Here is a 71,158-nt window from a genome sequence, read left to right as displayed (position 1 = left end):
TTTTAAGAGGGCTTTCGTGTCTGACCTAAGGGATGGGTTTTTCCTTCATACTTGCATCATCTATACTGACTAGGGTTACTGGAGGGGGTGGTTTCTGTTTTCCGAGCATGCCTTATCTCCCCTCAATTCCCCTCCACACGTCGGTTCGAGGCGATTGAGTTTAAGCACATTCATAAAACATAACACATAATTCCTAGACCTAAACAAACCTAAAAAAAACTAACATGCACTTACTCAAATGACACATATATACATGTCATACTTGGCCATTTGCTCCCCACTCTCACTTCACAAATGTACGCCTCAGATACGGTCTGCTGTGAAGTGAAATTGGAAATGGCTAGTATGACAGACACACGTTTATAACAAACACATATTATATCTAAAAACTTCTCACACTTAGACTATGAAATAGGCTAAGTGGGAGAGTTTCAGATATATTATAAACAAAACAGAGCAAAATATTGACAAACATGAAATATAAACATATAAACTCCTCACACTTAGACTACGCAGTAGGCTAAGTGTGAGGTAACATGCCCACGAAAAAACACAAAGAAAAAACATAATAAGCATATGCACCAAAGTAGCAAACCTTTTACTTCTCACACTTAGACTATTAAATAGGCTAAGTGTTATGAATGGGGTTTGCATACAATTAAAACACATAAATCTACCTATTTAATAAAAGTACGAAAACATAAACAAAAGAAAAACTTAAAAATTAAAAAGAAAACTAACTGGTCAGTTGGGGGTGGTTCGGTCAGATGTTTCTCCTGCTCCTTCTTGGGGCAGGGTTCTGCGCAGGTGGGTCCGTTGGTGCTTCTTCTGTAGGTCCGGGTTGGTTGCCATCATCCTCCTGTTGTCCATCGTCGTCTTCTTCCTCAGGTCTGGTGGGTTCTTCTTCCTGTCCTCCATGTCCGCTTGTTCCAGCTCCACTGCTTGCTTTCCCTCTTGCCAACTCCTTTATTATGCTCTCCATTAGGGTTGTCAGCTTCGCCATCTCTGCCCGCGATTGTCTATTCTCCTCAGCCAGCTTCAGTCACTGCCTTCTCCAGATTTTCTTGCCTCGGCCTCTGCGCTTGGTCGATGCGGGCGGCTTGCACCTCCTGGCCTTGTTGTGCCCTTCCTCCAGGTGCTTCTCCCATTGGGTAGAACTGGGGTACACCTTCTGTAGTATACCAAGTTGGTGCGGACGAAGAAGGGTATATCAAATAGGCCAGGAGCGTCGACCATGTACATTGGAGACAGGTCCTCTGCCTCTGTTATGATGATGTTGTTGCGCACGAAGGCTCCTAGTATGTGGCAGAGCGACAAGTTTACAGGCTGGGTAGGTGGCTATCAGGTGGCATTGGTAGGCTGTCCAAAACCCTAGGTGCGGTTTCCTTCCATGCTTAGCGCACCATACCAAGTACAATTCGGTCATGGACGTTCTTGCAGCGGAGTTGCTCTGCCCCAGTAGGTTATAGCCTAAGTATAGCTGCACCAACCGTAGCATGGAATTGTTGAGGTGGGTGGATCTAGATTTTGTGGAGGTGAACTGGTCAGCATTGGGGTGGGTTAACTCCTCCCAGGCTTCCTGGGGCTCAAATTCTATATGTCGCCTCGGTACCCCCCTCTCACGGCTTCTCCAGTCCGGACCTATAGCCTCCTCCAGGCTACACATACATATCGGGCAAGATTGGTCTCGGGCAAGATTATGACCCGGCTGTGTGTGTGCAGTGACTTCCAGATCTGAACCTTGGACCGTTCCAGATGTCAGCTCTTTCTTGCTGAGCTATGAGTCAAGGATGGAAACCACAAGGGCGCATGCTGTGAGTATTGAGGGTTCTCAACCTTCTTTGAATCTGTTGCAGCTGTCCAACACCAAGAGAAATGACTCAGGTCATTATAACAGCAACAAATTCGAAGCTGGAGGAGGAAGAGGTGGTTCAAGAAATTAAAGAGGAGGCAGAGGTGGAAGAGGTTTTGGAAGAGGAGCCAACAAAATTATATGTCAGTTGTGTGAGAAACCAGGGCACTCGGCTTTGAAGTGCTGGTACAGATTTGAGCAAAATTACACACCTCCACAACCACAACACAAGGGAAATCCACCTCAATAACAACAAGGCTACTATCCTTCTGCTCATCTGTTGCAATCAGTTCCAAGAACTCCCCCTGGACCTCTCTCAGCTGGAAATGCTTCAGAATACAACTTTGATTCAAGTGCTTCTACCAGCTGGTATCCGGACAGTGGAGCTACTCATCATGTCTCAAATGATTTGGAGAATCTGAACATTAGTTCCGAGTACACAGAAGGTAAGAACCTTCTTCTTGGAAATAGAGAGCTTGTGCCTATAAGAAATATTGGTGAAACTATTATACATGGTATGGTGCGCTAATCGCGGTAGGAAGCTGCATTTGGGATTTTGGACAGCCTGCCAATGCCACCTAATAGCCACCCACCCAGCTAGGAACTTGTCCCTCTGCCACATACTAGGAGCTTTCGTGCGCAACAACATCATCATCAAAGAGGCAGAAGACCTATCTCCGATGTACATGGTCGACGCTCCTGGCCTATTCGATATACCCTTCTTCGTCCGCACCAACTTGGTATACTACAGAGAAGGAGTACCCCAGTTCTACCCAATGGGAGAAGCCCCTGGTGGAAGGGCACAACAAGGCCAGGAGGGGCAAGCTGGGCAGATCGACCAAGCGCAAAGGTTGAGGCAAGAAAATCTGGAGAGGGCAGTAATTGTGCTGGCAGAGGAGACTAGACAATCACGGGCAGAGATGGCGAAGCTGACAACCCTAATGGAGAGCATCCTAAAGGAATTGGCAAGAGGAAAGGCAAGCACTGGAGCTGGAACAAGTGGACATGGAGGACAGGAAGAAGAAACCACCGGACCTGAGGAAAAAGAAGGTGATGAACAAGAGGAGGAAGATGACAACCAACCGGAACCCACTGAAGAAGAACCAAAGGAGGAGCAGGAGGAACGTCTGATCGACCCCCCCACACTGACCAGTTAGTTTTCTTTTTAATTTTAAGTTTTCTTTTAGTTCTGTTTTCTTACTTTTGTTAAATAGGTAGAATTATGTGTATTAATTGTGAGCAAACCCCATTCATAACACTTAGCCTATTTAATAGTCTAAGTGTGAGAAGTAAAGGGTTTGCTACTTCGGTGCATGTGTTTTTATTATGTTTTTGTGTTCTGTCATAAGCATGTTAACTCACACTTAGCCTACTGCGTAGTCTAAGTGTGAGGAGTTTATATGTTTATATAACATGTTTGTAAAATATTCTGCTTTGTTTTATAAATCTAGGTATATATCTGAAACTCTCCCACTTAGCCTATTGCATAGTCTAAGTGTGAGAAGTTTTTAGATATAATATGTGTTTGTTATAAATGTGTGTCTGTCATACTAGCCATTCCCAATTTTCACTTCACAGCCCGTATCTGGGGCAGACACTTGTGAAGTGAGAGGGGGGAGCAAATGGCCAGTATGACATGTATATATGTGTTATTTGAGTCAGTGCATGTTAGTTTTTTTTTTAGGGTTTGTTTAGGTCTAGGAATTATGTGTTATGTTTTTTTTATGAATGGGCTTAAAACTCAACTGCCTCGAACTGACGGTGAGGGGAATTGAGGGAGATAAGGCATGCCGGAAAACAGAAACCACCCCCTCCAGTAACCCCTAGTCAGTATAGATGATGCAAGTATGAAGGAAAAACCCATCCCTTAGGTCAGACACGAAAGCCCTCTTAAAAGGTGAGTTAGAAGCCCCAAAGTGGAACTGCTTTCCACTAAACACTGAAAAAAAAAAGAAGAGTGGCTACCACATGATGTCTAGGGCAAGGTGACCGCGTGTAGCAAACCCTGAAGGCAGTAGGAAACCCCCCCAAAAAAAAAAAAAAAAAAAAAAAAAAAAAAAAAAAACCCTACCCTTAGAACCCCATTTTCTAACCTGATCTATACCCCGAAATAACCCATCAGCCACTGGAACTGTGTGTGTGCAAGGCATAAGGCAAGGAGGCAACTGCCCAGGAGGACATACAAAAGGAACCAGCTGAAGAAAAGAAAAGCAAAGAAAGAAGGAGAAAATCGATCTGAAAAAAAATTCCAGATCCAAAAAAAATAGAAGAAGGTATAAGGGTGGCAAAGCCACAGAAAAGAAAATTGAAGAAAATGGTCGCAGATACTTGACCACAAAAAGAGAAAGGAGGAAGAAGGAATAAGGGTGGCGAAGCCACAAGGAAGCTACTGACCAGTTGGAAGCCAATGTCAGAAATTGTCCAGCCGAAGAAGAAGCCCTAGCCAGAAGCCCAAATGCACACAGTTCTCCCTCATCAAAATAAATAGTTAGTTTTTGAACCTTAGAGCCTTAGGGACAACTACCCCAAACATTACAAACCAATAGCCCCGTTACAAGCCTTAAAGACCTTCAGGAGCTGCACGTGAGATCTGAGTCCGAAACATCTGTGGTTTAGCATTGAGAGAAAACAGTCCTAACATCCCCTGTGAGGAATGAGTGACTGAGTGAACCCAGTGTTTGGCCTAGGATTGGGTGATCCTGACAAGCAGATATACTGACTGGGGAAGAAAAGGGGGGCGGCGGAAGTTCAAGGCTGCCTAAGGCCGGATTGCACCTGATCTCGAGGGGAAGGGTGGTTGAAAATATAGCCTATTCTATGTGTTTAAGTTAACTATATGTGTTATGTGTTTGTGTCGTTGTTTGTTTTCTTTTCTTTTGCGTCAGAGTCTTGAGTCTAGTTAGGTAGAGTCGGTCAGGGGGAGTAACCAGGCTCGAATTCGACTTATTTCTTTTTGTTTGTCTTCACGCTTGAGGACAAGCATGTGGTAAGTGTGAGCAGTTTGATAAGTCGTATTCTAAGCCTTGGTTACTGGTCAGTATGTCGTGAAATTCATGTATTATCTGCAAAACAGTTGCTTAAGTGTGCGGGATTGAAGGATCCAAGTCAGTAGGAGACGATTCAGGTGACGCAAGTGAAAAGGGCGCCAGAAGGGTGCGATACTGACCAGGATGCATGCCAGAGAAAAGGCTCGAGATGGAGAAGGAGGATAGCTGGGATGATCATTGACAAGGGCAAAAAGGTCAAAACGCGGGAGAAGTCTACCCTAAAAGCAAGGGCAAGCCTCCCTATAAAAGAAGCCACTTGGAGAGAGAGAAGGAGTTTTTTTTTTCGAGTTAGTTCGACAATCACACTTAGTAGAATTCTCTCTAGAAGATCAGTTCCTTCAGCATTATCCTACCTCTCGTTCCTCGCCACAGCCATGGTCACTTGACGTCCAAGAGTTTGCCGGAGAAGTCATCAGTCCGCCGTTCCAGCCAGTTATCGTAGCAGTGTAGTAGTATCATCGCCCGGAGTGGCAAAAACAATCTTAATCGCTTTCTTAGTTTAAAGTTTACTTGTTTTCATCGTTAGTTATTTGCAAACACTCATCGTTGTTGCTCTTTTGAAGTACTTTGTTATTTTCCAACATTTACATTATGAAGTTTCTATTTCGCATGTCACTTTGGTTCGAGTTTGCTTCATTCTGCCTAGGAAAGTTAGATTTAGTCATTGCTTTCAATTTCTAAGTGTTTTCTTATCGAGAGTTGTTGATTCAAAGTGTAGCTATGTTTAGTCAAGTTTCGTGCATGAGTTCTTTTCTGCGTTGTGATTACCACCTTGCATGTCAGTCAGTAGAAGTTAAGTTGCAGTTTCACTGTTTAATTTAAGTTTGAGCATTTAAATCGATGGATCTTAAGTTTGAATTTGTGAATCTGAAGTTCAGTCATGGTGTTTGTGTTTATCTGAATTCTGTTAATACTTGGTGAAGAAGAAAACGTCAAAATCAACTTTATTGGACCACTTTTACTTTTAAGTTACTTTTGCTTTTGTTCCCTACTTTTCAGATGTACTATCCAGACCTGTCAGAAAGCCCCCAGCCATCAGATATACCTTGTTGTCTAAATTTCCTCTTTTAGTAACTGTCCACTTTCCATATGTCTCTGATACACCTTGTCCCCTATTTTCACGAACACTCCCACATGTCTGTTATTTTCCCGCCTACTAGTCAGTAGAGTACCACCTTTATTTCCCGTCTAGGTAAAATCTCAACCCAAGCGTGGTAGCTAACCAAAACACCCAGGAAAGTCACCACAGTTATCAAAACGTGTCCATCCTCGTGGGATTCGACCCTTACCTCCATTATACTAGCCAGTAGAAATGGGTTGAGGAAATTTGTTTGAAGCCAGGTCCCGGTTAAAACTCGCAGATCTGAGTCCAACCACGAGGATCAGTGCTCCCTCTGAAAGCGACGAAAGCAGCCATCCAGCCACTCTTCTATCTTGTCTCTGCCATGCCACAAAGGCTGGATTGATCACCATGTTTCCTTCTGTTGGATCTGGGATCATTTGAGGTGGTGCACAAGCTTCTTCAGTAAGAAAGGCTTCAAGACCATATCCACACACCGCAACATCTACCTGCTGCTGCCACATTAGAAAGTTTCCCTCTGTAAGTTTCACAGATGTGGGAGGCAATTGTGAAAATATAGGTAAGGCTGACAAAGGGATGGAGTTGGCATTTGAATCTGACTCATGCTAAATTTGCAATCAATATGTCACCCACAAGTGTATGGGGTATGTAGCACGTGGCAAATTGAAATTATCGATCCTCGAAGACTAAATGCCGGCTTGAGTACTACGATGCAACTTTGAATACTATCTAGACTAATAGAAGGGTTTTTGGTTTTTCTTAACTAAGAACTTTTTTCTCATTCTTACTTTACTCTCTTATTTTATTCTCTCTACTTTTTTCCATCCCTTACTTTTTATCTATTTAATTAACACACTAAACATTCATTTCTTAAACTCCGTGCTGAAATTTTTTGTCTCAACTATGAAGGAACGGAGGGAGTATAACTTTCCAAAAAATGGAATGCACATATTTTTGTGGGATGGACAAAAATGGAAAGTGCACATATTTTTATGGGACGGAGGGAGTATAATACAACTATCCCACATCGGTGAACAAAGAGAACTGAAATCACTATATAAGTCTCATTGGCCCCTCCTCCTATCATCAATTGGTTTTACGATGGAACCCATGGATTTCTATCATGGTATCAGAGCAGGTCGCCGACTATGGTCAAATTTAACTGACCCAACAATATATCTGGGCTAAAAAACCAAAAAAATGATTGACCCAGCATTATATCTGGACTTAAAATTTAGGCCAGTGGCCCAAGGGGAAAAATTAAAAAAATTGGGCTAGTAGTCCAACCGATTAGAAAAAAAGTACAACCCCTCCAAAGTTCACATTGAAGGGTTTGAGGGAGGGTATTGCAATTGAAACTAAAAAATCTAATACAACTATCCCACATCGGTGTACAAAGAGAACTGAAATCATTATATAAGTCTCATGGGCCACTCCTCTTATCATCAATTATTTTGGATGGAACCCATAGATTTCTATCTTGTAAATTCGAATTCGAAAAGAAAAAGTTACAGGATGGCATGAAGCTTTATACCAGCCCGTGATGATGCATCTAGATTATATTCGAACTAATAGGAATGTTGTAGATGTATATTTGTAGTATATTTTATGGTTGATTACATTATAAAATAACGATTCCATTTTTTCGTAGAATAAAACATATATATCTGGATTGGAATAAAATCGTGATATTTTTCCTCGACGAACATATATCTTCTGGGGTTAGGGAATTTCGGTGCCGACTTCGGTCTGCTTTTATAATGTGGATAATATCACATTGCCAAATTCAAGTCTTCGTCAAGATTCACCCCAGTAATATTACTACTACTTTTTACACTTCGATGCCTTCATGAAAATGAGTAAACTTAATGAATAAAATAACATAACTGCATCATACTAATATTTTCTCTTAAATCAATCACAGAACAATTTGTCATTCATAATCATAGCTAGCACACAAATATACCTAATATAATTGTGCATGACTGGCTCAGTGCATGCAAAATTAATATATAAATTAATTAGTTGACCTAATAATAAGAGTTAAAAATGTTTATTAATAAACATGGGGAACCCTATAAAAAGGAGAGGAAAAGGTGGTTAGAAAGATTCCAGATTTTTCCAGAATAAGAGAGAACTCACTTGCCCATTTGATGTGGCTCTATCCTACTTTTGGAAACAATGATGGTCAATTTTTTTTTATAAAAAAGATGAGGAATAAAGAAATATATCTGCCCATTTGTTTGTGTACTTGGTAGATTTTGTTCTCAATTTCATATCTATGTTGCATTTCCTTTATTCCTTTTCATTCTCTTTTGCCACAAAAATTATCAATCGCATAAATACATAAATCAAACACATATACATGTCATACTACTATTTTGTATATGAAGAAAATGAAATTAACTTTATAAATTATAATAGTGCTCCAGATATCACCTAAAAATCTCATATATATATATGTCCTAATAATGAGTTATTGGCGTGCATGAATAGTCCGATCCAGAACACAAATTTGACTGAAATTTTGATTTGGTACATATAAAATATATTTTGTGGGAGACAAACTGAAGTTAGGTCGTCTCTTTCTTGACTTGATTAGATGAATCTTTTAATTTCTATATTAATTAACGTATAGTAATGTTGGCCTCTCTCCATTTGTCATGCCACAACCAATAATTAAGTTTGGCTTCCACCAATTATATTATAGAGATAATGTCTACATACATCCAATTATATTCTTAATTGTCATGATTTTGATGATTGCATCGTACACAAACACATAAACCACATCTTCCGTGCCCACCAATATCGATTCGGTTTTTGAAAAAAAAAAGTCCTGTTTCGTTTGACACGTGAATGGTTGATTGTTTAATATTCTGAAAAAAAAAATCCTTTCAATTCTGCATTTTTATAATAATTTTAGTAGAGATGGATCATTGACTGAATTTCTTTTACACTCAAAATACAAAATCTGTTCGCAAATACATTTAACATCACAAAATATATAATTAAGATTTTAAACTAATATTAGTTTATTATTAATGAATATAGTTTCTAACTCAATATTAGTAACTGATATTAACGTATCAGAAAATTGAAGTATGATTTTTCACTTCTCAAAGTTATCATTTTAAAAGATTTTACTGAAACTTTTCTTAAAATCAGAACACAAAACTATTACTCCTTCCGTCCTGGATAATTCGTCTCAGTTTTCCATTTTGGTCCGTCCCACATAATTTGTCTCACTTCACTTTTACCATTTTTGGTAGTGGACCCCATATTCCACTAACTCATTCCTACTCACACTTTATTATAAAACTAATATATAAAGGTAGGACCCACATTCCACTAACTTTTTCAACCCACTTTTCATTACAATTCTTAAAACCCGTGCCCCGGTCAAAGTGACCCGAATTATCCGGGACGGAGGGAGTAGTTCTTAAATACATTGATATTACTTGGTATCATCACAAAACATATCGATTTTTGACTCAATATCAATATTGATGGAGTATGACGACTAATAATTATGCAGTATTAAAGAATAATATGATTTTCAGTTCTCACTAGAATACTCCTCAACAAATACTACTCCTAAATATTAGTAGTAAGTTTTTTCCGCATAAGTATATTTATAAATAATACATATATCAAATTGCTACTGATTAAGTAGCTAGTAGCATTAATATCAATTGACTTAGAATTATTTTAGTTAAATTTTAACGTCTTCTTGATTTAAATATTTTGTACGACTTTCCAAATAGCCGCACTTATATAAAAACTAAATATTATAATCAGATATTGTCTTAATTAGTTGTTTGATAATTGAATACTTATATAACTGCATAGAAATGGTGAAAGAAAGGCTTATTCAAATCAAAATACAAGTTACAACCTTGTTCACACGACTCTTTCCAAATGTATATTTCTCATATACTCCTGATACACTTATGTTCATACTCCTATATTCTACGGTCAAATATCAAAATCTCATGCAATAATTGTACCGAAAAGTAATGTGCCAGGTCGTTATCGTGTAGATACGATAGCATAGGCTAAACTCGAAAATGGTACGAAAAGAAAAACCCTCAACAGAAACATGAACATAGCTTGACTCATACGGTCACAAACACGACATAATTTATGCTTCCACGACACAATAACGATCCAGTAACAACACCACCCGACACAATCACAAACGCGATCTAATTTGTGCCGCCACAACACATTAACGATCCGGTAACAACACAGCCCAATAATATTGCAAGTACACAAACATGATAACTTCAAAATAACCAATGCATTATGTCCAAATTGTGAGGATTAGATATATGCGCGACTTCCAACCTTATCTTTTCCTCCGTCAACTTGTCTCTCACTCTCTATAAATACAACCTACTCCAACCCCAAATTTGTCCTCAACAAAGCATCCATAGATATAGATACTATATAGAATAATAAATTACTATTCAAATGTCTGCGATGACAATGGGCACAAATCTGAGCAGACTCCAAATGAAAAGCAAAGCTCCCCAAGTAGTTGAGGAAATTGAGGGCCTCATTAAGGTATACAACGACGGCCACGTGGAGCGCCCCGAAATCGTGCCAAATGTCGGGTGCTCATTGGCCCCTGACCTCGGGGTCACTTGCCGCGAGGCGATCATCGACCAGTACACCCATCTCTGGGCACGCATCTACGTCCCAACCGCCGCCAACAAACTGCCCTTGCTCCTCTACTTCCACGGCGGCGGATTCTGCGTCGGCTCCGCATCCTGGAGCTGCTACCACGAACTTCTCCCCAAGCTCGCCGCCAGAGCCGCCTGCGCCGTTGTCTCCGTCAACTACAGGCTGGCGCCGGAGCACCCCCTCCCCGCCGCCTACGACGACGGCGTCAAGGCGGCGGTCTGGGCCAAGCAGCAGGAGTTCGCCGGCGAGTGGTGGGCCGGAAGATGCGATTTCTCTCGATTCTTCCTCGGCGGCGACAGCGCCGGCGCGAACATCGCTTATAATGTGGGGCTGAGGGCGAATTCAGCCGGCGTCGGAGTCAGGGGTTTGGTGTTGATACAGCCGTTTTTCGGCGGCGAGGCGCGGACGCGGTCGGAGATGTGCGCGGCGCGGCCGGCGGCGGCGCTGACAGTGGCGGCGTCGGACGCGTACTGGCGGATGGCGCTGCCGGCGGGGGCGGGGCGCGACCACCCGTGGTGCAGTGCGGCGGGATCGGCGGGGGAGATGCGGCAGGCGGGGGCGGCGGTGTTGGTTTGCGTGGCGGAGGCGGATATATTGAGGGATCGGAATTTGGAATTTTGCGGCGGATTGGCGAGGGAAGGGGTGAGGGTGGAGCAAGTGGTGAGTAAAGGCGTTGGGCATGCTTTTCAGATTCTGAATAAGTCGCAATTGGCTCAAACGCGACTTCATGAGTTGTTGTCGCATGTAAAGAATTTTGTGGGTAGATGATCATGAGTGGAATTTCTAGGCCTCTCACCTTTTTTTATGACTTGTTTGTAATTGGTGTTAGAATTAGAGAATATTGAGAAGCCTTTTACAAACAGTAGATATATGGGAGACAATATGTTTAAAAAAAAAATCAGACATGACTATCCGTTCCTACCACAAACAGGCAGATAGTCCGATTCGATTCACCATTTAAAATCACCGTTATGTTACTGATGTGAACCACTGAACCGGACCGTTGGAGGGCAGAAAACTTATCATTTTTGCAAACTGTAGTATTAAATTTTGCAAATTATTTAAACCAAATAAACATCTCTCTCATCGAATATATTTCACTTGTAACACTAATTTATTGGTTAACAACTCAATTAATAGTTGTGTCACTTGTGTGCTTTATTTGATCAATTTCCATTCGAGCTATCAAATTCTACTACTACTACTCCTCCTGCTGTAATTAATTTATCATCAATTCAAAAGTTGAAATAGTCTGATTCAGCTCTATCATCAATTCATACTAATACTGTAATTTACTAATGACATGTGTCCCGCTCAAGATATTCTTTATTCTTTTCTTGTCACTGTTAATTGTTTCTTAAGACGGCATGCATTTCTATGTTTATGAAACTAACAGATATCCTTAAATAAGGGTATGATATTTGATATGATGCAATTTGATTCTTTATGACATGCTTTTCTTTGTTTATGAAACTAACAAGTAACTAACTTGAAAAAAACTTGAACACGCCAAAAATTTGTTTTCATGTTGCAAGGTCCTCTGAATAAACATTTAATTTGGAAACATAAAAAACGATAGCACAAGCAAACGCTAAGTAATTGCTACTATAAAACAATTTATCCTGCCTGTCTCGTCCGATTAAAATATACTACTACTACTACAAATTTAAATGATTTGTCACGCACAATATCTATGAATCTAAGTTTTATACGTAATTTGTATATTTGATGTGTTTCAAATTTAAATGATTTGTCACGCACAATATCTATGAATCTAAGTTTTATACGTAATTTGTATATTTGATGTGTTTCAGATGATGTTAAAATTGCTTAACGATAGATATAAGATAGGTCCCTCGAGCCAACAAATCTCACCCAAGATTGCATCAAAATTTAGCAGCATAATAATCTCCAATATATCTTCTTCATTTGATTTGATTTAACATATATTTTTATTTTAGTCCAATATCTTTGTGTAATCTTTATCTTTATCTTGTTAATTAGATACTAGTATTCTTACCACCTCCATCTTTGAAATATTGTAACTTTTGAAACAACTTGAGTTTTAATGAATAATTGATAAAATAAGAGAGATAGAAAATATGATTGAAGTATTATTAGTTGATCGAGCCAGTCCATTCTCATTAGATAGGAAGAAGTATAGAAAGTTCTATTTTTAAGGAACGACGTCCAAAATAAAAAATATTGTTAAAAGACGGAGTTAGTAAAAATTAGACATCTATGTAGATCATTATTCATTGAGAAACAAGAAAAAATATATATTTTCTTTCGTATTTCAAACCCTAGCACCTCAACTAGGGCTGTTTTTGGACCAGCGAGATCATTATTCATTAAGAAATAAGAAAAATGTATTTTATCATTCGTATTTCAAACTCTATAGCACCTCAACTAGGACTGTTTTCGGGCCACCGATAATAATTTACTATGGTCCTGAATTGCCACATCAATAATTAAAATGGCTACATAAAAATCTATCAAGACCATCAATTTAGATTATAAGATCGATATGTTAGGTTGGTTTCAGTACATATACTTACAGATGATTCATATCGGATGAGATCTATTGGCGAAATTCTTGAAATAGGTTCCGAAAATAGGCCATTTTTTCCTTCTTAAAATAAGTGTAATGCATAATGCATTTTGAGAACATGTAATAGGTACACATTCTTAAATCTGTAACCAATTAGTAAAATAGTGTGATATTTATGCATGAATTTAGAAAATATTAGTACTCCATTTCGAACGGAAAGTAGTAATTTGGTTATAACGAACAATACATAATTTCCAATCAACAAAATTACTAGTATTATTGATCATGGTTTATTGAAGCAGTCATCTAAAAACAGTAAAACACGATAAAATACGTAAAACTAACTACCAAACAGCCCCCTCCCTAGTTGGTTGGGATGAGATCAATGGCCAGAAATGCGGAGAGTCCGAATATTACCGCTAGTTCGTTACCTCGTACAATAATTTTGTCATTAATTACTTTGGAGGCCACAACTTTTTTGCAATCCCGGAGGCAGTCCGTAGCAGACAGAAGAAGATCATACGACGCCATTTGGTACTCTCCCTCTTCTGTTTCGCCTAGGGCACTGCGGGTTGACCCTATTGACCAATCATACGACTCTTTGCATTGTTTGAGTGCTTCCTCCGTTTTTGGATTTGTGCTATTCTCCTTCAGTAGGATTTCGATGTGGCAGCGTGTGCGATTCGACCTCGAGATTCCCGATTTCATGATTTCGACGGTGAGATTGTACATGTTTGTTGCCGAAGCTACTCTTGGTTCTGATTCAAGTGTTTCGTCGCACATTTTACGGGCGTAATTTTTTCTGACTTTGTCGCAGACTTCCTTAATTAAAGGGGATGAAGAGGCGGCGTGGGAGGTTGAGACCAAGACTAAGATGAAGCTTATGAAAACGATGTTGAGACTGGAAGACATTGTTGTTTTAGAGTTTGAGATTTTTGTTCTTGTTAAGGTATAGAGGAGAATGATGGGGAGTACTTTTTATTTATAGTGGTATTGCGGGTGATAAATACGGAGTACGTCTTATTCAACTATTCACTTTCAAATAAATAGGAAAATTATTTTGATTTAGAGTTAAGAATTTGCATGTTAGTTTAGCAGGATTATATAAGGAAGGATTATATATGGAATACAATCTGATTCCTTAAATTTTAGAATTTGCTGTTTATATTGATTTTTAATCAAATTCAAACACAATTAGAATTCCAAAAATAAGGGAAATAGTTGTACAATTTTGTGGGATTATGATTCCCAACTTTTTCTTGGTATTATTTGTATAGTTATTTATTGATATTATAATTGACAATTCTTAATTTTCATAATTTAATGGTAATATAGTTAGTTATTAATTTATAATAAAATAATAGTATAATAATAATATATAATAATAATAATAATAATTCATAATTTAAAATTTAAAATATTGATAATTTTTAAACACAAAAAAGTAAAAATATTAGAAATCATATTCTCATAATACATTTTTCAAGCCATCGTTGCCAGATTTATTTCCCGTCAAATAAACCATGTTAAGTAAAGGTGGCATATATAAAGATCCACACTTGTATATATATTACTGTAAATGAAATATGAGGGAAATGAGTTAGTGGAAGGTGATGTCCTATTACCGTTTATAGTAAAAGTGAACAGAGATTCCTATTCGCGGACGGACTAAAATGAAAAAACGAGACTTCTATTCGCGGACGGAGGGAGTATGGCCTAAATTCATGCATGGTAGGCAATGTTTTAAAAACGGACTAGTGAGTGGAGCCAACGAAGCTACCGTTTCATGATTTAACTGTATGGACCGATTGGACTATTGGTCAGACTGGTTGGATAACTGGTTGAGGCAGATTATTATAACAAAAATTATTAAATAATAATACTAGTATCAGTGTTTTAAAAACCGGTTTGAACCGGCCGGTCGAACCGGTTCAGCCACGAACCGGTGACCTTTCCGTCCGATTCGCCATATAAAACCGGTGAAGGATTGAACCGTTTTGGACCGGTTGAACCGGCCGGATGGACCGGTTTTTTCAATTATGTGGCGTTTTTAAAAAAATGATCTCCAAGGGATTCAAACCCTATACCTTAGGGCTCTTTTACCACTGTACCACTTCACATGCTTTGACAAAATAATAACCTTAATTATACTTAATAACTAAACTTCCATATCTAATATTGAATTATATTATTTCACTCCTTCTTAACTAAGATAACACACTTTCTTTTTTTAATTTGTCTCAAATCAAGATGACTCATTTCTATTTTTGGTAACTTTTTCTCTCCTATTAACATACACAACTACTTTTTTGTCTCCAATAAAATATTCTATTCACTTTTCTATCTCCTTTTAATACTTACACTTAACTTTTTCTCTCCAATTAACCACATTAATCAACAATTTTTAAAATCTTAGATGACTAAGAAATGTAGTATTATCTTAGCAGGAATAAATGAAGTATTGCTACAAAATATAAAGAAGAGTCTTCTCTGTATTACTTTCTCCATTTTAAATATTTATTTTTATAAAATAAGTATAAAAATGAAACGCATCTATTAGTTTATAGGGCGTTTTAAAAGAAACTCAATTAATACTTGTTACCTGCGTGCTTTGATTTAGTGTCTATTTTTTCGATATTAAATGTAGAGATTTTAGTAATTAATGTATCTTTAATTCAAATTTTGAATACGTTGATTCGTCATCCGAATAATTAAATGTAGAGTCTGAGTAGCTAATGTATCTCATCCGTAGTGCAGAAAATTTGAATACGTTGACTTGCTCATCCCATAAAATTTGATTCTCTCATCCGAGAATAATATAACGGAGTGGAATAAAAAAAAGAGAAATGTTTTAGAGACATAATGTCTCTAAGCCATAATGCAATAATGAGGTTAAAATAGTCATTTCAAATTATTTTAGATTTTTATTTAAATTTATGTTTTGTACATGTACCATACTACCCTTTTTATATAAAATGTTAATTAGTATTATAGAATCACTTGATTATGGAAAGTTACTCAATTCTAGTCGTATATTTCTCCTTCCTCTATATCTCTCTTCTTTCTTGCCATTTACACAATTCTCCATGAACTCATGTCTCCATATTTACAATTATTTCTTTTATTTATTTAAGAGAAAAGATGAGAAATAATTCAATATTAATTTAAAGTGTAAATTTGAACAAAACAAATTTATATGAAAAAAGAAAATAATTACTATAAAATCAAGAGAAGGGGGAGATAACACTTAAAAAATTTTGAAACTTAGAAAGAAAGCGTGTAAAGAATTGCCCGATATATAATTTTGAAAAAAAGTACAAATAGAAATATAAACAAGCAATAAGCGAAAATATGGAAAATGGAAACAACTTGTATAATTTGGAACAAAGAGAAATATTAAATAAACAAATTTTATTATATTAAAATTTCAATAGCTATCTGTTAATAAAATAATTTGATGCGAATAAAATTTATTATTTTAATTTACTTTTAGATATCAAGTTTAATTGTATTTCATGATTTTTGAGTAACAATGTAGATTACGAGGAGATACAATACTTAATCATCATTAATTTATTGAATGATACAACAAAGAAATTAAGTATAAATATAATTAGTCGTTTTCATATCTTTACAAATTTTAATATTTATTTTATCCATCCCATAATAAGAGTTAAATTTTGCCATTTTGATTCCGTCCCACAATAAGAGTTACACTTTATTTTTATCATAAATTATAAATACGTCTCACATTCCACTAACTCACTTCATTCACATTTTATTTTAAAGTTAATATAAAATTGGTCTCATATTCCACTAACTTTTCAAACTCACTATTCTTTACATTTTTAAAAACTCGTGTCACAATAAGAGTGACTACTGTGGGACAGAGGGATAAAATAATTTTATGTTATGCAAATGAGTGAATGACTATTACCATTTCATTGAATGTGAACACTAAAAAAATTAAGTGTACAGACGCACAATCATTTTCGTGTCTTAAAAATTCAATAATTATAATACAAATAAAAAAATTTGATATGAATGTCTATTATCATTTTAATTTACTTTTACTTATTAGATATCATGTATTTTTTTATAACTTAAAAATTTCAGTAATTATTTAATAAAAAATAATAATATAAAATTTAGTGACTATGCAAAATATACTACTATTATAATTTTAATATATTTCTAATAATTCATTAACTAAATAATTGGATCCAAATGGTCATTACTATTTCGTTGGATGATAACATTAAAATATTAAGTATATATACATGTAGTTAATTTTATAACTTAAAATTTGAATAGTTATTTTATAATAATAAAATAATATGATATGAAAGACTATTACTCATTCGCTAAATGAAAAAATAAGAAATTAAAACATATTCATATAATAGTTTTTTACTGCTTAAAATTTAAAGATTATTTGATAATAAAATAATTTGATGCGAATAGCTATTACTATTCCGTTGGATGACAGTAGTATATATATACATGTAATCGTTTTTACACTTAGATATTTAACAATTATTTAATACTACTAGTAAAATTATTTGATGTGGATGACTATTATTCTTTTGTTGAATGATATCAATAAGAAATTAAGTGTTTATACATATACTACTCCCTCAGATGTTATTTGCACTTTTCTATTTAAGTCATAAACTTGAGATTAATTTTTTGATGTAATTAAATTAGTATTTAAGTGTACTAAGAAATTTTTTAACAAAAGAACACTTAATTACTTATAATATATTATTAAATATTATAATTCTCACTTAAGTATAAATAGTGAAAGTAGTTTGGAACGAGCCAAAACAGAAATGTGTGAATAACATAAGACGGAGGAAATATATCTTTACAATAGAATTTTATCAATTATTTAATAATAAAATAATTTGATGTGAATGACTATTAAATAAGTAAATGTTTAATATTAATAAAATAAATAGATGTGAATTACTACTAGTGAGTAAAATTTAAAAGTGATTAAATAATAATATAATTATATCAAATAACTATGATTATTTTGTTCAATAATGACACTAAAAATTTAAATATATTTATATAATCATTTTTATAATTTAAAATATTGAGAATTATTTAATAATAAAATAATTAGTTGCTATTGACTATTAGATGAATAAATTCAATGAAAAAGTTAACTTTTATATTAGTGTCTGAATAAAATAAAATAAAATTTTCCATTTCAAGGTAAGCCAATTCCGATCTTTTTTTCATGTTATACAAATTTGAAGAAAGTTAATAAATGACTTAATTATAATTTTCCAAAGTTATTGAAAAGTTACTATGTTAATTAAGATAGTTAATTTGCTTTTATTTGACTTTCCTTTCATAATTAACTAAACGGTTATACTATATAACTATTTATTTAATTTCCTTTTATTTGAAATAAGGGTGTATTAGTCCATATATAAATTATTTTTATGGCAAGAAAACATAAGGACATTATGGCATAGAGACATTATGTCTCTAAATCACTACTCTTTCAAAAATGATGTGTCGTTTTACTATTTCCACTAACTGATAACTAGTATTATACGGAGTACTTATATTCAAATACTTTCATTTTATTAATTTAATATAACGTAATTAATACTACTTTATTTTATTAATTTAATATTATGTGACTTATGTGAGTCATGTGATCATCTAGAACTTATCTTTATAAAAATAAATACTATATGAATAGCTAATATGATCATTTATCATTCCTTTTTATAAAATTAAATAATACTCTCTCCTTATTTTGGAATTTCATCTGAGATTCAACATGAATTTTAAAAATTATAAAAAAAAATTAAAAATATTCCAACCAAGACTCCTAAAGTGAGATACCAAAAAATGGTTAACCGGGATCCTAGAAATCCAGACAGAGGGAATAACTCTCTTTCTTTCACTATATCAATTATTAAAAAATAACAAAATTTAGGATGAAAAAAAAAACATTCCTAACTAAAGATAAATTAATCTAATCCTTTGCTTTTTTAAAATGTTTGCATTTGCATTCTCTAATTTTCGCTAGGACACACCAACAATAAAGATATTTTTTGAAGCTTAGTGATATATTTAGAAATACAAATTAGTATTCTTAATTTTATAAAAAAAACGTCCTTAATAGGTTATTTTGTTGTCATGTGATCGCTTTATTTTTAAAAATTGCAAAATAGATGGATAAAGATAAATTAACAACAATTGTATATACAAAATACCCCTTAATTTAATTCTATTTTGAGGATAATATTTTATGACTAATTTACCCTTAGTAATTAATGTTGGATATTTCTAACTGTACTAGTTTAGGAAAATATCATTGATTTAGGTTTTAAACTATTTATGTTAATATTGATTAACACACTACATAATTAAATTACTATATTTAATTATAAAATAAATACTACTCCGTAGTATATAATTTAATAAAGTACTATACTACTTTTTAAAAGAAATTTATATTTGTTCATTTTATAGTTTAGTATCTAGTGTTTTATTGTCATTCATATTATTTTTTCATAACTTTTTTGGGGTTTTTTTTGTTAATATTTCATTCAAATTGTCATGCGATGTAAATCATCAATATTGTTACAATGAAATAATTCAATATATGAAAATAATAAATTCAAATAATAAAATAATTTTTTATATAACTGAAATGTCAACTATACATGAGAACATACTTATAGTCATAATAATTTAATATATTTTGTGTTTTCTTTTTATTTTTGCGCTATTTTTCTTTAATATTTTCCTTAGCTTGTTCCTTTTTTATTAAATATCCAAAAGCATATACATAATTTTTTTAATTTTAATTACTTTTAGCGATAAGTATTTTTATATTAATAAAATATTAATCATTATTTCTTAACTAATCATTCAGTTATACAATAATATAATTGAATGCGAATGACCATTATTATTTTAATATATTTTTTACTATTATACATTGTATTATGTTTGTTTTGTAATTTTTGAGTCAAGATGTAGATTACACAAAAAAACCGACTAACGATCATCAATTAGTTGGACGAGAGTACTAAGAAATCAAGTATATATATAGTATATATATATATGGTCATTTTTATAATTTGCATTTAAAATTGTTGAATAATAAAATATTTGGATGTGAATAATAATTAATGCTCCTACTATTGTTTTAATTTATTTTTATTACTTATATATCAAATTTATTTTTATTTCATGATTTTGCGTCAAGATATTGAATTAATGATTATCAGTTAGTTTAATGTTAGTATTATAAAATTAAGTGTACATATATGTGGTTGTTCATAATTTACAATTTTAAAAATTATTTAATACTATTAAAATAGTTTGATCGAATGATTGTTTGTTTTAATTTATTTTTTATTGTTGTATTCATTTCATAATTTTTGAGTCAAAACGTATAGTATTCAAGGAAATCGACGTGATGATATTTAATTAGTTGGATGACAATACTAATTAATTAAGTATATTTACAAGTAGTTATATTTATAATTTATAATTTCGCTACTATTTCATTTAACAAAGAAATAGTTAGTTTTTTGAATAACTATTATTATTTAGTTTATTTTTATTATAAATAAATCAAAATAATAATCTTTAATTAGTTAGAATACTGAAAATTGAAATAATAAATTATAATTAGTTGAATGATAATCCTAAATATTTAAATACATTATGTGACGTTCTTTTAGTGACTAAAATTTTATATGTCAATTTATTCAATAAAATTTTATTGTATAATACTGTAGCATTTAAAAGTTGAGTCTGTCTAATTACTTACCCAAGATTTTATTAAATGTATGATGAAAAATGTGATGAATCCATCTTTTTAGTTTTGATCTATCTGTAATTATGTAGCTTTAAGATAGAACTACTTAATACTTTCCTAAATCTGTAGTTATTTAGTTAACAAACTTAATTTTTTCCTAAAATAGTTACGAAAGGGTAAATATGTGATATACAAACTAATTAATCGTCATTAATGTAATTATAGATGTAAAATGTCTAAAATGTCCAATTTTGTATATACAATTTTTGTTAATTTATCACTACCCAATCCAATATGTAAACAATCTAATTCTCTTTCTTTCTACTACATTAATTATTAATTATGTAATTCATGTGTCCCGCCCAAGATAGTTCTTTATTAATTCTTTCCTTGTCACTCTTAAATTGTCTCTTACAACGGCATTTCTATGATTATGAAACTAACAAATATCCTTAAATAAGGGTATGATATTAATATGATGCAATTTGATTCTTTTACGACATGCTTTTCTTTGTTTATGAAACTAACAAACTTGAAAATAACTTGAACAAGCCAAAAACTTGTTTTCACGTTTTGAGGTCATCTGAGTAGACATTTAATTTGGAAACATAAATAACGATAAAACAAACAAACGCCAAGTAATACTTCGTATGTCCCTGAAAATTTGTCACTTATTTTCATTTCTGTCCGTCCCTAAAAATTGATCACCTTTCACTTTTATCATTTTTAGTAATGGATCTCATATTCCACTAACTCATTCTCACTCACATTTTATTATAAAACTAATATATAAAAGTAGGACTCACATGCCACTAACTTTTTTCAACTCACATTCTATTACATTTCTTAAAACCCGTGTCGGATTAAATGGTGACAAATTATGGGGGACGGAGGGAGTAGTAGCTATTAAATAATTTATCACGCATGTCTCGTCCGATGAAAATATACTACTCCCTTCATTGATCTGTTTCATAGTAACGGAAACATTTCTTTTCAGTACGGAGATTAAGAAAGATTGTATTAAGTGAATTAAGTTACACAAATAAAATAGGAAATGCAAAAGATAGAGATATAAAGATAGAATAAAGTAAGTAAGAGACATTAAGTAATTGAGAAAAAATGTTTTAATTTTTGCTAAAAAAGAAAATGATTTCACTACTATGAAACGGAGGGCATACAAATTAAATGATTTGTCATGCACAATATCTATGTCTAAGTTTTATACGTAATCTGGCCCAAAAATTGCATCCAAATTTTGCCGCAGATCGCATCATAATGATTTCCAATATTTTACAGTATCTTTTTCATATGAATAGATGTAACATATAGTATCTTTTATTTTAGTCAGTTATTTTTATGAATCTTTATTTTGATCAAGTCAAGTTGGTAGTTAGTACTTTACTACTCCGTCTTTGAAAAATAGTGATACTTGAAATGACATAGATCTTAATAGATACTTAATTAATAAAGTAAGCGAGATATAGGAAATGTGATTAAAGTATTTTAGTTGAGAATGAGTCCATCGCCATTAGAGAAAAAAGTTTCTTAAAATAAAAAGTATAGAAAGTTTCTATTTTTAAGGAACGGATCAAAATAAAAATATTAGTAGTATATTTTTAAAGGACGTAGTTAATACTAATTAGAAGTTTATGTGGATCATTATTCATTGAGAAATAAAAAGAATATCTTTTCTTATACATATTTTAAACCCTAGCACCTCAACTAGGGCTGTTTTCGGACCACTAATAATAATTTACTATTGTCATGAATTACCTTGTCAGTAATTAAAATGGCTACATAAAAATCTATCAAGAACATCGATACATTAGGTTGGTTACAGTACATATACTTACGGATGCTTCATATCGGATGAGATCTATTGGCAAAATTCTTAAAATAGGTTCCGAAAATAGGCCACTTTTTTCTTCTTAGATTAAGCGTAATGCATTTTTGAGAACATGTAAGTAAATTTGGTACACACGTGACACATTCTTAAATGTGTAACCAATTAGTAAAATAGTGTGATATTTATTTCACTATAATAAATCCAATTTTATGCATGAATTTAGAAAATATTAGTAATAGTATTTATTACAGTAGTATCTTTATTAATTATTTTCATAGAATGTTAAAACTTTACTTGATTTAGTTTGATTTGATTTATTTTTGTTAAAATAACTTTTTTTTTATATTCATATTATGCGTGTAGTCTTTAGTATCTTTTCATATTTCCACTATCTGTAATGTAAATAGAGTTTGTGTCACTCAATTAACTTTCACAAGCCTCAGTATGAAAATATCCAACAATTAAACTTTGTAAATAGAGGATATCATATTGTAATTAACTTAGTATGATAAATATAATCTCACGATATTGCCAAAGTATGTTATGCATTTGGAACGTACAGTAGTAATTTGATTTAACGATCAATACATAACTTCCAATCAACAAAATTAGTACTACTACTACTACTACTAATATTGATCATCGATTATTGAACCGGTCATCAAAAAACACGATTAAATTACGTAAATATTAAATACTCCTACCAAACAGTCCACTCCCTAGTTGGTTGGGATGAGATCAATGGCCAGAAATGCGGAGAGTCCGAATAATTCCGCTAGTTCGTTACCTCGTACAATAATTTTGTCATTAATAACTTTGGAGGCCACAACTTGTTGGCAATTACTGATGCAGTCCGTAGCAGACAGTTTAAGATCATACGACGCCGTCTGGTAGTCTCCCTCTTCCGTTTCGGCAAGGGCACTGCGGGTCGACCCTATTGACCAATCATACGACTCTTTGCATTGCTTGAGTGCTGCCTCCATTTTCGGATTTGCGCTCTTCTCCTTCAGTAGGATTTCGATGTGGCGGCGCGTGCGATTCGACCTCGAGATTCCGGATTTCATGATCTCGACGGTGAGATTGTACATGTTTGTCGCGGAAGCTACTCTTGGTTCTGATTCAAGTGTTTCGTCACACTTTTCAATGGTGAAATCTTTCCTGACTTGGTCGCAGAGTGACTTAATTAAAGGAGATGAAGAGGCGGCGTTGGATGTTGAGAAAAAGACTAGAATGAAGGGTACCAAAACGATGATGCGAGTGGAAGACATTGTTGTTTTAGGGTTAGAGATTTTTTGTTTTCCTTCTTCAGGGTATAGAGGAGAATGATGGGTTTCATAATACTGATGAGTATTATTTATAGTGGTATTGGGGGTGATAAATACGGAGTAATATCTAATTCCAATATTGATTTTAATAAAATTGGGAAAGTAAATAATTCAAAGATGTTGAGTAAAAATAGTGAATCGTGCTATTAAAAATAGAAAGAGAATAAACCCTATGGAATAAATAAGTATGAAAATTATTTTGTCTAGAATGTAATCTGATTACTTAATTTTTAGAATCTGGGGTTTATTTTGATTTTTAATTAAAATGGAAAAGTAATAAAAATCCTGAAAACAAGGAAAATACTTAGTACTTTGCAGTATTATGATTCCCAACTTTTTCTAGATATTTTTTTATTTATTTTAGATTCTTACATATTTAAAAATTTAATGTAGTATAATTTTTATTATTTTATACAACTATTATTTATAATGTTAGTTGTTTATTGGTATTACAATTGAATATGCTTTATAATTTTAAAATTTTATTAAAATTGATGTAGTGTTTTTTACCTTTAAAAAATCGCAAAATAGACTATAAATATGACATTTATTTTTATTTCGTTGGCGGAAAATCAAGTAAAAAACGTCCACTTTTGTTAGAAGTTAGAATTTGGTACCGATCCGTGTGACATCCATGATCCAAAACATGCATATTTTTTAAATATTTATATTATTACTTGCAAATAAAATATTATATATGTGATTATATCATAATTATATGTAGTGGGAGATAAATTATTATTACTTGCACATAAAATTATTATTACTTGCATGTGTAATTACGTTAATTAATATGTGCATGGGAGTATTTTGTGAACACATACGTACAGTCTTAAATATTTATATAGTTATAAAAGTGAATTTTGACAAGTATCTTAATTATTAAGTAAGCTCTATTTTTATATATATTTTTATTTAGAATATTAAATGATTATGTTGTAATTTATCTTTATCCCATAATATATGTGTGACACGTATCTCTATAAGCTTCAATATATACATGCCATTTGGATTAATCATATTTTAATTAATAGGCATAAGTCGGCAAGTTAGACGTGAACTTTGATATATAATTGTACATATTTATGAAAAAAAAGAAAGAGATAGGGAAGGAGAGAAAAACGAAAGAACAAAAAAATGCTGAGAAATTTATGATCAAGGGTTATAAATCAAGAGTTGGAATCAGAAGTTCAATAAGTTTACTCATCGTAATCAGGTGTGTATAAATCACACTTTTAATTTTACATATTTTATGTGATTGATTGTTATGTGTTAAATTGAAGTGAATATTTGAATTATATGATATGAGAATAAATGGTTATGTGTTATTTAATATTGATGGTGGAAATGATGTGGATATGTAATTTGTGCAATGAATATGTTTGATATATGGTATATGATTTATTCGAGTCATGAGATTAAAGAGGATATGTGACTGTCTTGCTCTGGATCTGATATACAATGGCAAAAGACCTACGGGTCATATACAATGATAATGGACCTACGGGTCAAAGAATATATGTAAAGACGGGCCTTCGTGGAAAGGTCAAATCAAAGAGGGGCCTTCGTGGAAAGGTCAAATAATTAAAAAGGAACCTGCAGGTCGTATACAATGGAAATCCCGGGCAGATACCAGGCTTGCTCAGTCACAGAATATTAAAAGGATCATAGGCATATGCATATGAATATTAAATTATTTATGATGTTTATTACTTCCGGTGATATATTTTGGTGAAAGAATGTGTTTGATATTGGTGTGTGAAATTAAAGGTAAGATTTATATACACTGAGTTGTGGCTCATATAAACCACTATTATTTTTCAGGAATAAGATATCAGTGAACTTTTGGGTTAACGTGAGTCATAGGAACTCCACATGTTATCAGGGTCGGCGGCTGACACGTTTTGGCAACCTTCTCCTCCTCACCATTTTTGCATGTAGATAATTGTAAAGTATATAGAGTGGTGACAGGGTCTCACTACGGTTTAGAATATTTTGAAATATGTACTTGATAAATGTTGGATTTTGAAATTATTAATATGTGTGCTTTTGAAAATTTGAATTTATTTATTATAAGTCTATACGTCAGAAAGGATTGGGGTGTGACAATTTAGGTGGTATCAGAGCGGGGATAGACTCCCGCTGGGACATGTCATTCATGAATATCATATGATGCATTTCGGTTCGAAGTTTCATTTGCATTTCAATTATCATAAACATGTGTCATTATGGAGAGAAGGGTCAGCCGCCATGCATCATCAATTAATTGTAGAAACATCTCATATACATGTTGCATCATATGGGGATTACCCAGGCTTTTAGAACAAAGAGTACATGGACCAATGATGAGGTAAAGAGGTAGAAAATTTAAAGAGCTCGGAAAAGTAGAAGTTGTTGATTTTATGGGACTAATCTGACTGAGGCTGTGATATAGTTAAAAGTGATAGAACCGGTGTTCAATCAGATGAGTTGTATGTCGGAAGAAGGTTTTGATTATAGGGTATCTCTTCTTTGAAGCAATACTTACTCTTGGTGGGAAACAGTCCCACAAGCTATGATACAACCTCTGGTATTCAGTTCACGATTTTTCTAGAGAATGTGTTGCGAGTTAATTCAATTGAGCTCTTGCCATACGGATATTGATATTATTATGAGTATAGATTGGTTTTCACTTCATCGAACCAAGGTAGCTTGTAAAGTAAAAGAAATAGTAATATAATCATCGAGACAAGATCGAGTGATATTTTACGGTAATCAATATATTGCTCCAGGTTTTCTTATATTATCTAGATCGGATTTTTGATTTATTGGAAGTGCAGATTTATCTGGATTTTCACCTTATCAGGAGACATATTTCTCTATTGAGCACTGCATTTATTTATATTTATATTTATCAACCGTCTTCATTAGAGTTTCAAGAGTTGAAGAAACAGTTACAAGAGTTGTCAGAGATATGTATGACTTAATGTTTTACCTTGAAGATCACCAATATTATATTTGAAGAAGAAAGATGATACACTGCGACATTATATATACTATTGGAAGTCGAATCGAGTGACAATGAAGAATAAATATCTATTACCGAGAATAGAAGACTTATTTGATCAATTTCAAGGTATGCAACTGTTTTCGAGTACTGATTTTTGATCAAGATATCATCAGTTGAAGATAGCTAAAGAGAATATTGCAGAGACACCATTTTGAACTCCGTACGACCATTATGAGTTTTGGTTATGCCTTTCGAATAAACTATTGCACCTACAATTATTTATGGCATTGATGAACAAATTCTCTCAACTATTCCTGGATCCGTTAGTGATTATTTCTATTGACTTACTATTATATTCATGAAGTACAAATGTGCATGTTAATCACTTGCAGTCAGTATTACAAGTTCTGCGAGATAAACAGATTATTGCAAGGTTGAGTAAATGTGAGTTTTTGCTAGAACATGTGGTATTGTTGGGACACGTGGTGTCAGGTCGTGGAATAGAAGTGAATCTACAAAAGATTGAATTGGTTTTCAACTGGAAATGTTTCCCGATTATTATTCAATTGATAATAAAGTTAGTACGACAGAATTATTCTTTTATATGGAGTGAAGCATATCAAAAGAGTTTTAATGAGTGGAAGCATCGGTTGAATATGTCACCTATTTTGGTTATCTCCGCAGGTACAAGATATTATGTTATTTATAGTGATGCGCTGAAACATGGATTTGGTTATCTTTTGACTTAATGGAAAGTTTATTGCTTATGCATCGTAACAATCGCAAGTACATGGAGTTTCTTATTCTGATCAAAATCTGTTATTAGCGACATTATTTTTATTTGAAGATTTGGCATCATTATCTGCAGGAACGCTTATATGGTATTCTAGTATCTTATATATTGACAGAGATCCGCGATTTACTATCTCAGTCTTGATAAAGTCTTTTTGTGAGTTTCACCTCAGAAAGGAGTCATGCGATTCGAGCAAAAAGGTAAGTTGAGTCCTCATTATATTGAACCGTGAGATATTGTTGAAAGAGTTGGACCATTGGCGTATAGGTTAACATTATCTCCAGAGTTGGCACAAATTCATAATATTTTCTACGTCAGTAGGATTCGGCTTTATCGATCTGATCCTTCACATGTTCTGAAAGATCCTGATACACAGATTTCTGAAAATTTGAGTTATATAGAAGAACATGTCAATATAGTGGACCGCCAGTGAAACAATTGCGAAGAAAAGATGAGAAAGAACTATCCACATCTATTTACGGGTTAGAAATTTCTTTGAGTACGTTAACATAGAGAGGAATGAATTTTGCGGATAAAATTCTAAAAGGGGGAAGATTGTGACATCCATGATCCAAAACATGCATCATTTTTTAAATATTTATATTATTACTTGCAAATAAAATATTATATATGTGATTATATCATAATTATATGTAGTGGGAGATAAATTATTATTACTTGCACATAAAATTATTATTACTTGCATGTGTAATTACGTTAATTAATATGTGCATGGGAGTATTTTGTGAACACATACATACAGTCTTAAATATTTATATAGTTATAAAAGTGAATTTTGACAAGTATCTTAATTATTAAGTAAGCTCTATTTTTATATATATTTTTATTTAGAATATTAAATAATTATGTTGTAATTTATCTTTATCCCATAATATATGTGTGACACGTATCACTATAAGCTTCACTATATACATGCCATTTGGATTAATCATATTTTAATTAATAGGCATAAGTCGGCAAGTTAGACGTGAACTTTGATATATAATTGTACATATTTATGAAAAAAAGAAAGGATAGGGAAGGAGAGAAAAACGAAAGAACAAAAAAATGCGAGAAATTTATGATCAAGGGTTATAAATCAAGAGTTGGAATCAGAAGTTCAATAAGTTTACTCATCGTAATCAGGTGTGTATAAATCACACTTTTAATTTTACATATTTTATGTGATTGATTGTTATGTGCTAAATTGGAGTGAATATTTGAATTATATGATATGAGAATAAATGGTTATGTGTTATTTAATATTGATGGTGGAAATGATGTGGATATGTAATTTGTGCAATGAATATGTTTGATATATGGTATATGATTTATTCGAGTCATGAGATTAAAGAGGATATGTGACTGTCTTGCTCTGGATCTGATATACAATGGCAAAAGACCTACGGGTCATATACAATGATAATGGACCTACGGGTCAAAGAATATATGCAAAGAGGGGCCTTCGTGGAAAGGTCAAATCAAAGAGGGGCCTTCGTGGAAAGGTCAAATAATTAAAAAGGAACCTGCAGGTCGTATACAATGGAAATCCCGGGCAGATACCAGGCTTGCTCAGTCACAGAATATTAAAAGGATCATAGGCATATGCATATGAATATTAAATTATTTATGATGTTTATTACTTCCGGTGATATATTTTGGTGAAAGAATGTGTTTGATATTGGTGTGTGAAATTAAAGGTAAGATTTATATACACTGAGTTGTGGCTCATATAAACCACTATTATTTTTCAGGAATAAGATATCAGTGAACTTTTGGGTTAACGTGAGTCATAGGAACTCCACATGTTATCAGGGTCGGCGGCTGACACGTTTTGGCAACCTTCTCCTCCTCACCATTTTTGCATGTAGATAATTGTAAAGTATATAGAGTGGTGACAGGGTCCCACTACGGTTTTGAATATTTTGAAATATATACTTGATAAATGTTGGATTTTGAAATTATTAATATGTGTGCTTTTGAAAATTTGAATTTACTTATTATAAGTCTATACGTCAGAAAGGATTGAGGCGTGACAATCCGAGCCACCGATTATAATTTATTGTTTTCATGATCGAAACATTAGGTTGGTTTCAATACATATACACTCTGGCGAAATTCTTGAAATAGATTCCAAAAACACGCAATTTTTTCTTCTTCTTAAAATAGGTGTCAAGCAGTGGCGGATCCATGGTAATGGATCGTCGGGAAGGGACGAAAGGGCGAAATAAAATTTATCAGAAACTAATGGATCGTCGGGGAGGAACGAAAGAGCGAAATAAAATTTAGCGACGCCGGAAGCTGTCGAAGAAGGCGTCTATAGAAAATCTATGTCTACATCCATGGTGGTGGGTCACCTGGGAGGGATGGTCGCCCCCTCCCTGAAATCGCCACTAATATCAAGCATTTTGAGAATACCTAAGTACATTTAGGTTCACAATTCTTAAAATATGTAACTAAGTAAATTAAAATAGTACTACTATATGATATTTATTTCTCAATTATCCAATTTTATACATGAATTTTAAAAATAGTTTATCTTTGTTAAATTTTTCATTGAATATTAAATTCTAATTTAACTTAGTTTGATTTAAATTTTTTTAAAAAATATCTTTTTAATCTTCATATTGTGTAGTCTTCTATGGGGTACAAGATTATATATCTGAATTAAATATGTAGTGTGTTTGATTAATGAGATTCATTTCTACAACTTAATCCTAGATGAATAATCATGAGATAATTAGTCATAGCTAACCACCACTCCAACTAAAATAAACTCACTACTCAATCCTAGATTATATCTCAGTACTACTATTTTATCTAGGGGCGGAGCTACGATGGGGCACGGGGAGCCCTTGGCCCTCCCAGCCATTGGAACTTTAACTATAACACATATATTTGAAAAGTATTTTTAGTAAGTTCGGTGGCCCAGTTGGCAAAGTCTCCGACCTTAAGAGCTTACCAGCTGGAGATGCCGAATTCAATTCCCACTCAACGTTTTAGTTTTATATATTTGCCCAATGTCAATAATGTATTTTAAACTACTTTTGCACACAGTAATATTGTATTTTAACAACCTTTTATTGTAATATAACTAATAGTTTTTAATTACATTTTATTTTCTAATATCGATAATTAAACAATTTTGTTCTACTTATGAAAAAACTTAATTTTATTACTAGTAGGTTTTAGTAGGTCATCACAAATTGCTTATATCAATTATACTTGAAGCGATTAAATTTGTTTGATATGCATTTATTCTTGAGTACTACATATTTGAAAACATTCTTTTATTTTTAAGATTTTCTATATGATAAAAAATGCAAAACATTAGAGGGTCTACCTCCGACTACTTGCGATGACAAAAACATCAAGAGATACCCGCAATTATTAAAAACGGTAGAGCTAAATTTTTTCTTCTTTTTGGGCCCCATCGTAAAAATTCTGGCTTCGCTACTGATTTTATCTAAGAAACCGAACACCACCTATTAAAACTGAGAATGAAGTTTTTTTTTTCATTTTCATCGCTCTCAGTCCGATCAATCAAATCTCCTAATCTTTTTTTTTTCACATGTACTCCCTCCGTCCCGGAGTATTAAGACTCACTTCTTTTGGGCACATGATTTAAGGAATTGATATTTAAATAGTTAAAGTGGAGATAGGGGAGAGAAGAGAGAAAAAAGTAGGTGGAGAATAAAATAAGATAGATGCTTTTTGCTCTCTCAGTCCGATCAATCAAATCTCCTAATCTTTTTTTTTTCACATGTACTTGTTTTCTTAAATATTTTATCATTCCAACAAACTTTAATTTAATTATAATGTAATGTAAAGAAAGTTTGTTTGGGCCACTCAATTAAATTTCAAAAGCCTCAATATCACTCCAAGTCTCAAACAATTAAATTTCGAAAAAGAGATTATCATATTGTCGCCTAATTAGCGCTAATACTGAAATCGAAAATATGTAACTAGTTACCCATTCTAAAAAAATATAACTATTTGAACCGGCCATATAAGTATTAATTTCCTTATAACGAACAATGCATAACTTCCAATCCATACAAAATGAACTACTACAACAAAATTACTAATATTGATTATCAATTATTGAACCGGTCACGCATAAAAATAACCACCAATGAGTCTCACCATGCGATCGAATCAACTGCCACTACTGCGGAGATCCCGAATATTTTCGTTAGTTTGTTACCTCGTACAATAATTTTGTCTCTAATTACTTTCGAGTCCACAACTTGTTGGCAATTACGGATGCAGTCCGTCGCAGCAAGAAGAAGATCATACGTCGCCGTTTGGTACTCTCCCTCTTTCACTTCGCTGAGCCCACTGTAGAGCGACCCTATGGCCCAATCATACGACGATTTGCATTGTTTGAGCGCTGCCTTCAATTTCGGATTTGTGCTGTTCTTCCTCAGTAGGCTTCTGATGTGGCGGCGCGTGCGCTTCGATCTCGAGATTCCCGATTTCATGATTTCGACCGAGAGATCGTACACGTTTCTCGCGGAGGCCACTCTTGGTTCGGCTTCGAGTGTTTTGTAGCACATTTTGACGTCGTAGTCTTTTTCGACACTGGCGCAGATTTTCTTGATCAACGGAGACGAAGAGGCGGCGTGGGGAGTTGAGAATAAGAGTAAAATGAAGGGTATGATTAAGATGAAGAGAATTGATGAAATTGAAGAAGAAGACATTGTTGTTTTAGGGTGAGGGATTTTTGGTCTTGTACAAAGTTGTAGTAGTGATGGGTTCCATATATAGGGGTCACTACCACTATTACATTTAATTGTATAAAATTAGGAAAGTATTAATAATTGAAGATGTATAAACACGAGTAAAAATATTGAATCATGGTATTAAATAGATAAAAATAAAATTAATGTAGTTTGTTGTGATTTGGTTAAAAGTGAAGTTGGCATATGCAATGTAGGAGTGGTTAAAATGTCAATGGCCTTAAGTATGCAAGGTAGGAATATGTAAGAAATGGCATGTGCAGTGTAGGAGTAATTATGGCGCATATGGAATATAGGAGAAATTATGAACCTATGCATTCTAGGATGTTGACTGTTTGAGTATGGAATGCCGGTTAGTTTTGTTTCTTAGTTATTTACTTTATTTCGTAATGAATTTATTTTTTTGTTTGATTAATGCATGAATTTTCCGATAATTAATCTTTGGATGGGTGAAGAATATGTCAAACCAAATTTTCGGCAGCTATTTAGTTTTGATTTACCAAAATTTTCAATTTAAAATAGTTATATTTTTATTATGGAAGGGGAGCTCTTATGGAGAGAAATCATATGTTGGCCTTTGATAGGCCTGAAGATGATATATCAAAATTTTTATAATATGCGTAGAAGAAAGGCTAATAATTAGAATGCATTTATTAAAAAATTAAGCATTCCTTTTAAAATAGCTTAAAAGCTTAAAATCATAAATGGTCTCCATATATTTGCATTATAAATAAATGGGCAAATTGTCATGAATATTAGTAGTTAAATCGTCCACCACAAATAGTCTTAGTAAGTATTTTTAAATTTTTAGACATCCATCAAAATTAGTCTATATCTATTAATGTTTTTAAAAAAATATCTCTAATGAGATGCGAAAATAGCATAAAATCATAAATGTTCCCCATATATTTGCATAATATATAAATGGGTAAATTGTCATAAATATTACTTGAATATATTTGTCTACGAAAAATAGTCTTTTATTTTATTTTGAATTGTCCACCAAAATCAATCTTTATATATTTATCATAACTTTTTTCTTTGTAATGAGATAGGTCTCATTCCAATTAAAAATACTTCAACAAACCCCCTCTCCCTTTCTTTTTATCTCTGTATCTTTTACTTTACTAGTTTTATATTAAGTGTCTATATCTTTTACTTTACTAATTTTACATTGACACTCATGCACGTCCACAATTAAGACTATTTTTTATTAAAGGAATAAATTAAAATGTGGTCAAGTTTTAACATGTCCTCCAACTTTAAAATCACCAGCAAATACCATGAAATATACATTTATTCGCAGTTATCCAACTACAAAAGAATTAGGTCGTCTATATGTAATATATTGTGATATTCCTATGTTAATGCTGCATGGTGGATGCAAGGTAACATACGAAGCGATTTATTCCAACCATAAAATACACCTTCTTGCAATAAGAGGTCAATGAACAGATATGAATAATTGATCTAGAAATGGAAATTCAATATGTCACATAATTAGTATACATGAGCTTTGACAGAAGATCTCACAATATAATTTCCTCTTGAACACTGACATTCATGGTCTTGTTTGGAAGAACAATGCTGTTGATCACCACAACTTCATCTTCCACTGTCACTGATTCACCTGTTTCAACAACTTGTTCATAAGCTATGGATGCAAATTGAGGGGAGGAGATAAAGATCGTTTAACGGAAGGTGAAAGTACCTAGAATGGTGACCCCAAGCTTCGCGTTGTGGTCTCCCGAGGCCTGAAAAACGTAAGATAAACGTTATAATTGTGCTGCAAAGAGCAAGAGACGCGTGAAGGACCTCTTTCAAAGCGGCCAACGCAAATAAAATACGGAAATTAAAAGAGGTAGATGTTGAAAGTAACAGCAGACCTAGGCTGCTTATTGCTGTTAAAAATGTTGAATAAATTCTTTGACATACCTGGACTCTTGACCACCTTCCGATCGAAGATTTCCATCCAACGATCGCATGAATCACCACCGCGTTTTCCTAATAACGATAGGATAGATGAGTTTATATATTCAAAGATGCATACTTTATCGCTAAAATTTGAGTGTTTAGTTAGTACCTTGATTTCGACATCATCAAGAATAATGCAGTTGACAAGCCTCACACCAGCTCCGATCCTAGCATTCGCTGAAATCGAAGCATTGGGACCGATCTGTTTCAAATAAAAGAACGCTGAATCAGAAACGACAGAGTATGCATACATTTTACTCATAACACTATAAATTGCAGCCGACCTTAGCAGTTGGATGGACTTTTGCTGATGGATGAATATAAACGTTGCCAGAAATTGCAGCATTCTTCGTGCCATCTCCACTAGCCAAGAGATCTGGTGAGGTGCGCCTGAATTGGGCGAGGTACAATCCTGAGCATTTCAGGGACATTCTGCACGACACCATGTCACATGAGATAGGATCCAAAGGTACAAGTGTCGTGGAAGAGGAAGAAGTAAATATACATTTATAGCTCACCCGGGAGTTTTGATTTGTTCCCAGTAATCTGTGGTTTCGTACACATAAAACTGTTTTTTTCCAGCAAGTGGTGATAGAATGTCCTGATCCAGTCTTACAAAATCTGACGGGAGACTTCTGTTTATACATCGGTAATCAGAAATGAAGATCAACAGATTCTCTAGCCACACAATGTAAATGTAGAAGCAAATTTTGTGTATTTTTTCATGAAATGGTTTTAAATAATAAGTATTGAACTAATCTACAACGTTTCAGCTAGCTGCATAGTACAGACATTCTACCTGTTTGCTGGTTGAAGTGCTTCAAAACTGGATACACGCCTTAAGGTAGCTGAAATTTGAACATTGACTAAATTAGAACATACGCCTCGTTATAATAGTTTTTGATGCAAAAAGATAAAAATAAGATTTTAAGAGTGATTCACATTCTTATTAATTGAGTAGAGTACTTCCTTTAGGTTCGATATATTATGATTCACATATTTTAGACTTATACATCAAGTCATCAACCTCTGTTAAACATATAGTATAAAAACATGTCAAGAACAACATAGTTCACAAAGAAAATTCAAAACTGCCACTAGTAAATAGGATCGCATTTTCAGGCGACTTCATAAAGCAAACCAAAAATAGAATGTCTACAGTCATAGCCATTATAATAAAGAACTCAGGGTAATGCTTACCTCGGTCTTTTCTTTGGGAGGACACGCCTTGAATGGCGGTAAAGATGTCAGGGGTAAATATATAAACCCCACAGTTGATACGGTCACTCACCTGTTTAATATAGAGTTGAGAAAGTTATGATGTGACCGAGCATACATCCATTACATTAGCAAAATGGGAGCAGACAGTAACCCAATCTTAGAACTTTCACATACAAAAGTTTCAGGCTTCTCTGTGTAGTGCAACAATTCATTTGTAACGGGATCAGCTACAAGTTCCCCAAACTGGTTTGCTGACTCCGGCGAAACCTGTACAAGGAATAAGGAAAGAAGCATCAGCCTCTATTTGTATAGTGAGTTAGTTTCCGAGAAGGATGAAGATTTGCTAACTAGAGGTGCTGACCTTGATCACCAAAATGGTTCCCATCCCACGGTAGCTCATGTGAGCCTCTGTACAATCAACCAAAAATTCAATATGCATACAAAAAGAACATCATATGCATTCCATATACATAGGCTATTTCAGGCCTGTAATGCACAAGATAAATAGCTAATTTTTAATGAGTCGCAAACTGATATTTTACCTAGCATCTCTGCAAGAGGAAAACTGCAGCAAACATCACAATTCAGCAAAAAGATGTGTGACTGCAAGGCCGAATACACATCTATTAACAACATTGTCAAGCAGTGTATAAACTAAAGTTAGCAACAACAGAATGGAGTTAGAATAATAACCGGGCTCTCTTCCATGATTTGATCCCTGAAGTTATAAAGTCCACCTGCCGAACCATGTGGCTTATCCTCTTTCAAGTATCTAAAAATTCCAACACAACAAACAACAAAAAGGTCACAAACTAAGCTTTATAAATGAGGAAAAGAGACAATCTTACATAGCAGTGGAAGTACCTGACAGGAACTCTGAGCTCATTAGATATCGAAGAGACGAACAGTGCGAATTCGCGCTCCTCATAGAAACCAATAAGGTAGATCTGTGCTAGGTTCGGTATCTAACATGAACAACATACGCTAAATGAGTTAGTCAACCTCTCACCTCCACAATAATGAAGAAGCTAAGACAATTCTTTTCCTTTTTTCATTTTCACATACTCTCAACTTCATCAATTCCATAAGTCAAAATCAACAATAAAATGGTGAAATAAACAATGGGCAATGCACATTAAAGCATACCCTTTTACAAGCAGATATAGGATGATTAACCATTGGCTGTCCAGCCAATGGGAAAAGGGGCTTTGGAGTATTAAGTGACAATGGCCTAAATCTGGTCCCTGCATTTCCAAAACCATCACCAAGCAATCAAGAGACAGGATTAAAGCTCTTATCTTTCCCCAAAAATCTTAGCTTTCTCTTCTAGCAAACTAACAGAATCAACAACATGATTATTGAAAAATATAATTAAATCACAATTACACAAGAATCAGGCATTGGTGATCATTATCAAGCAAAAGATGTTACCTTTAGTTGGGCCACCCACCATGATCACAGCCACCACTCTCTCTTCTGAACCACCCATTTTCCAACACCAGAGAAAGAAAACCAAAACGATAGACCCAATAAAACCAGATCTCTATACTCAGCTATAAACTCCCAGATTAGATCAACAATAGAACTTAGAAGTAGTACATATAATAATCAATTTGCTATAAAAAATCACGTGATAATTTCCAGCATCACAGTAACAGGACAAGAAATGCTGAACCAATCATGTGAGCTGAAAACGGTAATAGTAAAAGATTGGTTCAAGATTGAGTGAACAAATCAAAATCTAAACAGAGTTGAAGAGTAAATATGCGAGTCAGGTAATTTTGGAGTGGGGGTGGGGGTGGATATGAGTTCGGTGGCAAGTTTCCACCTCAAATTTCACGAGAGATAGAGATATGGGGTGGCACTTTGCTTGCATGTGGGGTAGCCTAATACAAGGAGTGAATGCTTCAGAGATAAGGTATCATTCAAAGGGATCAATTTCAATATTTTACATTTTTAAGAATATTCTTTGGTGATTTCTTTTATACTGTAACTCGAATTGAAATCCATTGAAGGGCTGAAAATCGAATTATTGAAGAACTAGCTACGTTACCAACGGTTAACCAATTATTGAAGTTTGACTAAACTAAAAATTGGGTCAGATCCAGAAAATTAAAAGTGGTGTATTAAAGAAAAGAAATTTGATTCGATTTGATTCATGTATGCATTTATTTATCTCAATGAAAATAGACTTTTTTGTCTTTATTTTTCCTTTAACAAACTTAATCAAGAAATGACCCTACTGAATGCTTAATGATTCTCAAAATGTTTAAAAATGAAGTACTATTTAATTGTGTAACTTTGGTTTATGTCATGTCACTCCAAATTGCATTGTGTCATTAACGGGTCTGCGCCGTGTGCTGGTCATATATGCATTTGAAGATAGTAGGGCGGGTCATGTTCGGATCGATAGTTTTTTTAACGGGCCAAGTTCGGTCCGGTCTTATTGGGTTGAGAATTGAGAGTTTCCTAAAAATTTAATGGATAACTTTCTTTCTGAATAAAATTTTTCTCAACCAAACAAGCTAACAATACATGTAATTGGAAAACTATTACATGATTGAGACATAAAAGGGAAAAGAAAATCTAATAGTACATGTATCCTACAATTTCCATTGCAGAAAATGTTGAAACTGCAGTAACAGCCGCAGCCACTTTCCATTCTAAAACCATCAAATCCCCCGAGAAAATCCTATTCTTTTCCTGACTGATCAATGATAGCTTTGAACCAAAATCTCAGCTTGAGCACCAGCTTGAATGTACACAAAACTGAATTCAGAATTAGGCTTTAGTGTTTGAATCCATTGAGGAAGCTCATAAGTATTCTTTGCCTGTGTTGGAGTCAGCCCCCACAGTGATCCTGTCAGCCCATCAAACTGCAGCTTCAGCTTCCCAATAGGCTTTTGAGAGATGTTCTTCACCACCACTTCGTGACGGTAGAATTTCTCCCCTCCAACTGTCCATGAGTTTGTTATGGAGTGAATAAACTCAACTGGGACAGCTGCAATAGATCATAATGGTGCATGCAATTCTATTCGGGTCATATCTACACAAATAAACAATTATGGAATAATGTTATAGTTATGGCTGTTACTCTACCTGCTTTGGAATGGGGAGCTGGTGCATAGAGTTGAGATGGAACTGTAAGATTACAGCAAGAATTCAAACATGAGAAATGTGACATACACATTTGATAAATGAAAATATTCCATAATTTGAGAGACATGATTACAGACCTTGTGGTTTGTGGTATGGACTGGAAGGCTTAGGCTGTTTTGACTTCTCCATTTGTTGGCCTGAAAACAGTGTGTGCAATCTTGAGAAAACACCAACAAGAGGGGCAGTTCCAGACAATGTAGGCTCAGTCTGCTCATAAGCAGATCTGTCATCTGTGAACTCATCGTTGGCGTTAGGGCCTCCGACAAGGGCTCCATGTATGACATTGGGATTGGCGTCATGCCGTTTGTACCAAGTCTCAAACCCCTCAACACATCCAATAGCAGAGTGAAGGAGAGAGACAGGGGCGATAGAGGCGCCCCTGTGGTGGACATGGAGAGGATACCTCTTGCCATAGCCCACCAAGTAGCTCAATGACTTGGGATTCTTGCCAAGAATGTAGTCTGCCTGAATTTGAAACAACAACATTGTTATAGAATATGACAAACTACCAATGCAAGAAAACAGACAAAGAAACAAGATTAAACATTTACTTGTGATTTGGCAAAGTTGAGGATTTGTTGAGGCTGGATTAGGCCATCTGGGCACTGCACAGATATCTTGGCCTTGGAGAGATAATCAGAGTAGACAGTGAGGAGGAAAGCAGCAGAGGCAGGGTACTGCAAGTTGTTCCACTCACGTAGATAGATTAGGCCACCTAAATTGTCAAAATTAGCAACATTTGAGTCACAACAATTCTTGAAAATGGAATACTTGTTTACAAAAATGTTGAAATAGGTGATCTAACCAGGAGTCATCTTCACATTGTATCCATCATTCTTCTGCATACACGCGCAAGTGAAGTAGTCAGCTTTTGCCTGATACTGCTGCAACGTAGAGGCGTACTTTCCAGCTCGTCCTTCCAGCAACAACTACACAAAAGTTTGCATTTTTGTTGAATTAGTACATTCTGCTTGTATATTAATGTTGTGTGTTTGATCAAGATTTGTGGTTTACTTTTGTGAGGAGGATTTGAACTCCGGCATACTTGTTGTCCCAAGAGAATTCTTTGACGGCCCAGCCGGATCCACCGAAGGCAACGCAGTTGTCCACAGCATATTTCAAGTAATATTCATCGTTTGTAGCTCTGTGTAGCCATGTTGCACCCCATAATAGTTCATCCTAAAGGAGAAAAAAATACTTACATGATAAATATTGTGAGAATTAAATGAAAATGTTATGTGACAAAAAAGTAAAAAATCTTACATAGTAACCAGATGATGTGTAGAATTGCTTGGAGTTCCCAATTGAATCAGTAAACAAGCCTCTGAATCTGTCTGCAAATGAGAAAATCTAGAACAAAAAAAGCCACACGCATGTCAATTAGATATTGCAAAATTATTTTATTATTAAGTCGATTAGGTGTTGAAATTACTTAAGTACTAACCTGTTTTGCATGCACTAAAAGAATACTAGAATACGCAGAATCAAAAGGCTTGAAAGCTAGAGAGGCAGCAGCCAAGGCGGCCGCAGTTTCTCCAGCAAGGTCTGACCCGGGATGCTCGATATCCAGCTTGTACGCTGTTCGGGACGTCGTCATGTCCTCCGCTCGTTGCCAACAATAGTGATCCGACACTCCATCTCCGACCTAATGGCAAGATAAAACCATTGTTACAAATTTACAGCGTATAGCAAAACTAGTAGTTGTGCCAATAAATTTGACTAGGTAACATTAGGGAAAAAATCGTCATAAAAATTGTTGACCTACTAATAGTATTTCCTTGAACAAATAATATATATACCTGCCCCCATAGCACATTTTGTTGAGGATGGCATTTGATGAAATAATCAGTGCCCCATTTGATTGCCTCCAAAATGTGTCCCATTTGATTTAATTTCATAAAGTCTTCCTTAAAATCGACAGCTGCCCATGACAACATTGTCACACTAAACGCCATTGGAAGACCAAATTTTACATGGTCTCCGGCATCATAGTATCCTCCAACCAAATTTACCTGCCCATTCAAAAAAATTAGTTTTGTATGAAAACATATTAGTACTTGTAAGTAGGTGAATATTTGGTTAGGCAATGGGAGTTACCCCTTGAGGATAGCCGTCGCCAAGGCCCGAATTACTTCGCCATTTCACACGTTGGTTTGAAGGTAATTTACCGGATCTTTGTGCCTCGAAGAACAACAAGGTTTTATCGAGGGCAGCCCCGTAGTCAAACGACTCGACTGCTGCGGCCCCGATAGAAACTAGGCCGAGCAAGAGGACTAAAATGGCGTGTGAAGCTTTTGTGATTGCCATTTTACACTTAGAAGATATTGAGGTTTTTGAATTGTGAAGTCCATTTATATATATTTATAGAGAGAAAGAGAAGCAGGGTAGGTAGAATGGGATTAGAACGTAAGGTGGTACTTAATTGGTAGCCTCCACGTTGTTGAAACTTGAAATTGTGAAGTAATGATATGGAAATCAATGCAGACATTAGGCTTCCCACGTTGGGTTTGACGTTTTTAAATGTTCATAATGTCAATTATGAAATGAATCGTTTATGTTGAATGATGGAATGAATGTGGGGCGACAAGCGACAAACAAGTCGTTTTGGATCGGATAAGAAAATAATCTTATTCTTGATTAGATATAGTTTTGTGTTTTCAGAAGAAGGCGAGACGACTTTATTTTTAAATAGTTTATGGCAATTATAAGGTTGTTGTGTGTCTTTATTTTTGCGCTTAAATTCGAACGTGCATGTAAGCTTTGACAATATGAAATTAATCCCATTCATACTATATATATACATCGAAGATCTTATAGCATTTGAATAAAAATACTTTACATCTTAATTATTTCTGTTTCAATTTTTGGACTTTGATCTTTACCGGTAATAAAGTGTGCAACAAGCGGAATAATTGATGTTTGTGCATCAAAAGTGGAAAACTTACAACATTAAGTTTCGATGGAGAACTAATACATATTCTATTATCACATATAGTAGTTCTATGTCAAATTAGTTTTTTTTTTTTTATCATGCTTAATGGACTTGATACAAGTACAGTAAATAACAAACCATCAAGGCTTCAACAGAAAGAAAAAGGAAAAAAGGTATACTGATCATGTTTTTAAAATATAAATAATGATAAAAAAAAACCCTTTTAATAAATTAAGACGGCATACGTTGATCAAATTTTAAATTCAACTGCATAGCATAGCATGTATCTTATCACACATAAAAACTTTCAATGTGATTCGAAGGTATTATAAAAATGCGGATCCACATCGGGTCAAAGTCCAAATAGTATCCGGTGGGTGTCTGGGCCAATCAGCTTTGGGTTAAGCGTTTGGTATGACATTGGCCACCGATGAAGTAGGCCCACAATTCTCACAAAATAAATCATAATGTTAACTATAACAATGGTAAAGTGCATATTTTTATACAAGTGTAAATTATACAAGGATTGAGTTTTTTCCATATAAAAATGACTATAAAATATTTAAATTATTTTATTTATTTATAATGTTAGAGTATAATATTTTTATTAAATTGATAATTAATTTATAAATTTATTTAAAGCTAAGAGAAAATTTTAGCTCCATAACAAGCATGAGATAGTGCTCTATAATTTTGTAAGTGATAGGAAATAATAGCTGTTGATTTATAAGACATCAAACGTTTCGATAATACTCCCTCCGTCCCAATTTAGGAGTGCAATTGAGTTAGGGCACGAGTTTTAAAAAGTTGTTGGACTGTAGTAATTGAATTAAGATAGTGGTTATTGGAGTGTGTAATAATTCAAGTGAGGTAGTGGAAAGTGAGACTCTTTTGACTTTTTATATGTTTAAGATTTTATTTTGTTTTATTTTTATGAAAGTAATGACATTTGAATTAAATTTCATCAGCAATGCGGTTAAATTTTATGTCCATATATGATAAATTTTAAATAGGACTCTTAAATTGGGACGGATGAAAATGAGAAAAGAAGACTCTTTCCTATTTAATAATTTAAATCCACGAGTTCATGGGGAACCTTTTGAAAAAGTTTATGATAGAGAAAGTATAGCATGCGAGAAGAGTATAGTTTCCACTTTTCCAGCATAATTAGTTTGTAAATAAAATACGAAAACAACACCGGCTACTTGTTATCTTTATTATTGGTATTGAATTTGAATCCATTCAAAACACAATTCTTTTCCAAATAATATTAATGTCGTGATTTGATTTTATATTCTTGAAATGCCACTTTCATATATAGGTTCATTCATTAAGAGAGAGTCTTTATCTTCCTTTTTTTCTCTTTCTTTATTTGATGTTAGTTGGGAGAATTAAATGATCTGTATATAAAGATCACATTCAATTTAATTATGAATGCCAACTAAGCACAAAACCATAAAAACACTCATTATTCTCCTGAGTAATAAGCCATCAACTACTCACAAGTCACTGCATTATCCAACAAGATTAGTAGTAACTGCGTGCATGGGTTGTTAAAAAAACTACACTCAAGTAAATAATTATAGCTGATTTTTTGGTTTTGGTATCACGATATGTTGTCAGCATATTCAAATGCCCAGCTGGTTTGGTTAAAGTTGGCTGATATATTATCATTTTGTCACCTCAGCTACCTACACTTACCTGTTACTGATAGATCAATCATTTCTGATAAAGTGTGTATAATAAATTACAGGTCCCTCAAAAAATTAAATCAATTTTAAATAAAACAAATCAAAAGTAAATATTTGAAGATTTTTATAAGTGAATTACAATGGTATATTTTCCATTCATTTCTCCTTTATAAAAGTATAATTATACACATGAATAAAAGAGGAATAAATATTTTATTAATGTATTGTCAGAGTTTATAGAGATAATCTTATCTCTAGCACCGCCCCTAATCAGAGTAATTATATACTGTATCTAGCTTCAGATATAATGTGAGTTTGAATTAAATCATTAATATTGTGACACATGCCAATATCAAACTAATCTTCCAAATATGCAGCTATGCATGTATTTGTTGGAATTAATTTTTTCCATAGGGGCAGCAGTGTCAAAATAAAACAAATGTCTCTATAAATTCACAACTAACTGGACTTCATAACACTAAAAACTCTCATTGCAGAAAAGAATTGATGGCTTCTAAACTGGTGTTTGCACTCATCTTCTCACTCTTCTTGGTTTCCCAGGTTTTTATTGTTTTACCTTTTGAAAAATAGAGTATTGCTAAAAAGATGCTTGCGAGTTCAAATCTTTCCATTTTTCATGCAGGTTTCATCTGATTTAAAGAAGGATGAAGAGTCCAGCCATGTCAGCCAAGCATTACATGTAGTTCCAACACTTAATTTTTTACTTTCATTTTTTTAAATATGTAGTAATTTTTTGCTAAATATGGCATGAACGTAGATAATAGATCTGAATTAATTGTTTATCCATTTTGCTATTAATTTGGTTTGTTTTTTCTTTAGGTTTTCAGCAGAGGAGACGGAAAACTAATGCGTGCTGGTAAGTTATATTAGTAACTATTATTACTTCATTTCACATTATTAAACATCAATTGTGCCTTAACTTTAAAATTTAAATAGTTATTATATGTACAAGTTAGTTAATGCACTATATTGCGTAGAAGAAACATAAACTGGAAAATGTGGTAAAAGTTAAAAGTACAATAGTCAGGCTATTTATGGTGAGTTTTTTTCCTTTGTACTTTATCGTGTCATTTTGACTGAAATCATTAACTTACAATTTATCGTATTATTTTTACTTCTCCTTTAATATTAAGAGAAGTAAAAATCATTCACCTTGAATTAATATAGTTCATGATATATCTAGTGTTGATAGTTTGCTACTTATCATGCCTTTGAATTGTTATCATTGATTATTATAGTTCAAGACATCTCGAAGTATTTCAAAGGTCGGCTGCTATCTCAAGGCCTCGCCCTTGCCCCGGCTCCAGCCCCGAACCCTAGCCACGGGATAGACTGTGGCGGGCTATGCAAGAAGCGGTGCAGCCTCCACTCAAGGCAAAATACATGCTTGAGGGCATGTGGAACTTGTTGTGCTAGGTGCAAATGTGTGCCCCCAGGGACCTTTGGTAATAGAGAAATGTGTGGAACATGTTACACTAATATGACCACCCATGGAAATAAAAGCAAGTGCCCATAATCAATTAATATGGGACCCTATTTTGCAGCTGGATTTTTCTGTGTTTAAATGTAGTAGTATTAGACTATGGGGAGTGATCAATTGCTAACTCATCATTTAATTGTTAACTACAACTAATTTAAGGCCACGTGATTTTAAAAAACATGTGGTCTATAATTTGCCACGTGTAATTTTCGTTTTTATTAATTAAATCGAAAAAAATAAAAAAAAAACGCCAAATTAGGGTTTTGGATGAAAATGTCAATATATTGTTTCAAAAATATCAACACAATGCTTTGAGAATGTCAACACAAATTTAGGATTGACATTGTATATGCTTTATATTGACATATTATCTTAGCTTGTATTGACATTAGCCTGTGTACGAAAAATATGAAAATTCTAGATTTTTTTTTTTCAAATTTTGACGTCGTAACATATGCATGTAGTATATCGTTGGAATCCTTATAAAATTATCTTTAATTTGATATATGTTATATGAATTTAAAGTTTTGAGATTTCTTTTAAAAGTTAGTTATAACTAACTTGACATTAATACCCCTATTGATTTTTATTGGAATTAATCCTATAGCTTTATTGACGTTTTTTGTTGATCGTATTGACATTTTGTGGTTAATGATTTAGGCCTTTAATTTGAATATCTAATGGCTATTATTGAGTTGTAGTTAGCAATTAAGCATTGAGTTAGCAATATAACACTTCCCATTAGACTATTAGGTTATGTTTTGTGGGAGTACTATTTTGTTTGGATTCAATAAAATTATTATTATTTATTACTGCTGCTGCTGCTGCTATTATTATTATTATTATTATTATTATTATTATTATTATTATTATTATTATTAAATGCTTCGATTACTAAATGTATGATTGAGGTGGGGTTATTAAATGCTTCGATTATTTTTTATGAATCAAAGCTGAATAAGGTAGATAGTATGTTGTGGCTAAATCTGTGAAAGTTTCTAATTAATTGTCGAGAAGGGATATGGCCACTTTGAATTAATTTCGTACTACCAAATAATAGGCGTGGGTTACAAATTATTTTTCGATATCGATATCGACATGCATATCAGGAAATGATAGTAGATATATAGAGCTGTACTTGGCCCATGCTAGTGAGCGTAGCTATTTCGTGACTAAACAAATCTCAAACATCAAGGGACAACATAAAAAGGATGAAATCACTCAAATCAAAAGTATCAAAGGCATATGGGTACATAGTCAAAACGTGATCAGAGTAACAAGACTAAGTTCAAAGCTTGCTAGTACATAATTCTAGGTTTTTGCAGCGGAAGAGTCCAAGACAAAATAGCACGTATGAAGACATGCTACTTTGGGCTACCTAACTACTTATTTAATATGCTTGTCCCAACACCTTCGCCTGCTCGTCCACGTTCAACCTGCACATTTGAAAATAACATGCAGGGCTGAGTATTTGATATACTCAGTGGGCACATTGCCAAAAATGGTTCTATCTTTAATTGTCATTGCCACAGTTGAGTGATCACGGGGTTTTACTTAAAGGACCCGAGTCACTAAATACTTTTCCTTTAGTAAAGATTTTGATTGCGCAATCACGTAACATAGATATACCATATCTGAACCTTGTGTGAACCGGGAATGTGGCCACATTCCACGACGGTCACTGGACCGGCCAACCCCTTTTGTTAGCTCACGATCCCCTTATGTGTACACTAGTCCGAGTAGGGTTTGCGGCCCTACTGGGACCCGAATTCGATTTAACTTGATTTGGCATAGCCAAGCAGATAGGTAATCATAAAACAAAACATGGCATGACAACATACTTGAGCAAAGAATCACATTTTCATACTAGAAACACGTTTTAAAAGAATGCCCACCTCAAAAGCTAAAGCTCCTTCCGGAAATTCCTTAACTTGGTCTTAGATGACGTTCGAAGACGTCCCTTTAGGAAATAAAAAGATACTTAATTAGATTTTTGAGATATCCATTAAGCTTAGACATGAATGCATCCTAAGTGCGATGATCATTTTATTCTTCCTTTAAATTTTCTAGAAGAGTCCTAGAATTTTTGAATATTAATTAAATCAGTAGATTTAATTAAATTAGTAAAATTATTCACTTAACTAGAGGGTGCTACCTCCCATGCCATTTATTTAAACATACTAAAAATTTGGCTCGAGGTCTAAATACTCGTTAGCGTATCGTAATTTCTTAAAATTAATCATTTGAGCACTCTTGCTAATTTCCGGAAAAATTAGACTTATCTTCGTGGAATTAATTTGCGGACTATTAATTAATCCATAACATATGAAAGCCCATGATTTAAATAAATTCTTAGTCCATACTTTAATTAATTGGTGGCCCAAACTATTACTAAAGAGGCCCAAAAAAAATTAAGGGAGGCCCAAAACAAAGAAAAGAAGACTTTCCCCTCTTCTCTCTGTCTCTACCTCATCTTCGCAACCCAACTCAAACCCTATTTCAAATTTTCTCTTCTCCCTCGGCGGTGCCGCCGCCTCACCAGGTCGCCGGATCGCCGCCGGCTTCAGCTCCTCGGCGGCATGGAGTCGCCGATCGTTGGTGCTAGCGAGTCTCGCCGTCGCACGAGGTTCCGGAAACGGCGCCTCTATCCAACGCCGCCATCCGCCTCCGGCGGCGTCCCTCTCTGTCTTGCTCACTCCGCCGCCGCTGCTGCTCGCGCGGTGGCTCGCCGTCGCGGCCCTCCATCTATCTCTCTCCTATTCCCAAATCGGTAATTCCCCATACCGATGAAACCGAGGAGCAGCGCCTCCTTCCTCGTCTCCGGCTGCTCGACGGCAGACCCACCGCCGCCTGTCGTCATCCGCCGCTGCCTCCTTCTCACGCCTTCCGTTGACGTCGCGCCACCGACGGACAACCTCGTTCTAAGCTAAGCTTTCTGACTTCTATTACTTATCTTGATTCGCGGTTTTTATTTGGCAAGGCTAGGTAGAAATGATTCATGACTATTAGTGATGTTCAAGCTTGATATTGTGAGAGTTCGATTATTGTCCATTAAATTGGTTTGTAGCAGAGGCTTTATGTTGGTTCTTGGCAGAAAAATTTAGTTAAACTGGAATAAATCTTTACATAGATATGCTACACTACTCCTTCCTGACTGTAATAGTTTGGCTAAGGCATTGGCTCATGAAGATCATATCCTTGGCTATTGGTGTTGTTCCTATGACTTCCTAAGTGATCCTACATTTGTGATTCTAAGTTCTAGAATTGATCATGTGGTTGTTCTATATGATGACATGAAAAACTTGATTGGGAGAAAGGGGGTGGAGGTGCTTACCTCTCGGTATCACGGCTGCTTCGAGAAAATCTGCTTTTGGTCTCGGTTTTCCTCCCTCTCAAGCTTGCTACTGCTTGTTCTTAGTTTTCACTAGAGTTTTGCTGAAATTTGTGATGTGTAGGAGGGTGTTCAAAGGTGGTGTGGGGGGGGCTTTTTATGGCTGAACTCTTGATGTACTATGGGGGGGATTAATTGGGGTTGTTACTCTATTTTGTTCCCATCTTGCAGAGGATCTCCTTTGACTATGATTCTGCAGTAGGATATACTTGAGAGATGGCTTTATTTGAGTACTTAGTACATGGATATTAATTGTTACTTGTTTGATGTGGCTGTGAGAACAGGTGCTGCATCGGTGAGGGCTTGCAGGCTGGACTTGCCCCTTTTTGGGTAAGTCCTTGGTCTTCATAGGGAAAGAAGGTTGTTTCTTCCCCTCTATAAGTATTCCATTAATTACTCTTGTCTCATGGCCCTTAAAACTTGTTTTTAACTTGCAGGTGAGAGAGAAATCTCGGCTGCTACCTGGCTGCACCGCGAGCGGGCCTGGAGTTGATGTCTGGGCCGACGGCTGCTCGAAACGGGCCCTAAATTGGGCCTGGAGAAAAGGCCCGAAATGCACTCCATATTTTTTTCATTTTCCTTTCCTTGTTTATCTTTCTTTGGGGACTTAATCCGTGTAATCTATTTTATTAGTTGTTCATTAATTAAGCTTTGTTCCAAAAATTGTAGTATTTGAAAATTAGTTGTTCGCTTATTGTTTTCGCAAATTTCTATTCGAAAATTCGTGATATTTTACAATGTAAAGTCCAAATGTTTAGTTCATTTGATTACTTTAGCTTTTACTTGTAACTAAAAGAATTAAATCTCATAACAAGGGCTCGAGTTCCAATAACTCTTCATGGACGGAGAACTTCACATCCTTAGTTCGTTCTAAAACAAAACGAAATCGATATCGACATGCATATCAGGAAATGATAGTAGATATATAGAGCTGTACTTGGCCCATCTCATTCTCAGATAGGTAGTCTTATATATAGTACTAGTATTTTCGTTTGGATAGTCAATTTTATAGTTTTATTGGTAATTTTGTGTTATATATCGTTTGTCGCCAATTACAAAGATATCTTTGTAATTGGGCTGAAAATGAAAATGAAAATGCGGAATAATTGATGCTTTTGCATCAAACGTGGAAAACTTACCAAGTATTTTCTCAACATTAAGGTTTCGATGGAGAACTAATACATATTCTTATCAATTTAATTCAGTGTTAATTCTCATAATTTTCTAAGCATGCCTTAAGTGTTTTATATATATCAAATTATCACTTAGTGTTTTAGCATGCTTAATGGACTGAATACAAGGATAGTAATAACATACCATCACGTCATCAACATAAAGAAAAAGAAAAAAAAAAGGTACAGTACTGTTCATGTTTTTAGAATATAAACAATGATAAAAAAAAATCCTTTTAATAAATTAAGACTGCGTACATTGATCAAATTTTAAATTCAACTGCATAGCAAGAGCACTTATCACAGGGGAGTTTTGGGAATAATCACATAAATGCTTATTGATAATATAAAAAGATTTTTCTAATATACTTACTATATTATTAAATTTAAATATTGAGTCATGTAACCTAAATGAAATATTAATACTATTACTCTTCATTTTTGTTATGATTAACTATCCACTAATGGCATTCATTGCCACTTACCCACTAACCTATTATTACGTGAGAGTCTTATACGTAGACAATCTTTTCCATTTTTTGCAGCAAATGTGGTTTGGTCTTCTCCTCTTAAAGTGGTTTCTGCTGTCAAGTATGTTTCATTCATAAGATAGTCATGGATGAATAATTTGCATTATGATGTTATACAATTTTCGAATAGTATTTCAAACTTATTGTGTTTCGTCTTATTGACTTCTGTTTTATTGATGATGATCTATAATCATGTATATATCATCCTCTCTAATTACATTTTTGTTGCACTTTGGATGCATGTTATATACAAAATAAATAAAGGAAAATTTTTACGAAAAGATTTGAACCCGTGACCTCAAGGTTATGAGCCTTGCGAGCTACCAAACTGCATCCGAACCCCCTTTACTTGTAGGAGTGCATCTTGGATAGTATTTCTGCCCTGGTGGATTTCTCTCTCATTTACTAAAAGTATGGAATCTTGGATTTAAATTTTTTTTTCTAAAAGTCCAGTCATAGTAGAGATCTTTTTTTAGTTTATTCTGCAGCAGCAAATGCTAGTTGATAGCCCCGGTCTTGAAAACCGGTATAGTCTGCAGTGTGTGTTTTCGTCTTATTGACTTCTGTTTTATTGATGATGATCTATAATCATGTATATATCATCCTCTCTAATTACATTTTTGTTGCACTTTGGATGCATGTTATATGCTCGGCTGCAGTACTACCTCAGGAGAAAAGTACGTCAACCTCTAATCTTTTGATCGATTTGGCTATCTTCTAATATATTTATACATTATTTTTATTGACATGTATTTGTGATTGATCTTTTGTAGTATAGATCGAAAAGTGATTTAAATGATATGTGATTTGTGTGCAATTTTTAGTTTATAAACTTATTTGATTTTATGAGTTTTTATTGGTACAATAAATTGCTTTTGTATAAATTTGTGATTTTAGAACTTTAAAAAATAATATTGTTTCTTATTTTGTATATGTGAATTCACAGTTTTGAATTAATACAAATAGAAAATCAAACATTTCGGTACCTTTTGGAGTAAAAAAGTAATCATGAATTTGATTATACCTTAATTTGATTAGGACATCCACAATGGGGCGGAGGATGCGACGTCCTAAGCCCCGCCCTATGCGCTGCCACATCAGCATTTTATCCTCCGCCCCTTCCACCAGCAATGGGGCGGACTATAGCCCGCCCTAAGCCACGCCCTAAGCATTTTATCTATTATTTGAATATTTAAATACTTCAAAATTTGGAAAAAAAACTTCATTTCATTAAAATTAAAATATTTACAATGCGAAATAAAAAAACTAAAAATTCTCAACGGCGGTTGCGGTTCCAAACTTCTTCAATCATGTCGGTCATGAAATGAGTATGGTCTTGTTGGTTGAAGAGATGTGAAATTGGAGTGTGTGAAATAGTAGAGAATTGTGGTGTTTAAATAAGAAAAAAATTTGGAAAAAAAACGCTGCGGCGATGCATCGTCCATCCGCATCGTCGCCCCACTTGTGGATGCTCTGCCATACCTTAATTGGAAACTACACATGATATTTTAAAGTTCACGGATCGTTTACGTGCAAAACGTATAATTCAATGACCATTTTCTTATTAATATTGTCTATTTTATCAATTTATAATTTTTTCATTTATTCAATAATCTTTAAGTTAGATAATATAATTAAATTAATCCACTCTAATAAAATGAAATAGCCAAAATCGGCATTGATTTTTAAAACCTTACAACAAGCAATGACCAATATCCTAAAACATATGGAATCACAAAAATTTAGAACATTTAAGGGTGATAAAATATACTCCACGTGCGGCGCTGCGTGAGCATCGCCCATGGCCTGCCGAGTGATCAGGAGACGAGGCTAGAATTTCTTGTGAATGCGCGACAGAAGCTATGTCTCCTTCTGCCGCAAGGATATTTAGGCAACGGTGTACTTTACTTGAGGTCAGCGTTGGATTACTTGGAGATATATTTGGGGAAAGTCCAAAGCATTGTTCGTAGCCTAAGCTATGTGAATTGTACATATTTTGAGATAACCAACTGGAGTAGGCTTCCATTCTATGAAGTGGATTTTGAATGGGGGAAGCCTGTTTTTGTCGGACCTGACGGAGGTCTCTATGAAGGGGATAGTGATAATATACGGGCCCCCTTCATTTTGAGGATCGGCAAACATAACACTATCCCCTTCATAGAGACCTCCATCAGGTCCGACAAAAACAGGCTTCCCCAATCCAAAATTCTCTACCTTTTTCATTTCTACTTTATTCTTCCTTTACCTAATTCTCGCTTAACACAATTTTTTCTTAAATCGCGTTTCGAAAATAAATGCCTACTATAGAAATATAAGTCAAATTTATTACGACACCAAAATATATATATACTTCATGACATAATTCAAGTACTAATAAAATAAAATCAATAAATAAAAGAGGAGAAACAAAATTCAAAATTAATTCAATATATTAATTCGTAAGGTTTAATCTCATCGCTCATTTTAAAATATAAGGGTGCAGATTTGGTCTTAATTTTAGATTATAATGCTATATATAAGCAATAGGACCCGGGGTTATTAAATACTTCGATTATTTTTATGAATCAAAGTTGAATAAGGTATATAAATATGCGTGGTTAAATCCATGAAAGTTTTTAATTACTGCCGACAAAGGACATGGCCACTTTGAAAATAATTTCATAAATCCATGAAAGTTTTTAATTACTGTCGACAAGGGAAATGTCCACTTTGAAAATAATTTCATACTAGTACCAAATAATGGGCGTGGGTTACTATTTTTGGGTATCGACATATCAGGAAATGATAGTGGACAGAGCTGTACTTGGCCCATCGATCGGGAATTTTGAAAATTATAGTTTTAATGGTAATTTTGTGTTAATGTTTGTCGCCAATTACAAAGATATCTGTATGACTCTATAGTTTATTTATAAGTAGTTACATAAGAAGTTCATTAAATAGTTCATATTTCAAATTAATTTTATATTCACATGATAAGCTAGCTCGAGGGGACCATTCATTGGATGTGACTACTGACTTCTCATAAAAATAGGATGATTTGCCTTTAATGCCCGTTTTATGAAACTGAATTTAATTTTGATATTTCACCAATTTTTGCTCAATTCAACCTTATAGAGTCTCTATCATGTTATATGAATTGTAGCAATACCAAAGTCACCAACATTAGTGTGTGAGATGCCCCTTTTATCTCTCTCTATTATTGCACCCGTTGTCACCGTTATTCTAACTTCCTAATATCTTTGTTCTATATTTTTCCCTATTTCTACACTGGAACGGTTAAATTAATTAAATTGGGGCTTGCCAAATTGAGAAGTTAAAATATGGTGAAGAATTAATTTATTGCAGGGATTTAATACAAAAGAGAATCTATGAACGTATGTTATGGAATTGCAACTAGGAGAAAAATTGACGAGGAGTGAATTTATTAAATGCGTTTGTATGTGATAAAAATTGTGTAGATGACTTTTGAATATCATAGAAAAATAAGAATTGGTAAGAAGGAATAGACACAACCTTTATACTAGTAGTACAAAATTAGAACAGTGGAAGAAAGAAGAAAATCCGTGTTGATGGAAAGGAAAAAATTTCAAATTAGAAGAAGAGGGAACTACATAAATGGTACTCGATCTTTCACTTTCGCATATAAATGATACCTAATTTTTATTTTATATCTTTTTTGGTACCCCGTGACAATATAACACTAGGTACCAAATACTTATACTCCCTCTGTCCCACGTTACTTGAGTCATTTCTTTTTTGCACTCATTTTGAAAAAATAATAATAAATAGTTAAAGTGAAGAGAAAGAAAAGTAAGAGAGAGAATAATGTAGAGAAGACTCTTAACTATAGTATTCTCTTTTTTACTTTATTTTTTCTCCACTTTAACTATTTATTATTATTTTTTCAAAACGAGTGTGAAAAAGAAGTGACTCAAGTAACGTGGGACGGAGGGAGTATTATTTTTTGGTTATGAATGACATTTTTGGAAATTTCAATTAAAATAGTACCATGATTTTTTTCTTCCTTTCTTATTTCTTTTTAGTTTTTTATACATACGTCTCTAATTGCATTCATAATAATAATCAAGAATAAAACACCTAATTAAATTAATTATTTAAAATAATTAAATTAATTGAATATTTTTTATTAAATTATTTTATACTCATTTTAGGGTTGAAACACCTAACCAAAAATATTCGAACTCTTTACATCATTATCAATACAACTCACTCAACCTGCACAATTTTAAACCATATATAGGGCTAAGTACTTGGTGCACTCAATAAACTCATGCCGAAAATACATTTTTATAAAAATATTTAAATTTCACTATTGAGTGACCTCAAGATTTTAACTTTGAAAATCTGAAACACTAAAATGTCTAATTGCATCATCATCATCATCATTCTATATCTGAACTATACATGACAGGGAATGTACTATGTTCCGCCACTAGACCAGCCAACTCAAAAGATGGAGCACGATCTACCATCGGTGTAAGCTCACCTCACACCCAAACCCTAATTCGATTACAATAAATGGAAAACGCTACTACAAATAGGTTCCATGCATCTAAACAAAACACGGTATGATAAACATACTCCACATCACCTTTTACATCAAAATATAAATACGACAGTCCCAGTTAAAAAACATAGCTCGCCTCATTTGCTTACTTCCTCAATTTGACTTTCCATTCCGACTTTAAAATAGTCTGCAAAAATCACTTTTCTTGAAAGAAACATAACAGACAAAAATCAGACTTTAAGAAATTATTTTTTAAAAAAACAAAGCACACATCCTATGTAATATTCATTTTATCCTTCGATCTTTTTTAGAAAATTCTAAAATTTTTTGTAGTTTATAAGAACATCATCTCCATCCTTCTATTAATTTTTTTCTGGCTGTTTGAGATGTCGCGGCGGATATTCGCGCCCTCCGTTTGACGCTTGACAGCTTCAACACTTCAATTAGCCCAACCAATCATTGTTGAACTTAACCAGTATTTAATTAATCCAGCCCAAACCATGTTCTTCACATATATACCGGCCCGCTAAATTAATTAAAACAAAGGCTTCCACTTTCACATTGTTGGTTCAATCTTCTACCAAAAAGTTGGCCTAAACTACAGTCCCCATTTATTTGATTAAGAGGCCCATATAAAAAAAAGCAGCCCAATGTTATTAAAAAAAAAGAAAACCCAGTCTCCCAACTGTTTTTTCTTCATCATGCAGTCCCAAATCATGATAGTATCCCACTTCAAATTATTAAACAGCTCAATCAAGAGTGATAATATATGCTCCTACAAGTAGATGATTTAATGATAACAACCAATTTTGTGTAGTACAACTCTCAAATTTTAGACACGAGGCATGAATCATCGTTATATAGCAGCTTTTGAAATCGTTTCATTGGGTATTGGTGCAGTGTGATCGCAAGCAACGCGCCTCCTTCATTTTGAGGATCAGCAAACAGAAAACTCTTCCCTTCGAAGATAGCTCCGCCAGGTCCGATGAAAACAGGTTTCCCCCATCCGAAATCCGCTTCATAGAACGGCAGCCTAACCCCGAAATTGGGGCTTTTCACGTTGTTTTGGCTGCGAATTATGCCTTCCACATTCCCCATATGCAACTCCAAGTAATCCAAAGAAGACCTCATGTTAATTGTCTTGATTGGGTTTATCAATTTTCGGCAGTATTGAATTTTATACTACTATTGTCAGGGATTGGGCGCCGATATGATCACCGAACAATAAAGAAAACGAAAACAAGACAACACAACTCGATTTTACGTGGTTCGGTATAAACCTACATCAACGGGAAAGGTTTGGATCTCGATTGTATTACTCACTGCAGTTTACACTCTCAAAGATGAACTACAAAGAATCAAGAAGAAGACTAAGATTACAACACACTCAAGATACTAACCTCTCTGCTCTATCGACGAATTCTCTTCCTTTCTCTCTTTGGGTATAAAACTCTCTCTCTTTTAACCGGAAGTTGAAGCTTCCTTTTTATATCTTCACAGCTGGAAAAGGCTTCTGTTGTAACTAACTCTCTTAGCATTAATCCAGTGAGCTATCGCACACGTGAGCTACCATGCACCTTAGTACACACCATACGTTGCATGACCATTATAACTCACAATCTCCACCTTGCTTGAGTATCATTGTTTGATGACTGCACCTCAATAAAAGTATCATCCTTGTTGACACAAGGCATCAGTTTCTCATTAAAATCCACATCTCTGCTCACTAATAACTTTTGGTTCCCACTCTCAGTACACCACAATCTGTAGGCCTTGCACCCAGGTTGGTAGCCCAGAAATATGCACCTTTGTGCTCTTGCATCCAATTTTCCTTGCTTGATGTGAGCATATGCTCTACAACCAAAAGGTTCGAGCTTAGTATAGTCAGGCAAAGCTCCATTCCACCTTGCTTCTGGAATATCAAAATCTATTGCAGAGGAGGGGCTTCTGTTGATTAAATAGGCAGCTGTGGAAACTGCCTCTCCCCAGAACTTCTTATCAACTCCAGAGGCTAATAGCATACACCCCACCCTCTCCATAATAGTCCTATTCATCCTCTCTGCAATGCCATTTTGTTGAGGGTTTCTAGGAGCAGTTCTGTGCCTCTGAATCCCTTTCAACTTGCAGAAATTATCAAAGTCAGAGGATAGGTACTCCAACCCATTATCTGTCCTTAGGCATTTCAGAGTAGTACCCCTTCTCTTTCAACCATTGTGTGCCATTCTTTGAAGATCTTGGAGGCCTCAGACTTTTCTTTAAGTATTTGGACCCACAACTTTCCCGAATAGTCATCAATGATGCTTATGAAGTACTTGCCTCCATTGAATGTGGCTGGCTGGGATGGACCCCAGATATCACTGTGAGCATACTCCAATATTGATTTTGACTTATGCTTACCCTTAGGAAATGGTTGCTTCTTGCTCTTACCCATTATGCACTGCTCACAACTCTTTAAATCTGCAGAATCATCATGATTAAAGATCTCTTGTTTTACTAAGACTTTCATGCCTTTCTGCCCCAGATGTCCTAACCTTGAATGCCACAGTTCGAAATCACTGACTCCTCTTTCAACACTATAGCCATTCCCTGCAATAACCTCTGCATCTAGGTAGTATAGGGTCTGCTTCCTCATAGCTTTCATAACTACTGCTCTTCCAAGATAGATTTCTATCTGATCATCTTGGCTTCTAAAACCATAGCCCTTTGACTGCAAGACTCCCAAAGAGACAAGATTCCTTTTAATTTCAGGAATGAATCTAACATTAGTAAGCAAGACCACAGAGCCAGATGCTAATTTTAATCTGATAGAGCCCATTCCTCTAATAGCACAGGTCTGATTATTTCCAAGAACTACTGATCCAGTTGAGGGTTTAAACTCTTGAAACCATTCATGATTAGAACAAATATGAAAACTACACCCTGAATCTACTATCCAACATTCACTAATAGATCCACCCAAGACATTAAGAATGTGCATATTTTGTTCATCTTGAACTAGATCAGTCGTACCTGGTGTTGCTCCTTCAGTGGCATTCTGCTTCCTTTTCCATGCGAAGCAATTCCTTTTGATGTGCCCTGGTTTCTTGCAATAGTGGCAGCTCCTTGTCTCCTTCTTTTGGGCTTTATCGGCATCATGAGACTCCTTGTTGAAGCCTCCTTTCTGCTTCCCTTTTCCCTTCCGTTTCTTGACATTCAATACTTCCTCAGATCCAATAGGGAGAGAGCTACTTTGCCTCTGAAAATCCTTGGTCTTGAGGGCTGTTTGAACTTCAAGCAATGTGATGGGTTTATCTCTTCCATACAGCAGAGCATCCTTCAACTGCTCATAGGAAGATGGTAGAGCATTGAGGAGGACAATTGCTTTATCCTCATCTTCCAATTTTACTTCAACATTCTCCAGATCGTCCACAAACTTTGCAAACTGATCGAGCTACTCACTTAAAGACTTATTCTCCACAAATCTGTAATTGTAGAGCTGTTGCTTCAAATACAATCGGTTAGCTAGGGATTCTACCATGTAGAGCTCCTCGAGCTTCTTCCACACCGCACACGCAGTCTTCTCATGCGCCACTTCTCTCAAGACTTTATCATCAAGACTCAAGAATATTGCGCTACGTGCCTTCCTCAGAATTTCTTGGCGCTTCCCCGTAGCCTTATCATCATCTTCTTTCGCCTCGAGCGCCTCATCTAGACCTTGATGGATCAGCAAGGATTCCATCTTCATTCTCCAGAGACCAAAATCCGATTTTCCATCGAACTTCTCGGCATCGTATCGCGCCATCGACATTCCCACAGACGACGCCATTTTGTTAGGGATTGGGCATCGATATGATCACCGAACAATAAAGAAAACGAAAACAAGACAACACAACTCGATTTTACGTGGTTCGGTATAAACCTACATCAACGGGAAAGGTTTGGATCTCGATTGTATTACTCACTGCAGTTTACACTCTCAAAGATGAACTACAAAGAATCAAGAAGAAGACTAAGATTACAACACACTCAAGATACTAACCTCTCCGCTCTATCGACGAATTCTCTTCCTTTCTCTCTTTGGGTGTAAAACTCTCTCTCTTTTAACCGGAAGTTGAAGCTTCCTTTTTATATCTTCACAGCTGGAAAAGGCTTCTGTTGTAACTAACTCTCTTAGCATTAATCCAGTGAGCTATCGCACACGTGAGCTACCATGCACCTTAGTACACACCATACGTTGCATGACCATTATAACTCACAATCTCCACCTTGGCCATGAACAACTACAAACCAAGATCCTCCCTTTCCTTCTCACAACTCCACCTTAATGAGACAACACACTAACCAGCTCTAAGCAATGTTGTAGCTTAGCAACTGGAAGTGCTTTGGTTAACGCATCAGCTGCATTATCCTCTGTTCCAACATTCACCACTTCAACTTCTCCACTAGCTATTTCATCCCTTATGAAGTGTAGCCGAACGTCGATGTGTGATAAGTCGTATTCTAAGCCTTGGTTACTGATCAGTATGTCGTGAAATGCATGTATTATCTGCAAAACAGTTGCTTAAGTGTGCGGGATTAAAGGATCCAAGCCAGTAGGAGACGATTCAGGTGACGCAAGTGAAAAAGCGCTAGAAGGGTGCAATACTGACCAGGATGCATGCTAGAGAGAAGGCTCGAGATGGAGAAGAAGGATAGCTGAGATGATCATTAACAAGGGCAGAAAAAGTCAAATCATGAAGGAAGTCTACCCTAAAAACAAGGGCAAGCCTCCCTATAAAAAGAGCCACTTGGAGAGAGAGAAAGGGTTCGGTTTGAAGTTCGCAATCTCTCGGTTCTCATACATACTTAGTAGAATTCTCTCTAAAAGATCAGTCCTTCAGCATTATCCAATCTCTTGTTCCTCGCCACAGCTATGGTCACTTGACGTCCAAGAGTCTGCCGGAGAAATCATCGTTCTACCTTTCCAGCCAGTTTGTCGCAGTAGTATAGCAGTATCACCGCCCGGAGTGGCAAAACAATCGTTATTTGCTTTTTAGTTTAATCTTTACCTGCTTTCTTCGTTGGATCCATGCAAACATTTATCTTTGTTGCCTTTTGAAGTACTTGGTGAAGATCCAAACGTTTAAGTTATGAAATTTCTGTTCCGAATGTCTCTTTGGTTTGAGTTTGCTTCATTCTGCCTAGGGAAGTTAGATTTAGTTATCGCTTTTAATTTTTGAGTGCGTGCATGTATTTCCTTTCGAGTAAGCTAGATCTGTGGTTGTTGATCGAATTTTAGAGTTATGTTTCAGTCTGAGTTTTCGTGCATGAAATTTCTGCTCTGTGCTGTGATCACCACCTTGCATGTTAGTCAGTAGAGGCAATTTACAATTTCAGTTGTTCATCTTAAGTTAAACATTTTAATTGATGGATCTTGAGTTTGAAGTTATGAATCTGAGTTTAGTCATGGAGTTTGTGTTCATATTATTTCTGTTAATACTTGGTGAAGAAGAAAACGTCAAAATCAACTTTAGCCTTGGACCACTTTTACTTTTTAAGTTACTTTTGCTTTTGTCACCCACTTTTCGATTGTACCTTCCGGACACTGTCAGAAAAGCCAACCAGCCACCAGATATGCCTTGTTGTCTAAATTTCCTCTTTTAGTAACTGTCTACTTTTCACATGCCTCTGAGATATCGTGTCCCCTATTTTCACGAACACAACCACGTGCCTGTTATTTTCACGCCTACTAGTCAGTAGAGTACCATCTTTATTTCTCGCATAGGTAAAATCCCAACCCCAAAAGCGTGGTAGCTAACCATAAACACCCAGGAATGTCACCACAGTTATCCGAACGTGTCCATCCTTGTGGGATTCGACCCTTACCTCCATTATACTAACCAGTAGAAGTGGGTTGAGGAAATTTGTTTGATACCAGGTTCCGGTTATCGTACCAACGACTCAGCTAGGTCGGGAATCTCATCCTGATCAGTTGGATACACCCCTGCATTTACACACGTTGACCGACAGAAAACCTGCACTTTCAATGTGTTTACTTCTCTCATGGAAGAACTGGTGTTTCGATAGGCATATCGCGCTATTACTGTCACACAATACCCTCACCTTGTCTTGCCCAATACCAAAATCTCCAAGAATCCCCTTTAGCCACTTTCCTTCTTTGATAGCTTCGGTAAGTGCTATGTACTCAGCTTCTGTCGTGGATAAAGCGACCACAGATTGCAATGTAGACTTCTAGCTCACTGCACTGTTGTTGAGCTTGAAGATATATCCACTTTGAGATTTCCTTGTGTCCAAATTAGTTGCATAGTCCGAGTCACAATACCCCAGCAATGGGTTTTCACTGCTCTCTTGCTGCTTGAACAAGATTCCAACATTCTTAGTCCCACTGACATACCTCATAACCCACTTCAAAGCCATCCAGTGATCCTTCCCAAACTCCTTCATATACCTACTGGTCACACTTTATTTAACTCAACAAACACAACTTTCTTAAATCTCGTGCCGAAAAGAAACGCCTCAAATAATGTACGTGGGACGGAGGAAGTATATGTATATTGTAAAGTCATTTTTAGTATTTTAATATTACATTTTATGGTAGTAAAGTCATTTTTTTGTATTAAACATATTTCTTCTCACTTCCTTTATTCTTTATTCATCTTTTTACCTCTCTCATTTGCTATTCTATGTTTTATTTACTTAACTCATTTAACATAATTTCTTTTAAATCACGTACCTGAAAAACGTCTCAACTACTATGAAGAAGGGAGTACTACAATAACGTTAATGTCATACTACAACGTAGTTATTGTTCTATCGGTGTGGCTAGTTGCTGTGCACGGTGGATTCCCGTCGGGCAGCGACATAGCTGTGATTCGATCGGTGTTTTGGGGGGTGAGATCGTGATGAAAGCACCAATTTGATAGGATAAACCTCCTATCGGGCTAAACGACGTCCATAGATCGGCGATCGATAAATGCCTGTCGTAGGCAAGTGCCCGTCGAGCACGACGGTTTTCTCACTTGGAGAACAAAATGAACGATAATAATATTGATATTCTATTGATTGATTTCTCAAATGATTACAATAGCTCATATTTATAATGCTAATAACTAACTTAATGAGCAAGAAAACAAAGATATGAAAAAGATATACAAATCCTAATTTATCTAACTAATAATGCTTGTATCAGAGTATGAAATTAGTAGAGTACTAGGAGATATATAATTAAAAAGAGAAAATGATTGAAATATTATTAGTAGAGAATGAGGTTCATATTATCTTATAAGAGAAAAAGACATACCAAAAATGAAAAATATTAGTTATTTTTATAAGAAGGACTAAAATTTAAAAAGAAAAAGAGAAAAGACTATTTAAATAGAACGAAGGAAGAAGTACTATTATTATACTAACCAAAAATAGCTGCTCAAAAGTCTAATTTGAACAAGCGAGAAATATAACAATGGATGAGCTTTACAAGCTCATTACTAGATTCCGACATTATAATTACTTTGATTTGAAGTCAACACACCAACAAAAACAATGATAGAGTTCAGACAAGCAGATTGTTGAGGGATATCCATGTTAGGATTTGTATACTGAAAAGCATATTTCGAGCATGTTGCACGGATAGAATTGCTTGTATTCAATATATTCTATAATCCACTTTTAACCCAAGGCGAGAAGAAGTAATTTTATCGCATTGATGTTTGCTTGTACATTTATAAGATGTTTCTCAAACATTTAAATGTATAAGAAGCAAATAAGTCTCATTCTTCTACATAGTAGGAATGACGTTCACAGAAGGTGACGCAGTCGGTCCTTTGTAGAAGAGAAATAGAATTTCACAACCTAGATAGGCTTTGGCTACCTATCGTGAAAGGTTGCAGTGTCAGTCCGCATGTTTCCTTACCTTAGGAAATAAACGACACTGGTGTGGTATAGCACTAAAGGATCTAACAGTTGAGATAAGTCTTTCTTGCTATTTACTGAAAGACGAGGTCTCGGTGATTGTTATTTCTTAATCATTGTTGATATAACATTGAGCATACGATATTGATTATGCACTACTTTGATTTATCAAATGGTGCGGATTTTTCGCAATCCAAGAATCCTGATATCTTGGGTAGTGGTGATCAATGTCTAGAGGTGCTAGTATTGTTATTGCAATGAATCGTGTGCTGGGTGAGTCCAGTTTGATAATATCCTCAAGAGGTGTTCGAAAAAGGTTTTATTATTCAGAAACCCGGCCGGTTGGAATTTATTCCAGAATAATAAATAAAGATTTTGAACTAGACAACTCTTGGAAAAAGATATTAATTAATTAAAGTCAAATAGCAGACTTAAATTAATTAATGAATATTTATATCTTAAACACGGTAGATAATAAATTGAAGAGGTAAAGCCCGGATCACTCGTAATTTGGGATTGGACGGGCAGTCGATATTATTTTACTATAGTGGCTGATTATAATATTCTGTTGGACTTGTATTAAATTGGGGCTCAATTTAATTGGTAAAAGACCAATAGGTTTGGCCCAAGTTCAACCTCCATGGATCCCTAATCTGGGCCAACATAACTCTATATATAAAGGAGATTAGGGAGAAGACAAAATTAATTAATTGATTTAAATCATTGAAGTGCATGGTCTCTAGGTTTTTGGTTCTCTCGATGAATTTTTGTCTTCTTCTCTAATTAAGTCCTTTTGATTCTGACAAGTTTTGCCCACCCAAAGGTCAGATTCTGAGTTCAGGATACAGATTAGAAGATTCCTGGTTGAGTACGAAGAACATCACGTGGAGAAGGCACAAGCAATCGTCGATTCTTTGGAGAATCAGATCGGTAATTCTAAACCGTAGGAATTCATGTTTTAGGTTTTAATTCCTTTTACATGAATTACATGTGTTCTAGTATGCAATTAATTGTTAAAATGTGGTTAATTAATCCCATAATCGTTCAAATAGATCCGTAGATCTGATTTATTTGTGTATGCATGACTTCCGCTGTGCAAGGGGCACCAATCCCCATCAATCTATTTATTTGTGTATGCATGACTTCCGCTGTGCAAGGGGCACCAATCCCCATCAATCTAGTCCACGTCAGACCCCCACCAAACTTATTCAATGTGAAGGAAGAAATAAGTTTGAAAAGAAGTAGACGATTGTTACTTAATGCGGCGGATAATGCGGGTGATTGGGCCACCTTTGTTCCATCTCTCGGCGCCATTGTTCGTGTGCATTGAAATTCGCCCTCTACTCCTTCACAAGGCCTCCTGCCGATAGGCATCCCGCTCTGCCACTAATGGATCCACTTTCCCATCTCTCTACTGCAGGGGCAGCTTGCTCATCCTCATCCATCATCCAGGGAACATCTTCTAGTTGGAGTGGTTCTTTAGGTATCTGGGGCTCGAGCAGGTAACCCACAATATTCGGGCGAAAAAAAAAGCCTACAAACATTTTTTGATGCAATTAATCACCCAGTTTGTTTTTATAAATGTACACCAATGCTTTAAAAATCGTCTTCATTTTTATAGTTTTGACTAAAATTAAGGGATGCAAATGGAAACCTCTTAGAAAAATTAAAGATTGCTTTGTGTTCCAATACACGCGTCTCTATTTATGTATCCTTTGTAGTGTATACAATTTTTAAACAAAATTATTCATCATGCAACTCAAACATAAGAAAACTGCATAAATTCTAGGCAAAAAGGATGATACCTTTTGCCCCAAGAACAGAATGCTTTTCTTAAAGATGGTAATCGAGAGAGGTATAGGTAGATTGGCAAGACATATTGGAAGTAGAAGAAGATAGGATAATCTTTGTTGGGTTTTTATCTTGTATTTTGAGATGCCTCATTACCCTAGTATTTAAAGGGATATTTGAGGCTCTCCAACTGCATCAATAAATACAATTTTGGAACTCTACACAACTAGGAAATCTACCATAATAAAAGAGTTCTAGGAACTCTAATACAACAAGTAATGAATGGTTGTTTTATGACTTATTTTTCCAACACCCCCCCTCAAGTTGAAAAATGGTATCTCCGATGCTTAACTTGCCAAGAAATTATTTGAGACTTTAGGACTCAGCGCTTTGGTCAATATGTCCGCAAGTTGCTCTTCAGATCTGACGAATGGGAATTCGTTAATGCCACTCTCAAGTTTATCTTTGATGAAGTGACGATCAACTTCGACATGTTTAGTCTTGTCATGTTGGACTGGGTTTTATGAAATGCTAATTGATGGTTTATTATCACAGAAAAGTTGACTTTTCCGTGTAGGTGGAAAGCCAATTTCTGTTAACAATCCCCTAAGCCAAAGTATCTCCATTAACCCACTTCTAATCCCTCGAAATTCGGCTTCAACACTTGTTAGGGCTACAACTTTTTGCTTCTTACTTCTCCAAGTGACTAAGTTCCCTCCAACAAAGGTGAAATATCCTCCGGTAGATTTTCTATCGACTGGGTTGCTTGCCCAATCGGCATCGGTGTACCCATCAATTTCCAAATCTCCATTTTTCTCCAAGAATACCCCATAACTGGTTGTTCCCTTTAAATATCTCACAATTCTTATGACAACATCCATATAAACTTCCTGAGGTTGATGCATAAATTGATTGACAACTCCAACTGCATATGTGATGTCGGGCCTAGTATGAGAAAGATAGATAAGTTTACTTACTAACCGTTGGTATCTTTCATGGTCTGTAGGATTAGCTCCATCTACAATCTTTAACCCATGGTTGGGTACCATTGGAGTTTCAGCAGGCTTGCAATCCAGTAGTCCTGTTTCAGCTAGCATATCAAGTACATACTTCTTCTGCCGTAGGAATATTCCGTGCTTGGATCTCAACACTTCTATTCCTAGGAAGTACTTCAAAGCTCCCAAATCCTTCATTTCAAATTCCTTGAACAGATTCTCCTTTAGATTTTGGATTTCTTCGGCATCATCCTCGGTTATGATCATGTCGTCAACATAAATGATTAGACAAGTCATTTTCCTATTTCTCGTCTTTAGGAATATCGTGTGATCAGAATGACTCTGTTTGAAGCCATGTTTGAACATTGCCTGACAGAATCTTCTGAACCACACTCTCGGGGATTGTTTTAGCCTATAAAGGGTCTTTCTTAGTATGCACACTTGTCCCCTTCCAAATTCTTTAGAAAAACCTGAGGGAACCTCTATGTAGACTTCCTTGTTTTTCTCAAGTTCTCCATGAAAGAAGGCATTTGTAACATCAAACTGGTATAATGGCCATTCCTTACATGCAACTAAAGAAAGAAGAGTTCTTACTGTGTTAAGTTTGGCCACAGGGGAGAAAGTCTCTTCATAGTCTTCTCCATACACCTGAGTATATCCCTTAGCAACCAATCTTGCCTTGTATCTCTCGATTGAACCATCTGCACGTCTCTTAATGTTGAAGATCCAACGACATCCTACTGGTTTCTTTCCGGGGGCAGAGTACACCTCTCTCAAGTCTCATTTTTTATCAATGCATCGATCTCCTTCTTCATGGCCTCCATCTAGTGTTTGTGTTTCATTGCCTCCTCAAATTACTGTGGAATTTCTTCTTCTTCTTCTTCTTCTTCTTCTTCTTCTTCTTCTTCTTCTTCTTCTTCTTCTTCTTCTTCTTCGTAAAGTGCTGCTTCAAATGCCCTAACCATTTCGGTAAGGTGTCCCTGGGTAAGATTTGCAACATAGTACTTAGATTTCCGTTCCTTCCAGTTTGGAGAATATCGTCGAGGAGGAATGCCTCTTGTACTTCTGTGGGGTAATCTGCCGTGTCCTATTTCTTGTTCTGTAGGTGTCTCATTTGTATCCCCTCTGGTTTCCTTGTCACTGTTAGTGGTTTCAGGCAGGGTACTAATAGTGGGATCAGAAGCATTTACGTAGGGATTCAAAGACTGGTTAGATAGCTCGGCAGTGTCATGAAGCGACATGTTTTGGTCTTGGGGATTTGACTGCCTTGTGGTACTAATAAGATCCTCTGTTAGACTGTTCTCTGTGGCAGATTTTGGTCTAAGAGGTTAGTTTGGTTGTCACCTTCTTGAATATCCCCCCCCCCCCTCTAATAGTTTCTCCCCAAAGAGGTAGCCAATTTAGTGTGTCACTGTTTGGACTCTATATCCCACTCTCCCCCTGACCACTACATTGGGTATAAAAATTTCATTCTCAACAAAGTCACAGTTCATAGTAACATACATGCGATCTGATGAAGGGTCATAGCATCTATATCCTTTCTGATTCTTTACATACCCTACGAAGACACATTTGACTGCACACGGTGAGAATTTATCCCGATCATGCTTGGGTATGTGAACAAAGACAGTACAACCAAATATTTTGGGTTTGAGAGTGAGGGATGAAGGAATTGAATGTTGGGAAGAGAAGACCTCTAGGGGGGTTGTGAAGTTTAGGATTCCTGTGGGGAAGACGGTTGAGGAGGTATACGGCTGTGGCGATAGCTTCTGGCCAAAAAGACTTAGGGATGTTAGACTCAATTAGGAGCGCACTGTTGATCTCAAGGATGTATCGGTTTTTTCGCTCGGCTACCCCCTTATGTTCGATGTATATGCACACGATGTTTGGTGGACAATGCCTTTTTCAGTGAAGAAGGTTTGCATTTTCGAGTTTACATATTCCCTCCTATTATCGGATCTAAGGATTTGAATTTTGGAATTGTACTGGGTTTGGACAAGACTATAGAACTGAGTGAATTTCTCAAAAACTTCAGACTTTGTTTTCAAAAAATAAATCCAAGTCATACGAGAAAAATCATCAATAAATAACAAAAAATATCGAAACCCTTGTCCTCCAGTAACCGGAGCAGGACCCCACACATCGGAGTGAACCAAAACAAAAAGAGATTTTTCTCTGGTGTTGTTTAATTTGAAAGAATGTCTATGGATCTTTGCCAAAACACAAGTTTCACAACTCAAAACATGCCTAGACGAGACTAACTCAGGAAAGAGAAGACGAAGATATCCTATAGATGGGTGCCCTAACCTGCGATGCAATAGCCAAATTTGTCTATCAGTAAGCCCGTGAATTAACATCGCAATACTTTGTTGGGCTATCTCATCCACGTAGTACAAGCCATGTCGTTCAGTGCCACGCCAACTATCGTCCCTGTTTTGATATCCTGCAACATGCAAAAACGAGGCTGCATTAGCAATTTGCAATTGAGATCCTTTGTGACATGACTCACATAAAAAGTTTTTGGGACAATGAAGGAACATAAAGACAGTTTGAGAGGTGAAGGGTTGGTGAAATAGTGATAGTGCCCATCTCCATTGGCGGGTTGGACGAATTGTTTTGTGGAATGAGAAATATCGAGGAAGTCCGATGCGTCAAAGGACATGGTATCGGTTGCCCCACAATAAAAAATCCAATGGTGGTCTTTAGGTCCTATGGCCGAGGAAGATGAAGAAAGTGTTTGGAGAGGTAATGCGAGGGCTTGGAAAGTGTTTACACAAGTAATTGAGGGCTGGAATTCAAAAACATGGGGTTTATGTTCAGAATTTTTTAGACTTGGGGTTGTTATTTCAGTATTTTGGACACATGTGGGTTTTTTGTATAATATTTCAGAAACACTGGGGTGGGTTAGGAAATTTTCAAATTTTCTCTGGGATGGCTTTGCGTCTCCAGATTTAACACTGTTGATACTTTCTTCGCTGGGAGCCGAGTTGGAGTCATTAACAGAATTAGTTTCCTTACTTTCTTCACTAGCAACATTTGGGGATTTCTTAGGAATGCAGGGGCTCGTGGCTGTTGCTGCATTGGCAGCCTTGATGACTAGGTGCTGGTTGGACTTAGTGGCATAGCTGTGGAGCTTTCTGTAGGTGAGCCGCTGCACCATTTTTGGGTGTGAATGAGTTGCAGAGAGTGGTTGAAGTTGTGGCGGAAGAGGATTAGTTTCTATGCCGAAGTTCTTCGACTGGTAGGAATTTTGGTTTTCATTTGTGTTGACTTTGTGCAAATCAATTAGATTCGAGATTGTCTCGATCAATAGCTCGAGAGTGTATATTTGGCTGACCTCCATTTGAGTTTTTTTGTTGATTTCCTGCTCTGATACCATCTTAAAGATAGTAATCATCTTAAAGATGATAATCGAGAGAGGTATAGGTAGATTGGTAAGACATATCGGAAGTAGAAGAAGATAGGAAAATCTTTGTTGTGTATATTTCTTGTATTTTGAGATGCCTCATTACCCTAGTATTTAAAGGGATATTTGAGGCTCTCCAACTGCATCAATAAATACAATTTTGGAACTCTACACAACTAGGAAATCTACCATAATAAAAGAGTTCTAGGAACTCTAATACAACAAGTAATGAATGGTTGTTTTATGACTTATTTTTACAACAACTTTATTCCGTTATAATCTAAACTAAATTTGATGGGAAACAAAGATTCCTACCTAAATCAGCAGAAAGCTTGTTTTGTCACAACAAACAAAGACAAAGCTTCGCCTTTCCACTAGCCTGTGTTGTTAACAGCAACTTAATTTTAAGAATCCATGGGGATCGCTCGCCCCAGGAAACAAGCTCGACTTCAGTTAGACGAGGGAAGGACCCGACAACTTCTTCTCCTTGGACGTGCGACACTTGCTAATAAAAGCACCTATCCTCGTCTTCATGGCCTTTCACACACACAAATCAGACAAAACACAAGAAAATGCTTCTTTTTCTGTAATTTTAGGTTTACCAGTGTCGAACATTGCCTTCTCCAACGAAGGTCTAGAGGCCGTTGCAACCTGCCTTGCCCTCTCCTGAAATTATAAGGAATGACATCAAGGTAATACATTTTTGGTTTGAACATAGGAGGGTGGCAGGCGAATTAATCGCTTGGTAGTTATTGATCAAAAGAGAGATTACTGCCATTGCTGCCTTTTCTTTTCTCGGGCCCACTAGATTAATAACAAATACAGAGTCAATGTGCAATACGACATTAAAGGACCATAGTGAAAGGAAGGTCTTGATCATAATAGTATAACCTATTTTACCCACTTTATCCTTCTTGCAAAAAGGTTGAAACCCGACAAGACAATTTTGTCGAGGTGTTAAACGAGGTTCGTAGGCTAAGAGCTCCTTAGAAGCCCACCTTTCAAGATCGATCCTTAGCCATTCTTGCAAATCTACTCATCCGAACCAACTATGCTATCCTACGACCAATTTTGTGGTGTGCTAACAAATGCTTATGACGTGAATCGAATTTGGGCTCAATTATATAATTGGGCCATGACCTTTATCTTGCAATACTTTGTTTGGGCTTTAGTAATATTGAAATATTTTAAGATCTAGTAATCTAACTATATTATACTCCCTCCGTTCTATATATATATATATAGTAATAGAGTCATTTTGCAATTTTAGTACGTTCCATAGTAATAGAGTCTATTTTAGTAAAAGTGAACACATTTTTTCAAACCTACTTTACCCTCTCTTAGTTTTCTCTCTCTTCATCTCTACCTTTTTCATTTTCCACTTTATTCTATCTTTACTTAACTCACCTAATATAATTTTTCTTAATCTTTGTGCCGAAAAGTTTCGCCTCCATTACTATGGAACGGAGGAGTACTGCGGAATATAATATTACGAAACCTAATAGAGTAATAATGATGTTTCATTATTCGTGATATATATTTAATTTTATAGAGTAATGAATTACACTTTTAGGTTTGTGTTAAATTTAGACTGTATATATGACACATTTATTATAAAGTTAATTTTATTAATTGCATAACTTTAAATATTATCCTTCGTTCTATAGCAGTGAAGTCATTTTGTCATTTTGATACGTTTCATAGTAGTGGAGGGATTTTCTTTTTTTAGTAACAGTCAACACATTTCTTCTCACTTACTTTTTCTTCTCTCCTACTTTATTCTCTTTACTTTTTCTTCTCTTCTACTCTATTATCTTTGTATTTAATATATTATACACATATTTTTTTAATTTTTATGCCGAAAAGAAATATCTTCATTACTATAGAACATAGGGAGTACAGAACTATATTTTTGTTTTTCTCCTTATTTTACACAACTTTTAAAAAAATGTGGCAAAAATAATGGAATAGATAGAGTATATATTGTATGATAAGTATCACTTAATAATGTATAAATATCTGAGTTGATTAAAATAAAAATATTTTTATGTAAAAAATATGAATCATATGTCACTTTATGCAAATAGGAGTTGGAGTATCATTTTATTGCGGTGGACAATTGAATATACATGGAGCACTAGTGTCCTTTTACATTTACTAGTGTTAACCCACGCGTGATGCACGAAAGAATATTTTTTCATCGTACAATTTTAAAATGTTAATTGATTGATTAAAATAAGAAATAATATAATTATATAGTAACA

At 35.0% G+C, this 71,158-nt stretch overlaps 5 protein-coding genes and 1 pseudogene across 7 annotated transcripts; 3 read left to right on the top strand and 3 right to left on the bottom strand.

Moving 5' to 3' along the window:
- The first annotated feature begins 10,414 nt into the window (after positions 1-10,414).
- Positions 10,415-11,704, top strand: LOC125193353 (probable carboxylesterase 6). Its single transcript, XM_048091126.1, has one exon. The coding sequence runs from the start codon at positions 10,457-10,459 to the stop codon at positions 11,435-11,437; it is 981 nt and encodes a 326-aa protein (XP_047947083.1). The 5' UTR covers positions 10,415-10,456; the 3' UTR covers positions 11,438-11,704.
- A 22,394-nt stretch (positions 11,705-34,098) lies between these two features.
- Positions 34,099-37,811, bottom strand: LOC125195837 (mannose-1-phosphate guanyltransferase alpha-like). Of its 2 annotated transcripts, none has more exons than XM_048094094.1 (15): positions 37,343-37,811; positions 37,058-37,155; positions 36,776-36,876; positions 36,605-36,683; positions 36,454-36,514; positions 36,273-36,319; positions 36,086-36,178; positions 35,891-35,981; positions 35,490-35,538; positions 35,209-35,322; positions 34,975-35,122; positions 34,800-34,892; positions 34,652-34,720; positions 34,428-34,470; positions 34,099-34,346 (listed from the first exon to the last, which is right to left on the bottom strand). In XM_048094094.1, exons 1-15 carry the CDS (start codon positions 37,398-37,400, stop codon positions 34,246-34,248), a joined length of 1,245 nt encoding a protein of 414 aa, XP_047950051.1. In that variant the 5' UTR covers positions 37,401-37,811; the 3' UTR covers positions 34,099-34,245. The 2 variants fall into 2 exon arrangements, with proteins under 2 accessions (XP_047950051.1, XP_047950050.1); XM_048094093.1 differs by having other exon boundaries at positions 35,209-35,325; positions 37,343-37,809.
- Positions 37,812-38,403: 592 nt separating this feature from the next.
- Positions 38,404-41,468, bottom strand: LOC125195836 (endoglucanase 5-like). Its single transcript, XM_048094092.1, has 10 exons — positions 41,168-41,468; positions 40,870-41,082; positions 40,515-40,715; positions 40,334-40,420; positions 40,085-40,249; positions 39,876-39,999; positions 39,622-39,785; positions 39,148-39,535; positions 39,011-39,052; positions 38,404-38,912 (listed from the first exon to the last, which is right to left on the bottom strand). The coding sequence occupies exons 1-10, from the start codon at positions 41,375-41,377 to the stop codon at positions 38,623-38,625; spliced, it is 1,884 nt and encodes a 627-aa protein (XP_047950049.1). The 5' UTR covers positions 41,378-41,468; the 3' UTR covers positions 38,404-38,622.
- A 2,689-nt stretch (positions 41,469-44,157) lies between these two features.
- On the top strand, positions 44,158-45,257 carry LOC125195838 (snakin-1-like). The gene is made up of 4 exons (XM_048094095.1): positions 44,158-44,254; positions 44,337-44,393; positions 44,534-44,570; positions 44,953-45,257. Exons 1-4 carry the CDS (start codon positions 44,201-44,203, stop codon positions 45,228-45,230), a joined length of 426 nt encoding a protein of 141 aa, XP_047950052.1. The 5' UTR covers positions 44,158-44,200; the 3' UTR covers positions 45,231-45,257.
- Positions 45,258-47,641: 2,384 nt separating this feature from the next.
- On the top strand, positions 47,642-49,233 carry LOC125192072. Of its 2 annotated transcripts, XM_048089526.1 has the most exons (3): positions 47,642-48,120; positions 48,870-48,915; positions 49,023-49,233. In XM_048089526.1, the coding sequence occupies exons 1-3, from the start codon at positions 47,981-47,983 to the stop codon at positions 49,194-49,196; spliced, it is 360 nt and encodes a 119-aa protein (XP_047945483.1). In that variant the 5' UTR covers positions 47,642-47,980; the 3' UTR covers positions 49,197-49,233. The 2 variants fall into 2 exon arrangements, 1 of the variants encoding a protein (XP_047945483.1); XR_007171298.1 differs by lacking the exon at positions 47,642-48,120 and having other exon boundaries at positions 48,481-48,945.
- Positions 49,234-67,862: 18,629 nt separating this feature from the next.
- The window catches only part of LOC125194716, a 7,895-nt pseudogene continuing 4,599 nt past the window's right edge, over positions 67,863-71,158 (bottom strand).

The sequence above is a fragment of the Salvia hispanica genome, chromosome 6, assembly GCF_023119035.1.
Source record: "Salvia hispanica cultivar TCC Black 2014 chromosome 6, UniMelb_Shisp_WGS_1.0, whole genome shotgun sequence".
NCBI classification, from domain to species: Eukaryota; Viridiplantae; Streptophyta; class Magnoliopsida; order Lamiales; family Lamiaceae; genus Salvia; species Salvia hispanica.
This window is presented reverse-complemented; position numbering and strand designations above follow the sequence as displayed.

Excerpts from the sequence above, each read along its gene's own strand:
- LOC125193353 (XM_048091126.1), top strand. The coding sequence starts at position 10,457 with ATGTCTGCGATGACAATGGGCACAAATCTGAGCAGACTCCAAATGAAA.
- LOC125195837 (XM_048094093.1), bottom strand. The coding sequence starts at position 37,400 with ATGGGTGGTTCAGAAGAGAGAGTGGTGGCTGTGATCATGGTGGGTGGC. Across the intron at positions 36,877-37,057 it reads CTATATCTGCTTGTAAAAGG|ATACCGAACCTAGCACAGAT; the intron begins GTATGCTTTAAT and ends TGTTCATGTTAG. Across the intron at positions 36,320-36,453 it reads TCCTCTTGCAGAGATGCTAG|AGGCTCACATGAGCTACCGT; the intron begins GTAAAATATCAG and ends TTGATTGTACAG.
- LOC125195836 (XM_048094092.1), bottom strand. The coding sequence starts at position 41,377 with ATGGCAATCACAAAAGCTTCACACGCCATTTTAGTCCTCTTGCTCGGC. Across the intron at positions 40,000-40,084 it reads TTCAAATCCTCCTCACAAAA|TTGTTGCTGGAAGGACGAGC; the intron begins GTAAACCACAAA and ends ACTTTTGTGTAG. Across the intron at positions 39,536-39,621 it reads TCAACTTTGCCAAATCACAA|GCAGACTACATTCTTGGCAA; the intron begins GTAAATGTTTAA and ends TTTCAAATTCAG.
- LOC125195838 (XM_048094095.1), top strand. The coding sequence starts at position 44,201 with ATGGCTTCTAAACTGGTGTTTGCACTCATCTTCTCACTCTTCTTGGTT. Across the intron at positions 44,394-44,533 it reads ATGTCAGCCAAGCATTACAT|GTTTTCAGCAGAGGAGACGG; the intron begins GTAGTTCCAACA and ends TTTTTTCTTTAG. Across the intron at positions 44,571-44,952 it reads CGGAAAACTAATGCGTGCTG|TTCAAGACATCTCGAAGTAT; the intron begins GTAAGTTATATT and ends TGATTATTATAG.
- LOC125192072 (XM_048089526.1), top strand. The coding sequence starts at position 47,981 with ATGAAACCGAGGAGCAGCGCCTCCTTCCTCGTCTCCGGCTGCTCGACG. Across the intron at positions 48,121-48,869 it reads ACGGACAACCTCGTTCTAAG|GTGCTGCATCGGTGAGGGCT; the intron begins CTAAGCTTTCTG and ends CTGTGAGAACAG. Across the intron at positions 48,916-49,022 it reads CTGGACTTGCCCCTTTTTGG|GTGAGAGAGAAATCTCGGCT; the intron begins GTAAGTCCTTGG and ends TTTAACTTGCAG.